Source organism: Cibotium barometz, chromosome 8 (assembly GCF_041138505.1).
Source record: "Cibotium barometz isolate CiBa-2024 chromosome 8, ASM4113850v1, whole genome shotgun sequence".
Taxonomy (NCBI): Eukaryota; Viridiplantae; Streptophyta; class Polypodiopsida; order Cyatheales; family Cibotiaceae; genus Cibotium; species Cibotium barometz.
The window spans coordinates 29,496,852-29,568,940 of record NC_141053.1 but is presented as its reverse complement, the minus strand read 5'-3'; the positions used below and the strand labels follow the sequence as shown (position 1 = coordinate 29,568,940).

The 72,089-nt window shown below is 41.9% G+C and overlaps 1 protein-coding gene and 1 pseudogene across 2 annotated transcripts; both read right to left on the bottom strand.

Moving 5' to 3' along the window:
* Window positions 1-10,867: 10,867 nt before the first annotated feature.
* LOC147636130 (caffeoylshikimate esterase pseudogene) lies at window positions 10,868-12,413 on the bottom strand (annotated as a pseudogene). Its single transcript, XR_015266493.1, has one exon. The product of XR_015266493.1 is annotated as a caffeoylshikimate esterase pseudogene (transcript).
* A 33,930-nt stretch (window positions 12,414-46,343) lies between these two features.
* Window positions 46,344-60,019, bottom strand: LOC147636129 (uncharacterized). Its single transcript, XM_086801571.1, has 7 exons — window positions 58,980-60,019; window positions 48,019-48,094; window positions 47,663-47,879; window positions 47,489-47,564; window positions 47,209-47,334; window positions 47,020-47,065; window positions 46,344-46,921 (listed from the first exon to the last, which is right to left on the bottom strand). Exons 1-7 carry the CDS (start codon window positions 59,832-59,834, stop codon window positions 46,677-46,679), a joined length of 1,641 nt encoding a protein of 546 aa, XP_086657697.1. The 5' UTR covers window positions 59,835-60,019; the 3' UTR covers window positions 46,344-46,676.
* Window positions 60,020-72,089: the final 12,070 nt, after the last annotated feature.

The following is a 72,089-nucleotide window of genomic DNA, read 5'->3' as shown; positions in this document are numbered from 1 at the left end:
TAGACTCAGTCCTAGCTGCTCATGTGTGTGCAAGAATTTGGCACCGAATTCGCTGAAAGAATACCCATCAATGTAGTACCAGAGCCCCGGATCCATTCGCTCTGCAAGCGAAACACACACAAAAGAGGCCGAATCAGTTTGCTTGCCAGCGAAACACACACACACACACACATAAAACTACCCTAAAGGAGACCACGCCGACGCGGCCTCCTTTAGGGTAGTTTTTTTTTAATGTAATGATTATGCGTACACGATGAGGTAGGTGGGGCACTTTTTTTAAAAAAGTACCTTTAGTTTTGCATGTTGGCCTTTAGATTTTTTTAAAAAGCCCTAGGGAGGCCGTGTGGCATGGCCTCCCTAGGGCATGTTTTTTTCCTGTGAGGCTTCTCTCTCTCTCTCTCTCTCTCTCTCTCTCCACTCCCTCTTCAGCCTCCGTCGTCCGACACATAGCAAGCAAGCTTGATGGCGATTAACGGTGGCTCTTTCAGCGAGTCTGATGTGGTCACAAACACGTCCACTGGCGTTAGCAATTCAGGGTGCGATTCGCGCTCAACAAAACCAAAAAAGGGCCCTATGGTGTTGATGGCGATTATAATGGTGGCTCTTTCAGCAGGTCAACCGTGGTCACAAACACGTCCATCGACATCAGTCGGTCAGGTTCAATTCGCTCACAACAACAAGAAAAAGGTACTATGGGAAACCTGGGCCTTTTTTTCGTTTACTATAGCTGATGGCATTGGAAGGTATTGCAAGAGGACGAGAAGACGGCCACGATGGCGGTGACTCCTGCTATGCCTTCACAGCCATGCTAGTGTTCAAGGTGAAAGGGGAGAGGGAGAGAGGGATTGAGATAGCCAGGGCAAACAACGATTCAAAGTGGCTCTCTGTCTCTCATTTTTACGAATGCATGGGCATGATTGGGTCAACGGCTCAGTGCCTCAAGAGATGGTGCAACCTCTCTGTAGACTACAAGAGAATACGAGACTGGCAAACCCTGCGCGAGAGGCAAACAGTCCTTCTGGATGATGAGCAATGATGTGAGAAAGGAGAATAGGCTTCCCAGCTGCTTTGACCATGAGGTTTTCAACTCCCTCGATAAATCTCTTGGCATCAAATCTTGCTCTGCTCTTGACATGATCATTTATTATCTCGGACTCTCTACATTATTATTTAATTCAGATATTATTGAGCTCCTCGTTTTTTGGAGCCCATTGAGAGTGGGTCATGTTCTGTGCAGTGTGAATTTTTTGAGGTTTGTTGCCAAGTTTCGCTCTAATTTTCACCTCGCTCGGAAAAGGTTGCTTGGTGTTTGGTAAGAGTCTTCTGGCACTGCTCCCCCAGCCACTCAGGATCAATTCTGATGCAATGAAGTTGAGCACATTGATTGTGAGAAATAGCAGTTTATAAGATAAAAACACCTTAAATCATGTGTAAAAATATAGTGTTTATCATCTAATGCATCAGAATTGCTCCTGGAGGACTGGGGAAGCTATGCCAGAACAGAGCGAATTCAGGCTCTACAACAGCGGTGCAGGCTGAAAATTCACACTATTCTGGCACTGCTCTCCCAGCCACTCAGGATCATTTCTGATGCATTTATAATAAAGTTGAGCACACTAATTGTGAGAAATAGCAGTTTATAAGATAAAAACATCTTAAATCATGTGTAAAAATATAGTATTTATCATCTAATGCATCAGAATTGCTCCTGGAGGACTAGGGAAGCTATACCAGAACAGTGCGAATTTAGGCTCTGCAGCGGCGGTGCAAGTTGAAAATTTGCACTGTTCTGGCACTGTTCCCCCAGTCACTCAGGATCATTTCTGATGCATTTATAATGAAGTTGAGTACACTAATTGTGAGAAATATTAGTTTATAACATAAAAATACCTTTAATCAGGTGTAAAAATATAGTGTTTATCATCCAATGCATCAGAATTGCTCTTGGAGGACTGAGGAAGCTGTGCCAGAAACAATGCGAATTTAGACTCTGTATCGGCAGTGCAGGCTCAAAATTCGCACTGTTCTGGCACTGCTCCCCCAGCCACTCAAGATCATTTCTGATGCATTTATTATGAAGTTTACATTAATTGTGAAAAACAATAGAGAGAGAGAGAGAGAGGGAGATTGAGAGGGAGGGAGCTTGAGAAGGAGGGAGAGCTTGAGAGGGATGGAGTTTCTGCACAGCAATGGAGAGCTTAGAAAAGGAAGAAAGAGGGAGAGGGAGCTTGAGACTGAGGGAGCTTGACAAGGAGGGAGAGCTTGAGAGGTATGGAGTTTCTGCAGCAATGGAGAGCTTAGAAGAGGAAGAAAGAGGTTCAAAATGAGCTTTCCAAACCTAGAGTATGTTGGGGGGAAGTTTGAGAGGGAAAACACACTTTTGGGAAAAAATTAAAAATTTTCAATTTTTAGGGTTTTTCATATGTGCGATTCTAGGTGGGGGGACCTCTAAGTTTGGGCCCAAGAGGGAGGGGGACAAGAGTAGTAATTAGGCAAACCAAAGCCTAGCCCCCCTAGGGTCAAAGAAGTCAAAAATGTGCACCCAGTCCTCTTCCTATTGGTCCATTCCTAATCAAAAGTTAATCCAAGAGGCCCTCTTTGGGTCCAAAAAATTCTTAATGATGCTGGTCCTGCATCAAGGTGCAATTCTTAGCCATTCAATCAGCAAGCATTATTTTGAAAGAATAATGTCATGATTCAAAATGATTATGACACATCAGCACTAGGAATATTACAAAACATAACTACTAAGAAAATAATGCCAAGTCAGCACTTAGAATATTAAAAATAAAAAAAACTAAAATCATGACACATCAACTACTAGAACTTTAAAACTACAGAATACCAACATTTTGACACATCAACCATCATAATGTTAAAACATTGAATAGGCATAAAGCTATCCAAACATTGTTTTATTAGTATAAAAAATTCTATAGCAGTTCTCACTTTTGTCACATGACATTAGAGTAGAAAATCTCAATATATAGCTTGAACATAGAAAACATCTTCAACTTGGGATCCATAGGCATAAAGCTATCCAAACATTGTTTTATTAGTATAAAAAATTCTATAGCAGTTCTCACTTTTGTCACATGATATTAGAGTAGAAAATCTCAATATATAGCTTGAACATAGAAAACATCTTCAACTTGGGATCCTATCCTTCCCACATTACACATTAATTACACGGTTTTTAAATTCCACCCTCCTACAATGCTGCCATAACTACCACGAATAGCCCAACCCCAAGCCCTAGCGGGTGGAAGCAAGTGGAAGATGATCTAGTAGTCCATCAAAAGGAAGGTCATCACCAATAGTATAAGGAATAGAACCTTGTTTACAATCACTTTCCACATCATCAAAACCACCAGCACCAATTGTTCTAATGGCAGAAGCACCACATGACATAGTAGCTGCTGTAAAGCCACCAACATCAACCATAGAAAAGTGTGCATATTCTTGACCACCAATAGTAGAAGCTCCACTTGCACAACCAACAAAAGTTGCTATTGCACCAATAGCACTAGAGCCAACACCTGTGCTCACGTAAGCACCAGAATTTTCCTTCAAACCAACACCATTACTGCTCCTCCTACTTCCCACAGACAAAACACTAACACATGATGTAGATTGGCTTGCTACAACTGAATTGCCACCAACAGATACAAAAGGTGAAGACCTGCTCGCTAAGATTGGCCATAGAACGAACATCATTGCCTGCACAAAAATATATAGGAAAATTCTTTAACCACCATGAATCGATAGGATTCTTTGTTATTGAAAATAAAAAAGATTGATGGGGAAAATCCCTCATTGTTATAGTCATTTGGGAGCTCTAAATTTTTATAGCTAGTAGAGCCACTAGCATTAGGAATATACTCTAGGCATTTTCAAAATTAATCTTAATTGACTCATTAAAGGTTTGGTTTAATAATAGTTTCTATGGGCTCTTGACTTTCTATGAATCATATTCTAGGTAAATTTCTCTCTTAGAGTATTTAATTATTCATTTACCAAATACTCATAGAATTTAAACATGGAATTTAAGTGAATTTTAATTTTGATATAAAAATTCTTTATGCATCTATTTATGCATAAAAAACAATTTCAATGGGAATAACACTTTTATTAAAAATTCCTTTTATGCATAAAATCAAATTTAATAGAAATAACTCTTTTAAAATAAAATAATTCCTTTATGCATCTTTCTATACATAAAAATCAAATTTAATGAGAATAACACTTTTAAAATAAAAATAATTCCTTTATGCATCTTTCTATGCATAAGAATCAAATTTAATTTTGCTTATTAAAGAGAAGAAGGTGCACCGGCATTTGGTAGTGTATCTCTATCATACAATCTAAGATATTCTCTAAGTGGCATTTGGTCATATACCTGTATCATACCATCTTATATGTACCTTGGATAAGACAGCAAGGGCATCCTCATGTGTCATTTTTGTGATTGCAGTTGTTCTTGTAAGACCAAGTGCTTATTATGGGAACATGGTTTATAACCTATAGTTGGTCCTGATGGTGGCATGTAATGGGTTGCATTAGACCACTAGGGTCACCAATGCATGCAATGCATCCAAGCAAGCAAACCCCCCATATTTTAGACCACTTAGGTCACACATGCACACAAGCACATGTACATGCACATGTAGCATGCATACTCCCCCCCACTACCACCACAATAAACCACCCAAATATGTGTGTGTGTGTGTGTGAGAGAGAGAGAGAGAGAGACCCAAACACCGTGTTATCCCCATTCTCGACCTTGTAATGAGGATCACATATGGTAGATATACACACCCATTCGAAGTGTGAGAACCATAATGCTTGTAAATGGAGGTATGGAACTCACCTCATTGACAAAAAAAGCCATGGAATCCATAGGGTGCTTTGCATGGGAGCTTAACAACACCAAAAGGTTCAGATGCCATAGCCTTTGCATCATAAATAAGGACCTCATAATTCTTGTGTATTACCAACACACAAGCCAGTATATGAAATTCACTGTTAGTTATTCCAAAACCATAATTTAGAATTCAAGATGGAAGCTATACACAGAGGGCTAGTAAACTAGCACCTACTTTGCAACCACCCTCTATACATAATAGCCATGTATGCATAAATATGTAAAAAAACAGACAAAGCAACCATCTCATACCCAGTGCCCTCAGCATGTACAAAACCGATAAGGTAACCATCATCTTTAGCCTCATCTTCAGAAAAGGATCGGGCTACAAATATAGCTTCGGAGCCATACCGTCCGGGGTCAAACACAATCACACCTTCGACATTGCATCCGGTTTCAATTTTCTCTTTCCTCTGGAGCTCAGGCTCAGCCCAAAGGCTGAATGTGACAAGGCCCTTTATCTTTGTTGTATCCTCAAGCATGGTGCAGTATGCAAACTGCTGCTTCCTGAGTTCAATACAAGGGCCAACTTTGGTCTTTTCATTCTTAGCTCTTAGCAAAGATGCAAAGTAGGAAGGGCCAAAACATTATGCCGCAATCAATTAAGCCCTCACCTGTCGGATGTATTTCTCATTCACACGTGGGAAGTCGACAACAGACGAAGATAGTTGCTTTTGTGATGCCTTGCATGACTTCATATTAAACCGCATCTCATACACTTTACACAAAGTGTAGAGACACCCTCGACCATGATGGCTAGGAAATCAATGCGTCTCACAAATGGTGTAGGGATAAAAGAGTGTTAGGAGTACCTTCAACAAGAATTGATTGTTGTTGGGTTTGAGGGTTGTGCGGTGCAGAGAGACCTTCTAGGGGGAGACATCAACATCCTCCTCACAATAGAGGAACACCACTTGACCATAGGGAGGGCCAAATGATGCGATGAATACAGTCACCCCTTTTTCTTCCCAGCCTTCCCCTGGTGGTAGCCTCAGCTTTTCTAGGTGTGATTATCACTTGAATCAAGCAACAAACTTGGCCCACCTGGGTTGCTTCTATTTGGACAACAAGTGGGCATGGTAAGCATTATTACATACACCACTCATCTCCTCCACCTTGGTGATGGTAGCAACACTAGCCAAATGAGCAACTACACTGTTTGTAAGGGGCCAGCTATGCACTTGATTTGTGCATTCCTCCCTCTTGTATGTATCACTTAGAAGAGTTAGAATTGGGCTTACAAGGGGCCATAACAACATCACAATTCTACCCACACAGCTAATTCATCTACTCAAATTTTCATTACCCTTGGGTGAATCTTCAATTAAACTCCGTAAACTTTACTTGATCCTTGCTTGGTAACTTTGATGAAGTGGCAATGTGACAAGGTGGTAAGTGGCCCTGAAGTGGTTCTAAAGTGGGATGTGAAGTGGGGCATGAAGTGGTCTCGTGAAGTGGATGTGCAGTGAGATGTGAATTGGTCATGAAGTGTATGTAAAGTGGGATGTGAAGTGATCATGAAATAGGACTAGACCAAAGCAATTGACAAAATATTCTTTGAGAGCTTGGGATGAGAGAGAGAGAGAGAGAGAGAGAGAGAGAGAGAGAGAGAGAGAGAGAGAGAGAGAGAGAGAGAGAGAGAGAGAGAGAGAAATGGGGCATAAGTGGTTGTTGGGAAGTGGTCGGGGAGTGGATGTGAATTGGTCATGAAGTGTATGTAAAGTGGAATGTGAAGTGATCACGAAATAGGAATAGACAAAGCAATTGAGAAAATATTCTTTGAGAGCTTGGGATGTAAGAGAGAGAGAGAGAGAGAGAGAGAGAGAGAGAGAGAGAGAGAGAGAGAGAGAGAGAGAGAGAGAGAGAGAGAGAGAGAGAGAGAGAGAGAGAGAGAGAATTGGTCATGAAGTGCATGTAAAGTGGGATGAAAAATGGTCGTGAAGTGATCATTTAATAGGACTAGACCAAAGCAAATGTTTAAGGTTTCGTAGGAAAATATCATTTAAGAGCTTGGGTTTAGCATTAGAGAGAGAGAGAGAGAGAGAGAGAGAGAGAGAGAGAGAGAGAGAGAGAGAGAGAGAGAGAGAGAGAAAGAATATGTTCTTTGTGTGAGTTCATTCTTAAGGAGAGAGAGAATTATTTTGAAAGGGCTTCTATGGTTTCAAAAAAATAGGGAAAGAGAACATTGTTTGTAACTTCACTTAGAGAAGCTACAACCTCTATTTTGCATTTATTGGTCTAATTCAAGACATGAAAGCCAAGACTTTTGAAACCTATGTATCCCATGCAAATTCAAGCTCTTGAGAAAGCCTTAGGAGGTATCTATGGAGTGCTAAACTGAAGAAGAAACCTTAAGTATGACAAGCTCAATGAACAATTATGGTGGGGCAAGGTCGAAAGCTAGACAAGGTTATGTTCATGTAACACCTTCCAAGAAGCATTATTGTGCTCCTAATACCCATGAGCACACAATCATCCACCTCTCCCACTTAAGTAATCCCCTAATACCTATGAGCACACAATCATCCATCTCTTAGCTCAGCAACACGGCTCCATCCATAGCAAAGCACAAGGTTTTGCACCCTCTATATAGCTACATAGTAGCTCTTGTTCTCAGCTCAGCAACACGGCTCCAACAACTAGCAACCTTCTTTAGTAGTGTGGCACTTGAGTGTGAAATTGATATAAATATATGTTAACACATTTTGGAGCCCAATTTTGTAATTCTAGTCCGAAGTAATTATAGATTAAGTTAAAGGCTTGTACTAAGAGTCTGTAATGACAATTTATGGAGTTCATTTATAAAGGCTGTGATTATAAAGCCTTATTCTTTAAGGTCTTTTTAATGGGCATCCGACCAAGTGTGAACATGTGGCCAAGTGTATAAGTGAACTTTCACGTACGTACTTATTGTGTGTCTATGAACATGATGAGTGCATGAATGGCATAAATGAATTACGATGCTAAAACTCTATGTCAATTCTTCTTACAATGAATCATCCAATTCATCGTCAAGTAGTTCGACAAAATTCAAGCGGAAGCATAATCGCAATCGAGTTAAAAGAAACAATCTATTGAGAAGCACAATGACAAATACGCTAGTGGTTACAATCTGTTGAAGCATCTCAGATACACGATGAATTCACTAAAAGGACTGGGGTGATAAACTACAAACGTTCATGCACTCATCAACACCTCCCAATGATTAAAGTTCCTTATCTCGAAGAGAAACCTAAGGAAGTAGAGTGTTCAAGTCTAAGCAAAGATGATGTAATAGAGTGTTGGTTTATGAAGAAGGAAGCGAAAAAGATCTTGAGTGAAAAAGAGGACAAATAAGAGCCTGAGCTTAGACAAGTTCCTAACAGTTTCAAGTCATACACCATTGATGAGAGAATTGTCATTTAACTTAGAGCTCAATGTTTTAAGAGGGAGTATCATATGATGGACTAGTCAAGGAAGTCGATATTGGGCAACCTAGTGAGTATCCCAATTGGTTTTTACCTCACTGTAAACAATCATTCCTACTCTAGAACCAACTTCTTCAATTTACAAAAGTACAATCATTAACCTCACCTTCAACAACCAATCATACTCTAGAACCAAGTTCTTCAATTCACAAAATTAAGATCAAACCCAACCAAGTTCTTCAACTAAATCCTCATCATCACCATAAAACACAAAATCCTATCATAAGAAAACTTTGGCAAGATCAAAGCCTCTACCAATAAGTCCCCTTCACAAAACAATCATGTAGATTCTTAACTAAGCCTCACCAATGATGAGCCCCAAGTCACCAACCAAGTATAAATCCACAAGGTTTATGAACCACACCAGATTACTATGAGGGTAACGTAACTCTCTCAATTTCAAAGAAGTCATTAGCTCAATCTCAAAGGAGTTCCATAAGAACATCAACCAAGCCATCCATGAAGCCACAACCTTAAAGATGCCTTAAAGATGGATGGTGTCTAAGGATCTATTGGAAGCACAATGTTATCATGATGAAGGTAACAAGTTAATCTTGTTACAAAAAGATGTGACCGAAAAGGTGATGCCACACGTTCAGAGTAATGTTAACCAATGTGGTTAACACAAGTTTTAAACTCGCAAATGACCCAAAAACCATTATTGATGCAACTTGTAGGTATCAAGGCACTTGTGGATGAGAAGGAGACAATAGCGGTCTTAATCAAAAGCATGCCTCAAGAGTTTTCTTCGGTGGTAACAACTCTTACTAATCTTCCAAATCTTACTCTTGAAGGTGTTGAATCCTCCTTGTTTGAAGAGGATAAGAAACTAAAAGGTACACAACAAAGCTTAACAAACAGTAGGGAGACTGCTTTCTTTAATAAAACCAATGTTAAATGTAATCATTGTGGTAGAATGGGGCATGTAATGGCCCAATGTCATCATAAAAACAAGCCCAAGCTTGTATGTGATGCATGTGGCAAGGTAGTTCACTTGGAAAAGAATTATTGGTCCAAGGAGAAGCAGCAAAGCAACATGATGATAGAGACAACATGCGATGATGCTCCACAGGACCGTCTTTTTTAGATGCAATGTTGATGTAGATGTATATGTCAATCTTGTGATTGGGCAAGCCTTGGTCGAGATGTGTCCATATATAAATGGATGTGATAATGTCTATGTTCATGATGATGTAATCACCGCTAGCTATCGATGATGTAGTCTCAGTGATGTATGTGCGTGTGTGTCCATTAAAGGGGGAGGGGAGGGGAGACAAATGAGATGTCAAAAGTTATGTAGTCACTCTACCTTCTTGGAATGAGACCTGGTGTTGAAATGTGGCATCTTATTAAGGTGCAAATGATCAAAGGTTAATGGAGCTAGTGAATGTAATTGATATAGTGAAAAGGGTGAAAGGATAGATACCCAAATTATGTATGCAATGATGTAAAGCATATAGCACATGGGATGATTAAAAGAATCAAGGGTAGTGGAGATATTCCAAGAAAAGGATGAGAGATTCATGGTAAACTGATGAAGAGAATCAAGGAGAGATTTGTGGATCTGGATGCTCTAGATGAGCTATAAAATCAATGTAACAATCTCATTTTCTCTAATGAAATTCATGGGTTTATGATTAACACGAATTAACATAATTAATATTTTATTAGTATTCACTATATGCTCTAATTATGTGCGTTTCCATTTTTTAATCCACCATAGCTTTTCTTTTTTGCTCATTTTAATTGCATAATGTCCATATTTTAACAAATCGAGGATTAGATTGACATACTTTTGAGTAGAATAATAATTCATACATTTACAAGTGGTAATCATGGTGAATGAATTTGAAAGTGACATGCTTGCTTTTGTTTAGAATACACATGCAATTTTGGCTTGGCAATATTTATAGTGATATGAATTTCGATATTTTGAATATGAAAACTATGGCTTAAACCATAAATAGATTTTAAGTGGAATACCCCTCTCCATACACTTCCAATGTTTAGTCACCATCAAACATCGTTTCAATGAGATCACACCAATAATAAGCACCTATGAAGCCTTAGGAATAAGAATGTTTGTTCATAGCTTCTGGGTTGACAATGGGATCCCGTGTCCATGTGAGAGGACAAGACAAGACAACATAACATTCAATATAGCCTCACCTCAAGAGGATACAAGAGTTTAAGCAAAAAAAATAAGTACAAATTTCATCCCAACTTCAATAGATGTTCTAAATAGGGATTATAGACAACAAAACAATTAAAAGGGCATGTAGCGACTCAATGATTGTAATCTAGCAAAGATATTGAAACAAGGTTTTGATTAAGTGATGAGAGACAACACCACTATTAAAAAGTGTCGAATCTAATCAACATCTTGCAATCGACAAGATAGTAGAATAATAAACGATGGGAGCCATGAATAACAAGAATAACACAACAAATATCGGATCTATACCTCAGCCCCATCATAATAACAAGCAATTGTCTTATTGAGACAACCTTGTGGCATTGATTACATCCAATGTATGTGAACAGTAAGATTGATTCATTTGAAGTACGGGTTTACAGGCTACTCAATATGCATAGACTCAATCCTTGCTTTGTGATCATATATGCAAGCAAAGGGTCCCATCCTCCCCTCTTCTTCTTGGATCAGGTGAGGTTGACCCTGCATGAACATTGTTTGTAAAAGCCCCCCATAAACCCTCTGGAAGAAACCCTAGGCCTTCAATCTTTGTAAGGGTAATGAAAAAGCAATCAATGAGCCTGGTCTCCATCTAACACGACCCATTCCCATTGATATCTCCATAGCTTTCGCCTTCTTTCTCATGCAGCTTCCTCGCTACACGTTCTCTTAGCCAGTTTCGAATGTCAGCGAAAATGGTATCTACATCAGCATCATATTCTCCGGCCAATAAGGCATGCCACATGTTATCATAGAGCTTTAGGGTTTTGTCAGTACTTTTGGCAGTCTCAAATAGGGCTTTACTGACTGCAGGATCTGTAACAACATCACCCCCACCGTGCAGAACAATGAAAGGAAGGCTAACATCCTGAAGCCGCTGGCTAAGGTAAGCAGTAACCCTCATCATCTCACGGGCAGTACCAAGCCGAGGCTTGCCAGCATACCGATTTGGGTTCTTCATTGAGAGCTCGAGTTTGGCAGGGTCTTTAAAAGAAAGCTTCCGTAGGTCCTTTGTTGGGACAACAGCCCAGGTGGGGGCAATCATACTGAGAAATATGAGAAACTGGCGGAGGTACCATGGGGGTTTCATGGTATCTGAGATCTTACACATGGGGGAGAGCAGTACCGCACCGTCGAAAGACTGTGGTGATGCGAGGTGGATGAGGAGGGAGATGCCGCCACCAAAGGATTCTCCAAACAGGAAGAAAGGAAGGCCCTTGAACCTATCATCCATTTTCTGCATGTTGAAGAAAGCAGCGAAATCTTCTGTGACGAGATCAAGGTCCGGGACAAAGCCCTTAAGGCCCTCGGAGCGGCCATGGCCTTCGATGTCCATGAGAAAAGCTGCGAAACCCATCGCGGCGATGCGGATGGCAGTGTTCTGGAAGGTCCAGCTGATGTCCCCGGCGTAGCCATGGATCATACAGATGCAAGCGGATGCGTCTGCGGAGTCGGGTAGGAAGGTGCGCGTGAAGAGACGCATGCCCCTCGGAGAGATGAAGGTGGAAGAGAAACCGCAGACTCCATGGCGCTTGTAATGCTCTATCTCGTCACAGGACCAAGGGTTAGGTTGGGGGTTAGGGTTTACATCCCTTTCTGCTGCATTGGAGTCCATATGCATAGCTGCTTTTTTAGCATAATACATACATACTTGCAAATTTTTAAAATACCCGTCAAAAATTACACTAAAATACCCCCAAAAAAAAAACTTGCTATAACCCGCCAATTTTGAAGGGTCCAACTATGCAGGTAGTGTGTACACCTGAAGGAAGTGGAGGTTGTAGGTCGAATGATGAGTGTATGTTAGCACCAACTCTCCCATCCAAAAAAAAAACTCATGAAATGACAGTACCAACTCTCACCATCCAAAAAAAAAAAGCATCTACTGTGCTTGGATAGGAGTGCTTTGTAAGTCAACAGAGTAACCTCTCGCCCCCCCGCCCCCCCCTCATGTACAAGAAAATGTTTCTTATATTACACAACTAGATCTAGCACATGGGCTCTCCCATAGAAGAAGGATCCATTTGACACAACTAGAAAAAGAAACCTAGAAGAACAATCTGAAGGCTAACTTAAATGATCAAGCCGAAATTTCATATAGAGAGTGTTTGATCTCTTTCAGCTTCTATACTACTATAGGGTCATTGCCCTTCACTCGTTGAAACCACATAGCATACAACTTTCATCGATAATGTACACCTTCACACTCCTTGCATCACAAAAACCAATCTCAAATATAACCCAAACAACAACATGGAATCAACATACAAACTTTAACGACATGATGCATTTGAATAGTAGTATAGGAAGATGCATCAAAGTCGTGTAAAGATCGCTATAGGAGAAGAAAAAAATGAATCTATAAAAGCTAATCAAATCATTAATTAACATTAATGAAGTAAGCTTGGAGAAGTGCATTAAGTAAAGATCGCCTATAAGAGAAGAAAAAAATGAATCTATGAAAGTTAACTAAATCATTAATTAATGTTAATGAAGCAAGCTTGGAGAAGCACATGGAAATTAATAATTGTAATACTGAGTAAATAAATATAATTTTAAAAAGTATGGATCTCTTAATTCATGAATGTTACATGGAGAAGAAAAAATGAACTAATACAAGAAAATTAAGCAACCTGAATGTAGCATAAGAAATGTTTATTAATTAACCTTAAGTTTTGTTAGGAGTGGAAGTTCACTAAAAGAAACATCACTAATAATTGATGCCAAGGGATCCTCCACAAGATTGAAAGTGCCCGCAACATTGATGATACGAAGCAGAGGTGACAGTTGTTATTATTTCATTCTTTTGATCCGTATAAGGTTTAAAACCTTATTAGTTCAAGGTTTCTCTCATCGATCCCTCACCCTCATTAATTAATAAATTTCTAATTTCCCATCAATATTTGTCCCATTAGAGCACATTAGATTAAAATGACAAAAGAAGGATCCTAATTGCATTCCAATTTTTAATTGGAGAGGGTCCTAAAATTAAAATTTTATTAAATTATTGATAAATGGAAACTAACGTAGAAAGGTGCATAATGGGCATATTCAAAAGAATTTTTAAATAACCATGTCTTCATAGAAGAAATGAAATTTGCTTCTAATGTTGAGTGTACATAACAATGACATATAAATATATTTTTTTAAGATCCTGCCTAGGTGTAGCTGGTCAGTTACTTTAGACGTCAAAATCACGGCTAGGTACTTTAAACGTCTCGAGGAAAGCCTTGTCCAGTTTTGGATTTATAACAAGTAGCTCAATGAGGAAGCATAATATCTCTCCCTCTAAGCACGCATCTGGGATTGCTAAATTGTGTGGTAGTCTATCCACCTATGGGCCGATTCTTCTAGCCAGGCCCTCACATAGGGAGCACAATTTACCCAAAGCCCACTTTGATGCTCCTCACCTAGTCATATGGAGAGCATGCCCTTAAATGCCCTTCCCAAAGAGGGTCACTACCGCGGAAGATCTCCCCATGTGGGCACCACTTGGTGGATGACACCACATGGTGGTTGCACAATGGCATCGCTACATCAATGCACTTAATCTCATGGCACAAATGCTTAATCTCATCTTTTAATCTGCAAGGGCTCCACTATGCATCATACAAGCTTTTGGCCCATGGCATGAACGCTTCCTAGGCAATTGTACCAAATTAATCTTTTATCAGCCAAAGCAATCATTTGTAAGTAAATTTAATATCATCCATTTTCTTTTTCCAGACATGCGTCTTATTTAAGATTTCTAGTTGTACACATCATTCTATATTCACACTAACTTCTAATTCCTATAAGGATTTTCTTGACTCATAAACTCATATCACGTTTCTTAAGGGCTACTCAACAATATAGTTGCATACATTTCCTTGGAATACTCCTAAACCAAGTTCCCTATGTATGGGTTTGGTCAAGGGGGAGGATGTGTGTGGATTTTTTGTGCAATAGGAAAGAGTCTTCTTAAGACGAGATCCTTTGGTTATTGAAATAAAAATAGAAAATGATTAAAGCAAGGAATTTCCTTAAAAGCCAACTTAGTTATTTGAGATGATTAATATCGTGGATGCATTTGGATGAGTCTAGACTTTCCTCACTCAAGAGTTGTCTTCTAGGTGGAAATCCACAGCTCCCGCTTCAGCTCCATTTAGGTAGCCTTGCTTGTAACTTGATTAGAAAAACATGCACGAGAGTTCTAATATTCTTTTGCTTACCCAAAAGGAAGAGTATCACAATCTTTTGAATTCCATACTTCGTTTTCTCGTTCACTAGCTAAGGCGAAGGCCTTGCAATTCCTTAAAGTAACTTGAATTGCCTAATGTCATGCAAGTGTTGCACTATTTGCTTGCCCACTAGGGTATAGATACAAAACTTTATTTTTTCCATTAACAAGAGGAGAGATAATCCCTTCAACTTATATAATCAAGCATCCAATCTATTTATTATAGCGTTCCAGGCATCTTGACTCATTCATCTTTGACTCTTTGACACACTAGGCAGCACTGGCATACATGGCATAATACATCCTTCTTGAGTCTAGGCCAAAAGAAGCTCTTTTTCTCATTGACATGTAGGTCTTTATGTAAGTAAGATGTCTAGCAGTTGGGCTATCATGGGCTTCAAAGAAAGTCCTTTTCTTTATCCCCTCCACATTGGGGATACATAGCCAATTATTAAAATATAATTTCCTTCATCCAACTGGTACCCTTGTACATTCTTTAACTCATGGGGAGTTTTAATTTCCTATATGACTAAGGTAGTGATGGGTGCAAAGAAGCTATCTTGGTTAATCTTTTCTTTGACTCCTCCCAACAAGGGAGGAGAAGCTATCTTGGTTAATCTTTTCTTTGATCTCTCCCAAAAAGGGAGAGATCAGAGAAAAGAAGCTATCTTGGTTTATCTTTTCCTAATAAGGGATTTGAGAGATATTGCAAGTAAAGAGACTTTTCTACTTAGAGCATCTGCAACCACATTCTCTTTTTGCTAAGAGCATCTGCAACCATGTTGAAGGCAATGGCGTTGCCCTCAATAGAGCATTAGAGAGAGAGAGAGAGAGAGAGAGAGAGAGAGAGAGAGAGAGAGAGAGAGAGAGAGAGAGAGAGAGAGAGATACAAAAACACGATGAGAGAGAAGGATAGAATTCAAACATTGCTCTTACTATTGCATTCAAGATACAATTTATTACATGAGGATATGTTCATTTTATAAGGTGGTTCACACCCTTTGGAATCACCACACGACCATACTCTTGCAACCCTTGGTATCCCCTCAGGAAATAACCCTTAAGAAATAAACTCCTAACACCTTAGCACGCTTGAGGGATTTGAAAAAACGTGTTCAAACGAACCCACAATGCCCTGGTTAATAGCTTAAGTGCATCCCAAGTGTGTGATACAGTGCAACCATTTCAGCACATGCCTGGGCAGGGAACCCAAAATTACAATCATAAAAAACATATATCAGGCTAGCTCTAGCATAAAAACATATATCAGGCTAGCTCTAGCATCTATGACATGCTTCATGGGGATCTTGTGAGAGTGAATTCCGAAACCAATTTGATGCGAGGTTAGGGTCATCCGAGGACTCTCCGGCTCTCCCGGTTTCTTTTCTCCTCTCGTGCACCCTCAACTTCCATCATCTCTCTCCCAAATCTATGGCAAGTTTGGCCCCTTGCCACCAAATAGCTTCAGCGTGTAGCAACTCGCTCATCCCGGATCAAAGACAATGAACACCATCTACACAGGGCATCTACACAGGGCTTCTTCCTTTGAGGAGGCTAAACCTAGTAGGATTGCCAAGTGTTGAAGGCAATGGTGCTGCCCTCAACAGAGCATTAGAGAGAGAGAGAGAGAAGAAGAAGAAGAAGAAGCTCTTTTAACGTCGTAGGAACAATCCCAAGAGACCAAATATGATCTATCCGACGGAAGTGAGATTCGAACACAAGACGTGTTGAATAACAAAAGACACAATGAGAGAGAAGGAGATAATTCAAACGTTGGTCTTACTATTGCATTCAAGATACGATTTATTACATGAGGATATGTTCATTTTATAAGGTGTTCACACCCTTTGGAATCACCACACGACCATACTCTTGCAACCCTTAGTATCCCCTACATCCTTATGTACCCTTAGGAAATAACTCTTCATAAATAAAATCCTAACAAACCACGTTCTCTTTCTACTGAGAGCATTTGAGACCAAAGATATTGCAAGTAAAGAGACTTTTCTGCTAAGAGCATCTTCAAACACATTCTCTTTCCTTAGCATGTACTTGATCTCAAAATCAAATTCTTGAGGACTCTACATCCATCATAACTCTAGTGCTCATTGAGACCATCCTAGGTAAAGGTCCACTAAGGCGAATCTCGATTCTCTACCCTAAGAGATAATGTCGTCCATAATTTCAAGGCATAGAAGTAACTCCAAATCATTGACAACATAGTTCCTCTCATGACGTCTGAGCTTTTTGGATTCATATGCCATGTCATGTCTTTCTTGCATAAGAACTCCACCTATTGCAAATCCACTGGCATGTCCTTCTTACATAAGAACACCTATTGCAAATTCACTAGCATGTCCTTCTCACATAAGAACACCTATTGCGAATCCACTAGCATTAGTATTCAAAAGTTTTACTAAAATCTCGTAACTTAAGAACAAGTTTAGTTATCAAGGTAATTTGTAATTTGTCAAAGACACCTTAACACATAGGAGTCCATTAAAGTATTCTTTAGAAAATATGTTAATAAAGAGGTTATCCTTATGTATCGAGATATGAAAATTCGGTACCATCCGATTAAACCTAAGAATCCTCTAACCTTTTTCATTGTCTTGGGCTCTTATTAATCTATCACTACTTGAATCTTTATGGTCTATAGATACTCCATCTCTGGATACCACGAATCCCAAGTACTCAACACGATCTGTGGAGAGATCTGTGGAGAAGGTACACTTATTCTTTTTTAGCAAAGAGATTATGCTTCCTTAAAATCTCCATGACTTTTTGTACATGCATTTATGATTAGAAGAATTCTTGGAATACACTAGAATTTCATCAAAGAAGACAAGAATAAATGCATCTAAGTGTTCTCTAAAAATCTATTGCATGAGGTGGTTGAATGTAGCAAGAGCATTTATCAACCTGAATGGCGTAACTATGAACTCATAGGGCACATATCGAGTATCGAAAGCTATTTTTAAACATCCTACTTCTTGATTCTGATTTGGTAATATCCTGACTTTAGATGACCTAGGCAGCAGCACCATGAAATTCATCCAAGAGCTTATCAATTTTAGGGATAGGGTACTTGTGCTTTATAGTCAATTGATTTAGCCCTCTGTAGTAGTCAATATATAGTAGTCTAAGTGTTTCGTCTTTCTTTCTTTGGAAGAGTATAGGGGTTACACTAGGTCCTGTAAACCTTGAGCATCGTGTAATCTATCCAAGAGCTCATCAATTCTAGGGATAGGGTACTTATTCTTGATAGTTAATTGATTTAACCCTCTATAGTCAATGCATAGTAGTCTAAGTGTCCTATCTTTCTTTATTTGGAAGAGTATAGGTGCACCCTTGGGGGATATACTAGGCCATATGAACCACAAGCTGCCTTAATTGCTCCTTGAGTTCAATAATGGCTTTCAAGAATGGCCATTTTGTAGGATCGCTTGCCTGAAGGCTGAGCTCGAGGACTCAATTCTATTTCATGGTCCACTTCTCGAGAAGGTGGCAATATCCTCTAGAAATACATCAACATATTCACTTAATCACTATAGCTCTCCCCAAAATTTGACTCCTTATTTACTAGGTTTAGTTTGATGACATAGATGGCCTACTTGTTCCTTATCCCCTTTAGTAGCTTAGAGGCTTTCACCAACTGCAATGATGGAGACCTTGAGGTTTCAAGCCCTTGAACCTTATTTCCATGAAGATCAAGAAAAGAGATGGTTCCCTTGTGACAATGGATATTAATATGATTTTTTAGTGAGCCAATCCATTCCAAGAATACCATCATAGATTTCTAAGTTAAATTTTCATTCAACAAAATTTCTATCAAAGATGAACTAAATAGGGTTAGTATCATGGCAGATTAAAAGAATATTTTCATTGGCCAACTTTACTTTCGTTAGTTTCCATTATTTTTTATTTGAAAGAATGATGAGTATTGCCAAAATCAATCAAAAGCCTATTCCAAGGAATCGTTCTCTAAAGTTTTCTTGGTTCTACACGGGGATAACCTTGGTTACTCTTCTGGACTAAGGCAACTGGCCTTTGATATCGAGAACCCTGATAGCTGACCTGATATAGAGGTCCTCAGTGGGCTTGGGCAATCTTTGATTTGAACATCGAAAACCCTTATTCTCCTTACGGAGCTTATCATACTAACCAACTGTTTGAGAGGGAAACTTTGAAATTGGTGGTTGGGAGTAGAATCCTCTTTCTAGCCTAGTCCTCCCTTCCATTGGGGTTTAGTTGACACTCTACCCTATTACGCTTTGGTGGAAATGGCTTGGAAACATTTCTTGGAACAAAGTATCTCTTGGCAGAAGATGGTAGGGGTTTCTATGCAGTCTTGAACATAAAGACTTTTGCATGTCCTATCCTCGGCCATTGCTACTGCCCTTCAATAATTGTAGGTGTTGCATTCTTGACCAAACTATCAACAACAAGTGGATTCATCCTTCGCTGGGGCAAAATGAAGAAGATTGGCAAAGGCCTCGTGCTCCAATGGTTTTGCCATCTTGGGCTAATTCCAAGAACTCATTCATCCAGTCCTATGGAACCTTGGGGGACAAAACCTTTGGCAGAGATACCATTTTATATCCCTCTATCTCAATGGTTTCTCTATCTATTTTGACGATCTTTAGTCTGGTGAGAGCCATTTTTCTCCTTTCATTGTACCCAGTTATGTCAAAATACTCATCCATGGAATGAAGCCAAGTTTCTATCATCTCTCACGAATTCTTTCCCCACCCTTGAATGCATCAAATTGGGCTCTACTGAGAGTAGTTATGTCAAAATACTCATCCATGGAATCAAGCCAAGTTTCTGTCATCTCTCACTCACAGATTCTTTCCCCCACCCTTGAATGCATAAAATTGGGCTCTATTGAGTGCTTCCTTGACATCACTATCAAGGGGTCCCTTTGAAATTCCAAGTTTTCCTAGGAAGAGATTATCACATAACACTTCTTCTCTTACTTTGGATAAATAATATGACAATAAAGACAAGGAAAATATTTTCTCAATCCCAAAAAATTGCTACATAAATCAAAGCTTTTTTCTTGGGAACCAAACCATCTAAAGCAATAATGAGGGTTCTGATATACTAAGAATCTTTTCCATAAGCATAGCTAACTTTAGGTTGGTGGCATAGTACAGCGGATAACCCAAATCAACCTCTAAGATAAATTTATCGATGTCTAAATCCCATCTATGGATCTGTGGACGGGACGCCAGTTCCTCCACACTCCATCGACCGCTCCGATCGCCGTTGTCACTGCCGGTGCCCTCTGATGACTCCAATCGTCGTCACACCGCCGGTGCCCTCCGACCGCCAGTGCTCTTCGACCCCTTTGACCACTGGTCCCCTTCGACATCTCATACGTCATGGCCAACTCCGATGGCACTCATGGATGCAACACCCCTCTCCCTTTCCCAAGGCAGGGAGAGATCCTCTTGAGCACCACCCGAGGAGGAGGACACCGAAGGAGGAGTTAAGGGGAGCACTCTCTCAGCAGCATGGAGACAGTCGGGGACATACTCTCACAGAAGAGGACACTCTCTGGTGTATCACCGGGAGTTCTAGCACAGTCCTTCTATCGGAGCGGAGTCTCCCTTGTATCACTCCTTTTTGGTATTGTGATGGTAGTGTTGTGCTCTGTTTGGTGTTTTATCTATCTCTTTGTGTGAGAGCGAGGTGAGCGAGGTGTGAGTGGTGTGTGTGGTGTGAGTGAGAGTCCTGTAGGGGTACTGTGGTGCTAGGTCGTGGTCGGAGAGCATGGTAGATAGTGTAGAGCCTAGGTCTTGCATGTCTAGCCAGTGAGGTCGACTCATCCTTAGCGGGTATACTTCCCTGAGAGGATCCACGCTCCCTTCTTTCCCAACCATAGTGTTTGTGGCGGTTGTCTTCGAGTTCCCTAGCAAGGACTGGCGGAGTCATCCACAGCTTAGAAAAAATTTGGCGATCACGGTGGGACACTCCTAGAGGTCAAGGATAGTCTTAAGAAAAAGTTATTTTTTTCTTTTTGGTGATTTTTGATCATGGTGAGAGGAGTGTTGTGCATGCCCCCTAAGACTAGAGCTTCTGGAGGTGATTCACCCCTTCATTCTCCTCTTCGAAATAGTCGTAGGGTTCTTCCTCGTTCCCTTACTCTTCCCTCAGCATCTTCCTCTTCTAACCCTATGGCAGCTCCAGGGCTAGAGCTATTGGCTACTGTCCTTAACCACGTGCAAGTTAACCTACCAACCTTCAAAGGTACCATCACTGAAGATGCGGAAGACCATGTGCGACGATTCCTCACTATGTGTGACTCAAGAGGTCTCAACCGAGATGATGCACGCTTGGTCTTGTTCCCGACCACGCTGGAAGAAAGTGCCGCCTGGTGGTACAGTCAATTTCCCATCAATCACTTCCCGGATTGGGCCACCCTCAGGAGGCTACGGTTCTTGGCTACGTTTCGGCCAGGGAACTACTTCGACCTTATCACTCAAGAGCTCAACCAACTCTCCATGAAGGCGAGGGAGTCAGTGGCCCAACTTGTCATCACACAAGAGCTAAAGTTTTGGTCGCTTGGCTACCCCAAGATCCTGGAAACTACATGCTACAATAGTGGGTGCTTCGAGCACTCCTGACTCAAATGGCGATGAAGATGAGAGAGACGTTTCCACCCCAAGGCACCTTGTAAGACTTCCAAGATAGAGCTACACAACTGGAGAATGCTCGCCTCATGGTGGCGAAGCGTAGTACCTCTTGGCCCCCAACTATCCCTGGCATGTCTTCGGCTCCTCCAATCGTTCCTCTAGCCCCAACGGTAGCTTCTACATCCGCTTCCATGGACGAACTAGCCAAGCTCAAGAAGGAGCTTGAAGATTTCAAAAGGTCACAACAAGAGGACGTGGCTGTGGTAGCGCTCCGGAGTAGCTCAAGGTCAAAGATCCCAAGATGAGTCCATGGTGCCCGTTATGTAGCTCGTAAGGCCATCTTCCAAATGATTGTCCCTCCAAGAAATATTGCTGATTTTGCTCAAAGGCGGCGGGCCGTGAGGACAAGGAGTGTTACTACCTGACTTTGCCTTATGCAACAACAACTTAAGCAAGGTGCCTCCCCGCTTAATCCCTTTGCCGAAGACTACATGGGGACCCCCACCAGTAGCGCTTCAACTTCTTCCCAGGCTCCTAACCACCAACCAAACCCAACACCCCTCTTGAACCCTCAATCAGCCCCCCAATCTTACGCTTATATTAACCCTACCCCCGCTGGTCCCTCCTACTTAGCTACCCCACATACCCTTTCCCCCTCCAAGGAGCTCAAGTAGCCACGATAGTATACACCAATACCCCTCATCTCGGAGCAACCCTAACATACAACCCCCTGCCTATGCAAATTCCATATCAAGCAAGCACTCTCCCAACCTATTAGTAGCAATACCTCCCACCAGTGCCTGTCCCACAAACACCTCAAGTCTATCAGAACCCACCTCCGGTTGTCTATGCGCGACAGCCCCTCCAGTACCTCCGGCCGTTAACAACACGTATGGGGCTCGGCCTAACCAAAGGTACCCCAGTTGCCGTCCTCCCAACAACCCCACCTGACCTCTTATATGCTACCGTTGTGGGGGAGCGGCCACATGCAAGCTCAATGCACTGTACCAGAGGGCTCGCCCCCATGCCTCCATTGCTCGGAGAGCCGAGACCACTACACCCAGGATTGTCCTAGAACCCCATTGGTTAACATCGTGGAAGTTGTGGGGCCATCTCCCAAGGTTGACACTCCAATAGTGGCAGTGGTGCCACCTCCCAATGCTGGCACTCCAATAGTGGCGGTCGTCACCCGGTCCCAAGGATCCCCAAAAACACCAACTCCTCTCCCTGATGGTGCAATCTAACCATCCATTGTGGACCAATCTTTGTTAACCCATGGCGGACATGGCGACGTACTATATTACCAAACTATATTTTCTAATTTTATTTTTAAAGAAAGAACCAAACGTGTGGAGAGGAAAGATTTTCTAATTGGAGAAATTTTTTTTGAAAAGAAAGAACCCCAATTGACCCGCGACCCCGGCCCCGGCCCCGGCCTCGGTCTTTTGATATATACATATAGGAGAGTGAGCCTCCATAGCTTTCTTTCAAGTGAGAGCTTATGGGAAGTTGTGCCCTATATGTAGCCCACTCCCCAAGGAGTAAAGTGAGTATGTGGGATAAAGCCCTCACCCTTTCCTCCACAAGCAAATAGGCTTTTTCCCCTTCCCCCCAAGGGAAACGGACTGTTTTGAGGACTACAGGAGCTCTAGATAGGCAAACACGGTGCTGTAAAGCACACTAGGATCCTTTGAACGATACGCTCGTTTCGAGCTATCATACCCCCTAGTCCAAGTTCGACCGTAAGTAAGGGGGTCAAAAACGGGTTAAAAACAACACAAAAACAAGTAAAAACGGGGTGCGAAACACCTAAGAAACCACTTGCGTGAGTTTCAAGGGTAGTTACCAACGCACGTAGGGTATCCACGTCACATGCATCTACGCTCTGGTCGGGTGCTGGAGTCTGAGCCACTAGAAAGCGTTTCAGTCTACGCAGGCTCACACCATCCCTCCACGTTAGCATCTTGGCCTTCGGCTGGAACCCAAGGGAGTGCGACCCAAGATCCACGAATAGTGGATAGTGACTCATCTTCTGACTCAGAAGCCATGGAAGGATACCCTACCAAGAACCCTGAGGAGACAAGCCAAAACATGCCAGTGTGGGCCCCACAACCTGGATCTAGCATGTTTAGTCGTCTAATAGAGACTTTTAGTAGAGCTACACGCTCTGAACATGCGACAAGCGAAGTAAATGAAGAAGGAGGGGTAGTGGATTCGCCATTCACATCTTATGTAGACCCTACCCTCCAAAAGAGTGTCCATGTGGATATTCTACCCACTTCGTTTAATGAGGGCCCTACTGAGCTACCACCTTCCGATACTCTTCCTAAAGTAGAGGTCCCTAGAAGCCAATCCATAAGAAGTGACATTGCGTCCACTTCAAGAGAACCGTTTGGCACACCAAGTCTAGATGGGATATTTCTCAATGAAAATTGGGAATATGATCTACACACAGAGACTCTAACGGACCTATACACGGGTTACACATACCATGTAGGTTGGTTAGAAGTCCTACGATCTACATCTAGCGCCACTAATCTAGAGGAGCAACAACACATGATATGTGATATTATTCATAGAATTATCCAAATTGAGAGGCAAAATAGGGGAGTGGACCTAGTTTCCACTGGCCCTATGAGGTTTTTGGATACGGGCAAGGCCAAACAACCAACCCTATCACAATTGGAGATTCCCTCGGTGAGTCCCATAGACCCTTCATATGTTGTTTCGCCCGGAGTCTCAATGCAGGTTGAGCCCACGAGTAGTAACTTTAGCTTTCCAACCTTGGCTCAACTTTCCATTAGGGAATCCGCAATGCCTACCCCAATGATGAGCATAGCTGAAAGTGCACCTGTTACCGCTGTAGTTAGTACGACACCACTACCTAGTGGAACAGTACCTACAACAGTGCGTGCCAGTGCCTATCGACCCTATGTACCTATCGCTACTCATGCTCAGGTAGCTCCTACGCCTCTTAGTATGCCAATGGCGTATGCTCCACGACCGCCTTATCACCACCCTTATCCAAGAGGAGCTAGGCCTAGCCACATATCATATCCTACGTCATTTGCCAACCTACTCAGACCAACGCCAACTCCTATCAGCCAGGCCATCCCAGAAGTGCCTCCACCAACTATGCCTGCTCACTTAGGTGATCTTGCAGCGTTTGCTCAGACGATCGGACGATCCATTGCAGAAAACATGCGGGGTATGCCTGAGAGAGAACCTAGAAGCAAGGCAGTACAAGTGGCTAAGCTCACTCAAAACTTCAGTGGTAACGAGGATGTTAGGAAGCACATTGAAGTCTTTGAACACGTGTGTGATTCCTTGGAAGAGCACAATGAGCTGCATAAGTGTAAAGCTTTAGGCTTAACCTTGAGTGGGAAGGCCGGAGATTGGTATCGAACCTTAAGGGTTGAAGAGCGCACTCACTACCCCACTCTCAAGAGATTGTTCTTGAAGGAATACATACGTGAGGGTGTGCTTTGGGGAGTAGCATCTCAACTCCAAAAAGCTGAACGCGAGGAAGGGGAGTCAGTGAGAGACTTTATAAGTCGATTGAAGCATCTAAATTCTCGCTGCACTCCCGATGAACGCTTCAATAACAACCAACTCCTCGATAGATTCATCCGAGGATTGCGCCACGAGGACATTTACAATGGCCTAGTCATTAGAGGTCTTACAACGTGGGAAGCAGTCACTGCCAATGCAATCCAGTTAGAAGACAACTTGATGGTTGCAGGTAAAAAGGTGTCTTCAGAAACAAAATCCGTTAGTTCGCAAGTATCTGGGCACGAGCCAATGATGGTAAAACCTATTGCCAAGGAGCCCAAGATATCTGAAATGTCTATGATGACCGACCTTACTAAGGCTCTCCAAGAATACTTTAGGGGTAATCGAGCTCCTCAGAATAGCCATATGTACCCAAGGAGAGAGCAACAATGGTGTTCGGTGTGCTTAGGACCACATAGCACGAGTGAATGTCCCACATTTAGAGTCAAATTCAATGGGAATTGCAATGCATGTGGTAAGTATGGCCATCAATCTAAAGATTGCCTAACACTTAAGCGAATGTTGGCAAACCAGGCACCACTAGCTTGGTCAAACACACCTCAAGTACCCGCGCTAATGCCTGCACAACCTATCGAGCAACCGTCACAGCACATAGTTCCAAGGAATCCGAATGTAGTCCAGTCTGTGCCGTTACCACCGCTAGTGCTAGGACCACAACCTCCACATCCAAGGATTACCCCTATAAACCAGATGGGTTGTGAGTCACATAGTGCATGTGGGGATTATGAAGAGGAGATAGACCCCACTGTTCCATACGGGATTGATACGTTTGAAATGATTCCCCAGTACTACATGGAGGATCATTTCGGGCAAGTCAAGCCTGTATATCAAGCGGCTGCTCTTGCCACAAGGGGGCAAAACCTTAATACCTTGGCGAGGAGACCACCTCTTCAATGCTACGAGTGTGGTGGACCACATCGTGTAGCAGAGTGCCCTAATAGGCTACAGAAGATCTCTACTCAGATGCAACCAATCAAGCGAGCACATCGGGAATGCCGGTACTTACATGTAATCGTTGTGGCATAGATCATTTGATCGCTCAATGTCCACATAATCCTAATGCACCCAAGATTACGCCATTGAATTTGGTTGAGGTCACCAACCAAGCACGAAGAACCACACCCGTTGTACCCGCAAATGTAGTTACACGGTCAATGCTTCAAAATCAAAACTACATTCTTGAAGAGAGGGATACTGCATCAATCGCTCAAGCAAAGAAAAATAAAACACGACGAAAGAGATCGCTTAATGCCACGAGCTCCAAGCCCAGTTCAAAGACTAACATAGGGACAGGAGACGACCCCGTGTATATGAATGATCCTGAAGATGATTCTGATTCAGTAGAAACCATGGGGACCAAAGCCACTACCTTAAGGGAGGAACCCACTCGGGAGCTCAATGAAGGAGAATCAAGCGAGTACAAAAATAAGGGGAAACAGAAGGAAACTTCCTCGGCCCCACAACCAAGTCAGTTAATGCCCTCTCGACCACCCAAACTGACTGAGACTCCCCAAGACAAGCCACGTGGGCCAAAAACCCTCAAGAAAAAGATTGGAACTTACCCAAACCCAGTTGAGGAGATTGAACAAGTACAACACTTAAGGGGTTTGGTGGAAGAAACACAAAGAGAACTAGAGCCAAACCCGAGAAAAGTCAAAATTTCAGACACAGTGTTTCCTACGCAAGTTCAGCCTCACCGGAACCATAAACCGTTAGCTATACCGAGTATCATTCGGGAAGAAAGTGAGGATAGAACATCAGGAAGTGGGCAAACACCCTTTTTGCTTGAAAGAATGTTTAGTGAGGGAATGCCTGACCCCATCGAAGAGGAAGTGATTCCATCTTCACCAGTCCCTAGTCAAGGGGCGATGTCTCGAAAAGTACCGTTGAATGTGTCTAAGCTAATGGATTTCATGTCCTCTGAGATCAGAACCACGATCATATCCAAATTATACGGAGATCCTGAGCTATTCTTAGCTCTTCGGGCATTTCTCAATGGAGAACTAAAGGCGGGGCTACCACAATTTGCAAATATGGATAGACCCGACACGCTTCAAGATGAAGGGGAGCATTGGGATCTACAACCCAACTTTGATGAAGATTCGGTCGTGGAAATACCTGTGAACAAGTTGGGACAGTACGTTGAAGGTGACGAATCTAATGCCACCCTCCCCATTACTACCAAGGGATTAACTCTAAAGGGAATCCTTGATGGTGGTGCTGGAGTGAGCATTGTGACAAAAAACTGTTGGGAATCTATGGGAAGGCCTCACCTCAAAGTCACAAACATAGTGGTTAAGATGGCAAACGGAACCATAGCTAAACCTATTGGAATGTTAAGGGACCTTAAGATCAAGGTCCTGGGATACAAGGTAAAACATACCTTCATTGTAATGGATTTCTCCAAGCATCCTATGTCATATCAAATGATCTTAGGACGTCCTTTCATGAGGGAAGCACAAATGGTGCATGACTGGTCGAAAAACCATGTCTATCTACAATTCCAGGACTCTGTCATTCGAGTTGATCTTGAGAATGGTCGTGCACATCCTTTAGGAAGCAAGGTTATCATTGATAATCGATCGGATACCACTATTCACTCCGCCCCATTAAGGTATTGCTATACATGCAAAAAAGAGACTGATGATGGGAAAGATTCTCCTTACATGGATGTCCTACCGGGTATGACTGAGTCGGATAACGTGGATTGGGTACACCTAGCAGCAACCATAGACACATGGGGAAATAGAGGCACAAGTTGGGTAACACCTGAGGGGCAAGATATGCCACCGTTAGTGCCAATAAACATGATAGGTGTTATGCACTTGACCCCTGATGGCGAGAAAGTGGCAAACTCCACCGACACTGAAAGTAGCGAAGACTCTGACCAATGCAACTCTGAGTATGAATCTCAAGAAGAAACTGACCCTGAGCCTGATGGGGAAAATGAATCAAATATTCACCCAAATGTGGAAGCAAGGTGCTCAAGGCCTAGGACAGTGGCCTCCTGCAGTTCATCCGAAAGTGAAGATCGACCAAGTGAGTCCGAATCGGATAGAAACAAAAATCAAAAACTTGGTAAGAAGAAAATGAGACATAAGCGCCAACGCTATCGAGCTAATGTACGAACTGCAATAAATAAGGAGAGATCCACTGCAGAATGGCTTAGTTATGTAGGAGCCATTGACGCTCATCGGAAGATAGCGGATAATTGGGGACAATACCTCCAAAGTGTCATGTGGTGTATTCCGCAACCTCATGACGTCGCCCAATTAGAAATCAAAGAGAAGCCGAAACTAAGTCGTACTGCAAGAAGGCGGCAAAACCAAGAGTTGGCTCAACAACAAAAGGAGGCGGAATTAAAAGAAAAAAACCGGGCACAACAAGAACCAGTAGACTTACACCCCGCACCCGAGTATTTCAAATCATTCACCACAGGGGAACGTAAAGTAGTCTACACAAAAGCCCAACGAACGCCTACCAATGGGAGTAGCGGTGTCTACGATGGCCCTGCGGTAGTTAAGGAGATAGACTTAGCAAATCCGGGTGAGGAGTCTAAACCAGTTTTTATTGCTCAAGACCTCACCAAGGCGGAAGAAGCTGCACTTACGAAGCTTCTTAAAGAATTCAAGGACATATTTGCTTGGACATATCATGATATGAAGGGTGTTCCACCCTCGGTGGTGCAACACACGATTCCAATGATTAGCACTGCTAAACCAGTCCAGCAACGTCCCTACCCAATGAATCCTAAGTACGCAAAGATTGTACAAGAGGAAATTGAAAAGCTGGTAAAATGTGGATTCATATACCCAATTGAGCACTCAGAATGGGTTTCTCCGATAGTCATCGTACCAAAAAAGAATGGGAAACTCAGAGTGTGTGTTGATCTCAAAAAGGTTAATGCAGCCACCAGAAGGGATCATTACCCCTTGCCATATTCTGAACATGTGCTTGAAAGAGTGGCAGGCAAGGAGGCATATAGCTTTTTAGATGGGTACTCGGGTTACAATCAGATCACAATTGCAGTCGAGGACCAAGCTAAAACAGCATTTATCACGGAGTTTGGAGTGTTTGCCTTTCGCGTCATGGCTTTTGGCTTGACCAATGCACCTGCAACATTCCAACGATTGATAAACACGGCCTTTAAGGAATATCTAAGGGACTTCTGTGAAGCTTTCTTAGATGATCTTTGTGTTCATTCCTCTTGGGACGAGCACTTGATGTGTTTACGAAAAATATTTGAAAGGTGTAGATTATATCGCATCTCATTGAATCCTTTCAAATGCCAATTCTGGGTTAAACACGGAGTTATCTTAGGGCATATAGTGTCCAAAAATGGGATCTCCACCGACGAGAGTAAAATCAAGGTCATTCTGGAATTGCCTCCACCCACCAACTATAAGGGAGTCCAACGCTTTATGGGCCACGTTGGTTATTATCGAAGATTTATTCTATTCTTCGCCGAGATAGCTCGACCATTGTATAAGCTTCTCATCGAGTTTATTTGGACCGAAGAATGTGACCGTGCCTATGAGCTATTAAAGAAGGTCTTGGCGAGTGCTCCAATCTTGAGAATGCCTAACTGGGATTTACTCTTCCATGTGCATATTGATGCATCAAACTTTGCTATTGGGTGTGTGTTAACAAGCTAGACTACCCCATTAGCTTTGCCAGTCGCCAGTTGAACGATGCTGAGATGAACTACACCACTACGGAGCGAGAAGGGTTGGCAATGATATATGCAGTAAGGAAATTTCGTTATTACCTCCTTGCCACCAAGTTTGTTTTCTATGTGGATCATCAAGCATTGTTGTATCTGGTAAACAAACCATGCTCCACAGGAAGAATCACACGATGGCTATTGATTCTTCTTGAGTTTGATTTCACTGTTGTTGTGAGACCTAGCAAAAAACATGTTATGGCTGATCATTTGTCTCGCATACCTAATGGTGAGGCTCCTACGGGGGTTGATGATGACTTACCTGACACTTCCTTGTTCATGGTGGAGACAATGCCTGAATGGAGTGAGAAGATTGTTAACTTTTTGGTTAATGGCTTTCCACCCAAGGAGCTTCGTAAAGATCTAGCTCGAAAGCTAATCAAAGAATGCGAACCTTATTACCTGATAGCCGGGACTCTTTATAAAAGAGGTTAGGATGACGTTCTTAGGCGTTGTGCCCGAGAGGATGAGTATCTATACATCTTGCAAGAGGCACATATGGGCGTAGCCGGTGGTCACTTCTCAGGAGACTTAACTGCGCGAAAGATCTTACAATCGGGGTATTGGTGGCCCACTATGTTCCAAGATGCATCACTCTTTGTGAAGGGTTGCGATGAATGCCAGCGATACAAGAAACCCCAACGGAAAGATCAGATGCCCCTACATCCAATCAAAGTAAACCAACCATTTGAAAAGTGGGGTTTAGACTTTGTAGGTCCGATTAGCCCAGCGGCCCGAAACACACAATCTCGCTATATTATTATGGCCACTGACTATATGACCAAATGGGCTGAAGCGAAAGCGACATGTAAGGCAGATGCGAGGACAACAGCCAAGTTCCTCTTTGAAAATATAATCACACGCTTCGGTTGTCCTTTTGAACTTGTGAGCGATAATGGTACGCATTTTATAAATGAAGTGATTAAGGAGCTCACAACAAATTTCATGATATCCCATCATAAATCTACTCCTTATTATCCGCAAGCGAATGGCCAAGCTGAGAGTACAAACAAGACATTAATCTCTATTTTGACAAAGACAGTGGAAGCTCATCGCACGGATTGGGATCTAAAGCTTACGACAGCTTTATGGGCCTATCGTACTGCGTACAAAGTGGCTATTAATTGCACACCATTCAAAATGGTATATGGCCAAGAAGCAGTCATGCCGTGGGAATTTGTCATTCCTAGTCTTCGTGTTGCTACTCAAGAGGGTTGGGATGGTAATCCCTTAGCAGAGCGTCTGTATATCCTTGAGCGACTAAACGAAGAAAGACAATTGGCTGTATACAATGCCCTTGTGGAGAAGGATAGAAGGAAAAAATGGTTTGATCGCCATTTAAAGGACAAGGACATCAAGGTTGGGGATAAAGTCCTGATGTATGGAGTGCAAAACGAAAAGAAAAAGCTCAAATATGCTGGTAAGGGACCGTATAGAGTATGTGAAATTACCCCGCAAGGTACCATTAGAGTGGAGACTCTCGACGGAGTTGAAACCATTGGATTCCTTAATGGGAGTAAATTCAAAAGGTACTATGACCCCCTGAGCCAAGAGGAGTTACATGCAATCCATCAAAAGAAGGCAGCTAAAGAACAGGCTGAGCTTAAAAAGATACAAGCGAGAGTCGAAGCCAAGGAACGTCAACAGCGTGCTAGGAGACAACGAGAAGCCAACTTGGGAATTACGCAAGTATTTTTCGAGGAAGCAGAAGAGGATACACTGGAATCTGACCCACCTCTAAGATACCCAATTGAGTTACAGAGTCCTTACGGGGAGGTGCTGTATAATGCATTATTGGATACAGGAGCTCAACACAATTTGCTATCATATGGTGTGTGGTGTCAACTGGGAAAACCACCTTTATCCAAGAGTTCTATCCACGTTCAAGGAATCAACAAGAAGAAAACCCCTGTCTCAGGAATTCTGCACACTCCGGTTGCTTATGACAAGGGAACCATAATTCAAAGCTTTTTGGTTATGCCTGCTGGTACCATGGAAGGGACTGTAATCTTAGGGCGCAAATGGATGATGGCCACCAAGTGCAATATCGATTGGGCAACAAGACAAGTCACAACGCAAGAACCAACACCAGGTCTGACCGCTCAAAATCCCGCACCTAAGTCATCCACTCAAATATTAGATAATGAAAAATCACAAAGTCCAGTGGCAAAACCATCTTCGATTGTAGGCCACCCCTCTAACGCTTCAACACCAAGAGTGGAAACAGGCACGGTGGTCCCTAAAGCTTCGCTTACTATGCCAAAGAGTACATACAAATGGGTCCCCAAAGCTTCGTTAACAGCTACTTCCCCTGCTCAATCTCGTTCAGCCACCAAGAAGCCTCGTAAAAGGAAAGCAGCTACCCACCCGAGAAAGGGCAATGTAACATCGCGATGGATCCCTAAAAAATTATTAGTAGCCCAAGGGTACTACGAGGGAAATGACCAGATTTGGGTCCCTAAACATAAATTGAATCCCTCTACATCACCTGTAAAACCTTGCAAACCAATTATTGCCACCCCAATGACAATTCAAGACCGTGGTAAGGGAAAGGTAATAGAGTGCTCCGCACCACTTCTTCCAGAGTTAGTTTGGATTCCCAAACGATATCGATCATCATTACCACTTAGCTCAGGAAGGGGGGAGCCACATCAAGCTTCTAGCTCCTCATGCCAGGCACACACTCATATAGAAGTTTCTACATGCTCTACACCTACTCTTGTCAACACCCAACAAAAAACCGATGAGTCTACGTCTCCCCTTGTAATAGTATCATCGGAAACCATTTCCTCCATTCGTCAATGGGAGCGTACATTACCATCTCTGCAATTGGATGTGGCCACAAGGGTCATAAAAAGCTATCTGCCCACATCACAACCTATGACCCGCTGGACAAATTGGTTCCAAGAGGCTGCAACATCATTGCAAATAATATGATCTGCCCAAGGAAAGGGGGAGCATGTACTCACGCTTGACATTCTAATGCTTCCTCCTTAACCTTCTCCCCTGACCATGTAATTGCCAAATTCAAGGGGATGTATATATATAGCTTTATACATTTTTTTTAAAAAAAAAACAAAGAAAAGAAAAACAAAAAATAGTAAAAAGAGCAAGAGCACAAAAACAAGAGAAATATCCGTATACAATCAAGAACTAGATTGTCCTGTCATAAACCTACTGATGCTATATCTGTGTTTGCAGATATGGCAGATGCCCGATCATCATACACTTCATCCACTCCTACCTTTGGTGAGAGGTATCATCTGTACCTTTCTCAGATATTCCACATGTGCTATCCTGTAATTGAAACTGAATGGGATCATATAGATGTACTAGCCAGAGAGGAAAATATTGAGGAATTAGAATGGCTAATTCGCCTATTGACCATGACTGACCCCTACTCCGTAGAGGACATATCCCTGATAGCCCAATACTTTCCTTTTCCACAAGATGACTATCCTCGCATGGTTACATTTTTGATGAGTTTATGTGGATGGAAAAATGAAAAGGAAATATCTGACAATGATGAATGGACGGATGAAACTCATGGCACTACTGAGGTTGACTTTATTTGTTTGGATGATGCGGATAGAGGCTTAGCCTTAGGGCTAGAGCCAGGACTCTACAACATCCTCTTACCATATCCTCAGTAGTAGTGTGGTGACTGGTAGGTAGGTTAGCATTTTCAAGTTTTTTCTAGTTTAGATTCCTTAAACAAGTCTTGAAATTTTCACACTGATGTGCCTCTCGAGGTATAGTGCTTGTTAGTTGATTGTACAGGTTGAAAAGTTTGAGGTGGGTTCGCTTTCAAGTCCTGAGACTGCCACAACATTCATCAAAATATATCTCATTAAATTGCAAGCTGTCTCGTCAAATCAAGGAGATCTCCAATTACAGGTGTAATTCTTCCATACCCACTCTCTTTCGTTTTTACTGTTCAATCAATTGCATAAACTATAATGCATGACCACATGGAAATTGTCAATGTACTACTTAGTTTTTGAAGTTGCTTGCATGCTAGTGTAAAACATTAATGAGCTTAACTTTATTGGAAATATTCCTAGGCAGCATGATGTCTTTAGTTAACCTTGGAATACGATTGTCTTAGGTCTAGGGTCAAACCATCTTAATGTTTGACACCTGGCCATGTGTGTGTTGACCTCTAGGACATAGCTATTACCCCTTTGTCGAAAGGATGCAAGACAAATAATAGTTCAGGAGCAAAGATCAAAAGAAATAGATTTAAAAAAAAAAGCCTACAATAAATGGCAATACAAGTCTTAATGTGCTTTAATGTTGGCCTATCACCTTATTGATACTTGGTAGGCGAGGAGTATTCTACTCCAGACCGATGCCTTGGTTGGTAGGGGGTAGCCTTGCCTAAAGTGAGCTAATAGATTCCTGGATAATGCCTTGTGTTAAACATGGTACCAGGATCGATGTTAGTTTTGCCTTAGGAAGGTCGCCATTGTGTGTAAAAATTGTCATGTGCATTAAAAAAAAAGAGAGGCAAAAGGCTCCTGTAACTCTGATGTTTCTTGTGTCCCTAGATGCGTGGTATTAACTTGTTCTTAGAGTAGACACAGTGTGGTCATCTGTTTATTTATTAAGCTTGGTTATTTTCCTTGACTTAGGCCAGTTATAAACCTTGATTAACCTTTAACACCTTGCTAACTCTTGAATTCCTTTCAATAATTTTAAACTCCTATTAATTTGCTACACTAGCTCACTCATGTGACCCTTAAACTAAGTTCTCCTAGCAACATCCATTGTGGTCTAACATGCTTGAATTTATACACTTTATATCTTTTGAATTCCAGCATACCTTCACTCTACTTCCCTGTTTTGCAGACGGTCTACCACAACACCCTCTCGAGCTTACCATACCATAGCTTCCGAGGACGGAATCTACATCAGGAAGGGGGGCATGTTAACCCATGGCGGACATGGCGACGTACTATATTTTACGTCATTAATTTAAATATTCTGAGTCATGGGCCGGGCTTGTCGGCACCATATGTTAAGGATGAAGGGATTGGGTGATCGCCGATGAGAGGCGCACCTTGGATATCAGTAGGATAAGGGTTAGGGTCGGCCGGCCATGTATGGGCACCCAAGTGTGAACGGCCAAGTCACCTATATGAGTCAAATGTAACCCTAAAATCCTCATTCTCATGTGTTGTGAATACAAGAGTGCTCTTGCCTTATCTCTTTGGTTTCCTTCTCCTGCGTGTGTGAGAGAGAGAGAGAGAGAGAGTGAGTGAGAGAGCGATCGAGCGCACTGTGTAGCGGCACGGCGACGGCGGCGAGGCTGTAGAGCGGCGACGGCGGCTCCTCCTTCACAGCTGCGACACGGGAATCCTTCAAGGCGGCAGTTAAGCGGTGAGTGACACACCTTTTGCATTCTGTTATGAGCTTGCCTTCCTGGTTGTATGCTTGCAGCCATTCGTGGCTCGCATACGGTGTCCGGCAAGTCCCCAGCTACGACCTATGCGGCAAAAGCGCACAATCTTATAAGGAGGCCGTGGAGGAATTTATTCAAACACCACCCATGGAGAAGGAAGTGGCGCCTACCTTGGTCATTCCCCGCCCAACCACCACACCTTCAAAGGCCGGATGAGGAGTCTACCCAACCCAAGGTTAGTAATTTAAGTTGGGAGGAAAAGTTGGCAGGAGTAAAGGTGGAAATTACCCTTCCTCAGTTATGTGGTTTTAGCCAGGAAATAGGAGAGCAACTGCTAGGCTTAGTCCATCCGAGCACTGGATGGATCCGAAGGTAACTAGGGGTGAAGCCACATCTAGTAGTAGTGGGCGATAGCCCAGGAGGCAGCAAGCAAGGGTATGCCTCACTGTCCTAGGAGTGGCCGATCACCGAAGCCCAAGGGTAACAGTCTCCGTGGGAGGAACTCAAATTACAAGAGCCATTGTGGATGGTGGTTCTGGTGTTAACATCATGCCCGAAGCTACTAGGAAAGTCTTGGGTCTCCGAATTACTGAGCCAGCTCCCTTCGCCATCCGAGTTGCAGACCACAGAGAAGTGATGCTCGTGCAACTAGTCAGGCAAGTTCCGATCATTTTTGAAGGATTAGTATGTGAAATGATTTTTGTGGTGTTAGACCTCCCACCAGCTCAAGGGGCCTACAGCTCAGTCATTGTGGAAGGCCTTGGTTGAGGGGGCAGCTCAAGTGATCCATGATTCGGGTCGGGACAACTTGCATATCCCTAACCCAGAGGGGACAGTGACCTTGCCCTTGGAAAAAGGCCCTGATGAGAGTGCTCGGGGTACTACCCTACATGACATGATTCCCATTCGGGAGGAAGGACCCAATGACGAGGAAGAACAGGAGGAATGGCAAGGCTTACCAGTGGATGAGGCATGGGATCCATTCAGTTTAGAGGGAGAGGTGGTAGAACCTCTATGGAATTGGTTAAATTCCTATGAGGGGTTCCAATGCAACATGGTGGACATAGTTGAGTTGTGGACCCCGACCCTATTTAAGAGCTGTCCCAAGAAGAAGAGCTCTCAAAAGAAGTAGTACAGGATTGGACATAATCTTTGCTCACTCTGGCCTCCTCCTCTGCAGCAACAATGTCTCAACAAGTGTCTCAATAGGAAGAGATAGAGGTCATAGGTCTAGGGGAATGTGAGTTTTCTCGACAACCTCGCAAGGTCTCTCAAGAGGAGTCATCAGAGGCACCCATAACCCCTCCTAGACGCACCCGCAAGGAGAGGTGGGCAGAGCACCTCAAGGCTCGGGAAGAAGCCTTGCCAATAGAAGAGATACCCGCTGGTTGGACGGAGGAACGCATTGGTGATTTCCCTCTAGACAACACCCCAGCCTATGACCCCGTAGCTCTCCATCAAGCAGCTCTCAGCACTGCTCCTCTTCCACCAACCACTTACCACCACAAGGAGGTGAGAGAGCTGAACCTGGGCACAACAGAGGAGCCACGCTCCATCTTGGTGGCAGCTTGGGTCTAGGAGGACCCAAGCTGCCACTTACCACTTACCACCACAAGGAGGTCTAGGAGGACCCTTCCACTCTGTAGAGAATCACCAAATTTTTTAAAGAGCACCAAGATGTGTTTGCATGGACTTACAAGGATCTCCCAGGGATAGACCCAACCATTTGCACTCACAGAATTCCACTCAAAAAAGGCAGTCGGCTAGTCTCAAGAAGGGCATTTACCGCATGAACCCAAAATATTCTGAGGTAGTGAAGAAAGAGCTAGACAAGATGGAAGAGGCAGGTATCATTGTTCCCATTGAGCACTCTGAGTGGTTGTCACCTATAGTGGTGATTCCAAAAAAGAAGACCAACAAGATCAGAATATGTGTCGACTTCAGACCCCTCAATCAGTGCACAATCAAAGATGGGTTTCCTTTGCCTTTCATAGAGTGGGTTCTAGAAGATGTGGCGGGCCATGTGCTTTATTCTTTCATGGATGGGTTCAGCGGCTACAACCAGGTAGTAATTGACGAGAGAAAGATCAGCTCGAGACAGCATTTGTCACACAGGGGGAACATATTCCTACAAGATGATGCCCTTTGGTCTTTGCAATGCCCTAGCCTCATTCCAGAGGACCGCCACACAAAGATTTTCCAGGATTATTTGAATGATTTTTAACGCATCTTTTTGGATGACTTCTCTAACTTCAGTGGGAAAAAAGGCATGCCTAGGGTAGTGGTTCTAGAGGAACACCTACCTCAACTCACTTTGGTGTTCTTGAAGTGCAAGGTATTCGGTCTCCGCCTTCACCCCTTCAAGTGCCACTTCCTTGTGGGTCATGGTGCCCTTCTGGATCGCATCATCTCGACCGATGGTCTTTCCCTTGATCCAGACAAGATCATCGTTATTCTCAGGTTAGGCCCCTCGTCCAATCCTAAAGGTGTGCAGGATTGCTCGGGCATACAGGCTACCGGCGTCGGTTACTACTACACCACAGAGCGGGAGGGTTTGGCCATACTCATTGCAGAAATTCAGGCATTACTTATTAGGGCATCACTTTGTGGTGATCATCACTGACCATCAAGCACTCAAGTATTTGTTGAATAAAGCCCAGGTCGCCCGGCGGGATCTAGGGATGGCTCCTTCTCTTTCAAGAATTTGACTTTGAGATTATGGTCCGAGGGAAGGACCATGTCATGGTGGCTGATCATCTGTCCAGAATCCCGAGTGGGGAGCTAGCCTCGGATGAGGGGATTTGTGATGATCTCCTGGACAACATGTTGTTTGCTGCTGCTGCTGTGGATGCCACCCCTACTTGGTATGAGGACATAGTGATGCTACTGGAGCACAGCGAGGTTTCCCCAGAATGCTGATGCCAAGGCAAAAAGGAGGCTTTTACTTAAGAGTAGGCCTTATCTGCTCATTGCCGGACAGTTGTACAAGAGGGGCAAGGATGAAGTGTTGAGGAGATGTGTCAATCCTCATGAGGTTCCCCTCATCATGGAAGATGCGCATTCCGAACCAGGTGGTGGTCACTCGTCTGGCCTTGCCACCGCTAGAAAGATCATGCAGTTTGGTCTATGGTGGCCCTCCCTGTCCTCTGACTGCAGAAAGCGGGTGCAACAATGCGACATATGTCAAAGGTCTGGACCCAAACCAGATAGTAGGCACTACTTGCCTCTCAAGCCTTTCGAGAAGTGGGGCATTGATTTTGTGGGCCCCATCACGCCAAAGTCTCACCCCACGTGCTATGAGTACATTTTGGTGGCCACCACTGACTATGCGACCAAATGGGGGCCAAGGCCAGAGCCACTCGAGACAACACCGCTCTTACAGTGGGTGGCCAAGTTCCTGTATGAGAGCATCTTCACCAAGTTTGGGTGTCCCATAGAAATTATCAGTTGATAGGGGGAAACATTTTGTGAATGAAGTCATAGATACCCTCTTGGCACATTACCAAATCTTCCATCGGAGGTCCTGTGCATACTACCCCAGAGCTAACAGGCAAGTAGAGAGCACCAAGAGGGAAACCTACCATAACACATATTTAAACAAGCATCCATCATGTAAAGTAAGAATATAATAGCATGCAAGCAAGCAAGAAGAGGGAAGAAAGAAAGCTCACAAGAAAACTATTGCAACGGAATGATTGTGTACAATGCTTATTGTAAAAAATGAGATATATACATAGCACTAGTTTTCACACTAGGTTAGTCAATCTTAAAAATGCTCCAACCTCTAGTATTACTAGGTCTTAAGCAACTATGCATACTAAGTCCGTAGACTTTTCCTATTTGACAAGGTAAGGTTATTTTATATGTTTTAGTGTTATCTTACAAAGATTAAGTCCTCGTTTGAGCGGGTAAGATGGCAAAGCGCCTTATGGTAGGTCAAGCTGGCAAAACCATGTTAACCAATAGAGTGGTCAACATATCTCCTTCCTAATGGTGACCACTTCCTCTCATCATATCCAAGTGGTGAAGCTATTGTTGGGAAGTAGATGGTACATGATACACCATGGAGTTACCAAGGTTAAGTGATATAGTTCAGGCAGCCAGATGCAACGAAAAGTGATGGGAAGCTTTGGGTAGCCCTAATGATAGGTAGCTTGTCAAGGCGGCATGAAATTTGATAGGTGACATGTAGAGGTTCTTCATGCTAGGTCTTTGTTTGTTATGGAAGTGGTGTGGATCCTTCAACATGAGGTGGCTGGTAGAAGCAATCCATACCCTGTAATGGACGGAATAAGCACGAGGACCACCATGGAATGATTTGCATGGGTAAATGGCAATCCAGATCTTTGCAACATGAGAATGTGATGTTGAGAGATGAGGCTTCTTCGTGGGGAAAATACATAGCTTGACAATCCGTTTGGTGGGAAGTCAAGATCATTAGATTGTGAGGCATGGCAACATACTTACGCATGGCTTTGCCCACAATTGCAATGGGGATGGGCGGCCTCAGTGACTCAAGGGATTTGGTGTTGTTGAGCACTTGGGCTACTCGGAGGCACTGTGGATTACTAGGTGGAGTGGTCAAAGATGAGGTGCCTGAAGATGCCCGTCAATTGTAAGAAGGTGTAGGTGATGGGTCATACCATGGACCAGGCTTGCGCCTTACCATGGTCCCCCCTCCAAAGATGTACCTAGATGGCTGTCATTAGTGATGAGGCTCAACGCAAGGTTGTGAAAAAATATTCATTATGTGTCTATTACATGTAGAGCGTGTAGATAAATTACAGGTGCTATGCAAGGGCATTGGAAAAAAGGTGGGCCTGTATAGAAGCTTATTCCAACACTTTGCTTTCAATATAGACATTGGGTAAAAGGTGGGTCCATATAGAAGCTTATTCCAGTGAAAACTCCAACACTTTGCTTTCTTCACATGGTTTGAGATAGAAAATTTATGGTTGATGTGTAACGGGGCGAACCAATAAGATGGGTGTGAATGAGGTTTGGTCACCTATACGACATGGATGTAGGCAAGTTGGGTGCCTTGGAGGAAACAACCTCCTTACACATCACAATATCAGCCAGCACAGGCAATGCAGAACAAAACTACCCATATTTTGCCATAGATGGAACAACTGTAGTGTAGGATCGGTTCGATTCTAGAATAGTTTGCATAAACGGATCATAAGGCCAAGTCAAATTAGTCGATAAAGTGGAATCAACCAAGTCAGATGATCAGCTAAGTGGGGATTAATGAGCTGAGTATAATCATCACGATCCGAGTTTACAAGAATCATTTATGATGAAAATCACACTTTTAATATAAAAATATATCTTCTATGCATATGTTTATGCATAAGAATCATTTATGATGAGAATCGCACTTTTAATATTAAAAAAATATCTTCTATGCATATGTTTATGCATAAAAATCTTTTATGATGAAAATCATACTTTTAATATAAAAAAATATCTTCTATGCATATGTTTATGCATAAAAATCTTTTATGAATCTTTAATGATGAAAATCATACTTTTAAAAAATATCTTCTATGCATATGTTTATGCATAAAAATCTTTTATGATGAAAATCATACTTTTAATATAAAAAAATATCTTCTATGCATATGTTTATGCATAAAAATCTTTTATGATGAAAATCATACTTTTAATATAAAAAAATATCTTCTATGATCCTAGAAAATAGAATCTCTTTGGAGCTTGAATTTGCAATCATTTCACAATTGTACATGCACAGTGAGATTAGATGTGTCGATGCCTTCATTACATGCCTTGTAAATAAGAAAAAAAACATAAAGCTTGAAGAATATATGTATGCTTATAAGCCTAATATCTGAAATTTATTGTTGGACTTTGACAGGTGTTCGTCTAGTAAGGCTATCTTTTGCGTGAGCTTGGACACTTTGGAAGACACTTTCTCCTTTATCTCTACCTCTACCCTTAGCTATTTTGCATAAATGAGCTCTCTTATAGTGCATAAGCAGTCCTACATCCACCTAAGCAGCCCTACACGCCTTGAACACATGCAAAAGACCAGAGTACATGCAAAGAGTTGTTGATGCCTTCCAGTAACTTGTGAATGCAAGTTGTGTATGCCCAACACAAGAAATTGACAAGTCAAAGAAGCTTAGGAGAGCTAAGTGCAATATCACTTTGCAGCATTGAAAGGCATTAAGCACAACGATAGCCCGTTGGTACCCCTAATAAAGGGAAAGGCAAGAAATTGGCGGAAGGGAGCCAAGGGACCTCGCTAGAGCTGTACGTACTCCTAGAACTCTTTGAAGCCAAGGAGAGTTACTTAGAGGTATCAAGACTTAAAGTCATGGGTGGTGCGATCCTCAAATTCCAATTTTCAGATCCGCTAACCTTGATGCGATAGTCCCCACCCTGGAATGTCGAAAGTTTGCATTGGAGGATGAGTTGACAAGATAGTTATTGTAGAAAATTGGGCTGCTCACCTTATTTGAATTGCCTCCAATGGGGAATAGACCTAGCCCACGTGTTTCTAGGCCATACACTCATTTGACAACCAAACAGGGTCGTTTATCAATTGGGACTACCAAGAAATGAAAGGAGGATTGCCAAACTCACTCAAGGATTGGTTCGACATACCTTCAACTTACCCATTGCCAAGGAATGGGATTTCAAGAGAACTAATAAACTTACAGAAAAGGCAACGTGCTTCAAGATGGACAAGCACAAACCCCATTGGGAAGTCATGAAATTGTCACACCTCATCATGCCTTGTAGGGTATACTACACTTACCTCTCTTTTTACAAGCCACATCACACAACTTAGGTGGATGTAGGGCTGCTTATGCACTTTAACAGAGCTCATTTATGCAAAATAGCTAAGGGTAGAGGTAGAGATAAAGGAGAAAGTGTCTTCCAAGCTCACGCAAAAGATAGCCTTACTGGGACGAACACCTGTCAAAGTCCAACAAAATTTTATATCAAAAAATTCAAATCATCACAAATACAGCACATATTTGGTAGAAGAACACTCTAAGGCTAGCAAAATATAGGTTAAAACAAATAAGATGCAAAGTTCCCTAGAGTAGAATACAAAAGATATGCTGCCTGAAGGTTACAGATGACCGAGTAAATGCTTTGGAGGAGGAGTTGCAATCTCTAAAAGATGCATAGAAGTAGGCCAAAGAGCTTCGAGCACCATGCACTCCTACTGATAGTAGTCATAAGGAGAGGGATGCAACCTAAAAAAATGTAGCTTTGATGCTCCCTAACGAGCCCACACAATCATATGGAGCTGATTAGATACAGTCATGAGGTGAGGGATGCAGCCTCAAAAGATGTAGTTTTGATGCTCCTCAACCTCCTATGCGATAGTGAGAGCCCGTGCAATCACATGAAGCCGCTTAGATACAAATTGGGCCTCACATTTATTTGCTAAGGGATGTTGCATGATAGGCCCCTCTCCCATTTGCATTTTTCCAAGCTATGTAGGCAGGTACCCTAGGCACTAGAAGCCCATGTAACCATGATGTTCTTTCAAGCGACCTTGGCCTTGTAAAACTTTGTCCAAGCTGAAATCCACCCTATGATAACAAATTTCATTGCATGGGTATTTCTATTTGAAAAGGCACCAATGGATTTAGACAAAGATTGCATTGAGCTTATGAGACTAAGGAATAGACAGCTAGAGTACCAATGGATATGGCCATATGCTAGGCGAATTTGAAATGGCTTGAGGGCACAAGGAAGTGGTTGAACACCAAGGCCTATTGAAAGTTAACAAAAATGGCATGCTCGGCCTATGAGCTTACAAATTTTATACTACTCTATCTTAGAGTCCACATTGCATACCCAAAAACCATCCTTCAAGAAGAACTTGGAGAGCTAGAATACTTCCTTGAGGAGTTGGAGCATTCAGCGAAGCACAAAGGCAACCGGAAGATTTAGACAACTCCGAGGAAGGGGAAGAAGAAGAGGACAAGGACAAAAAGGGGCATGATGAGGATAAGAAAGATGACAAAGAGCCCAAAAAGGAAAAAGACATTAGGAAGTGAATGGGGTCTTCTTGGGCCCTTTAATTTACCCAAGCCTAATCAAGGTGATTAAGGAATAGCCAAATGGGGGGTTGCCATGTGGACTGAAATGTTGGGTTTGTAAGAGAGGTGTAAGAGTGGTCAAAGGGTGCACTTTTTCCCCCAAAAAGGGGGGGAGGCAATTTTACATTTTTTCGACCTCCATAACTTCTACATACAAGCTCCAATTTGAGCGGAGATTATAGATCCGTGATCTACGCATCAAGAGCTTTCCATAGATATGTTACATGATATGGTTTTGTCTGCTAGATTTTAAATTCCATTTTTCTCCCAAAATTTAAATTCGAATAAAGTAGCCGTTTTGAAGCTTCTAATTAGAAAACGTTTCTTCTTAAGAGAAAAGGTTTGACTCCTTAAACTGCCAAATAAAAGGACCCAAGAAGCCTTCCATTGAGGTCCTAATGACAACGATGACTAACAAGCGTCAGGGGACCACAAGCCCGATGACAAAGACCCCAAGCAGGACTAAGAGAAAGAGAAAGAGTCCTAGGGCCAACAAGATAAGGAATGATAGCCAAAAACAGGCCACGGCCAACAACAATCACATATGTCTACACACGAAGTGCAAAAGCTTGAAGAACATACAGAGGAAGGGGAATAACCAATGCAACCACAATGGTTTGATTTCCCAAATCTACCCTCTTCCACAAGCCTGCAAGACAAGCATCATAAGCCTTGCCCCACCATTACCCAGATCAAAGAAAATTTAGGATACCCAAAGCATTTCCATAATGGCTATTCCTGAAGAAGACCCATGGCCAGAGCCCTCAATTGCATAGCACACTCTATTATTAGAACATAAGGAAAGAACATGAGAAGAAATTTTAGACGAGGAGTGGGAATAAGTTAGAAACTCAAATGTTAGCCTTCTCCAAAAAAGGAGATCCTCAGGTACAACAACTTCATTTATGTTGTAGCCCGCCCACAGACTACAGTCTCCTACAACTCTAGACATCTACAAAATGGAGCTACCTCAGCTTGCCCACAGAGTGGAGTCTCTTGTGACTCCTGATATTTATAAAATGGAGTCACCTTTACTGAAGGCATACCTAGAGTCAAGATGGTGGTGGCAATGGAACATGGACCACTTACAGCATGAGAGGGCTAGCTAAGACCCATCAAAGAAAACTTCTTCGCCTTTCCCCGCCTTTTGTCAGAAGGGCTATCTCTTCTTGCCTCCATCTAGGCATTGAGAGCTCTCCCTTCACCCCTTAGTAAGGAGCATTCCAATGTGAATGGAGTGAGGACATGCAATAGACAAGCTAGTACACTCATATTGGGAAGTTGTGTTTGCAGCTCGAAGGCAAGACCCAACGACAATATGCTTTGGCAAGGCTAAGGTAAGCTCTTCACTTGAACACTATTGAACAACTCACCATGTCACTGCTTATGGAGGGACGTACTTCTGTCATTAAGAATCTACCTAATCTTAAGTTTTTGCATGAGGGTTTGTCACAAATTACGGACCCGTGGATGTCAAGTATGCTATAGCTAGTGGACTCTCGAGGGTAACTCCAAGGAGTGTGATGGACCGTGTATCAACTCAATAATATGGCATCTAGTCCTCCAAAGGGGGTCCTCAAGCTCGAATTCCTAGAGGTCTGGCATGGTATGTGAAAAAGAATCATTATGGACAACTGGGAGGTATTCTCTCTAAGAAGAGAATCTTTGTGTTTGTGAGGCTCTAGCAGGTGAAGTCCCAAACATTATTGATCAGGGAAATCAATAATCTTGTATAGTGAATTTTGAATAGGAAATGAAATCTCCCCCAAGTCTCATAATACATTAGTAGGCATTTGTAGATGTACCCTCCATCTCAACCTTCGTAGAGGAAAGTCTATTGTTCTTCTCCTCCTTGTCAATACCCTTTGTTGACTCTAAGGCCATGAGAAGAGACCCCCATATGCCCAATTATCATCTGCATGGAATGTGACATATACTTGTGTAGATATCCCGACCTTTGGCACATGGATAAATCCATGTGTTATGGTTGGCAAGAAGTAATCTCAATAGAACTCCATCTTTCAATAGAGTTGTAAAGATGCTAACCATGCAGTGTAAGCATGTAGGCTAAGGGGGTGAAAGTGGATAATATGCTTAAGACCCTAGTGAGTGAGGCAAAGGGAGGGTGCATCTAGATTGTCCTACAAGGGTTGTAGGTCATCCATATGAAGGCCCTGTGAGAAACCACCGAGTGTCCCTACAATACCATACCCTATCATGTCCCAACTCTACTAACTATTGTGATGACTCCAAAGCACGTTTCAACAATCTATGTCCAAAGTGTGGAGGCGATGTATGTATGTCACCATCTACAAAAGTCCATCTACCATCAGTGTGGTGCTACTCCAAACTCTGAAAGAATCACGGAGTGCTATGATGCCTTAAATCATCTTCAAAAGTATACCTACATCTTGTAAGCATCTAAGAGGACACACCCAAGGTAGTGTCAAAAGCTTTTGACACACCCAAGGTAGTGTCAAAAGCTTTATTGTAAGTCTACAATTTTGCAATAAAGTCGACATGTCTATGTTCTAGCCTCCCCAATGTAAATGTGTGACCCAACCAAGAGTGTGTCTTCGATTTTCGTAGCCCAATGGCTCTATATCAAGGAAGCTAAGTTCTACCTCCAATACATATCCATAAGGTTTGGCCAATGTATGACCAATCATGTTACTTTTATAGTTGTTGGGATCCATAAGGTTTGGCCAATGTATGTCCAATCACATTAGCTTTATAGTTGTTGGGATCCACTGGATCATTGACCTTGTGGATGGGAGAAATGGTGTCACTAAAACATGAGGTGAAGAGCCATCGCATGAAGCTCTATCGAACATATGGGCTAGCGAAGGGACAAGAGTATTGCATTTGCATGCTTGGGCAATGGGCAATGTGCTCCGCGAGTAATGCATCATGGCGAGGAAGTGAATCAGGGTCATGTGGTGAGGCAAGTATATCCTCTGGTGATGAGCGTGTGCAGCTAGTCCTGGAACAATGGCTGGGAACGGACATTCAGTTTTGGAGCCACTTCAGAAATCCATACCATCTCTAGAGATTACAGAACCCTCCTGGAAAAATCAATTACATGTACCTCTCACTTTACAGGAAAAGATATCCAAGACCTGCAATATAGGACTCCATTCCTTTTTCACAAATTCCCAGCAGGCAATCACTGACAATGGTCAGCAGCTTGCGCAGTCATTAGAGCAACAGGTTTCAAGTACCCTTCCTAAAACCTTGATTCCCTAGAAGCCAGACAAAATCTACAAATTAGCCTCTATAATTGTGGCTATGGACAGTTTTGTTATCAAGGGAGCAATCCAATTTTACTTTACAGGCTTATAGCAGCAGCCCCAAAATGATCTTTACACAGTAAGTCAGTGCGCATGGGACACAGACTCTTGCACCATGTGAGTGGATATAATTAAGTTCATGGCATCTATTTGCTCAGTGGTCACTAACTGGTCCTTGCTCAACCATAGAAGGACCCTCCACATCCCAACCACCCCAAGACAAAGAGCCACAAAAAACCCCACCCCTTATTTTTTTCTGCAGATGTTCCAAGCTTGCAACACGCTGCATGGAAGGTGTTCGCCCCATTTTGCTGCCCACTTGCTGCTGCTGCTGCGTATCAGACCCAAATTGTGCACCAGTTGTTGCTACAGAAGCTTCACTTGTTGGAGTCATCCTCACTACAAGCAGGAAGGGGAATTAGACATATTTGTTAGATAGATCAAAGAGGAATGTATTCTGCAAGTTCCATGAGCCCAAGAGCGAAAAGCTTATATACCTGGAGAAACCCCTGACCGTGTTACCATGTCCTCTGCCATTTCGACCTGCAAAAGGCAAACCACAGTGGCCCTTAAAAAGGTATTTAGATCGGTATTCTCCCATTTCCCAATTAATTTCAAGCAAACAACAATCATCCTATGAGACCCATCTTTGAGCAGGTGAAGATGTGCGCTAATAATGGTCTTACCTTGGCTCTAAGCGCCTCCACATCTGATTTAAGAACACGATTGTTCACCACTGCATTGTTGAACTTCTGAGTGATGTCAGTTAGCTGTTTGAACAAAGAAGAATTTTCTACTCTCAGCTGTGCAACCTGTAAACACCAGATACCAAACCCATTGAAAAACATTTCCGGAGACTTCTCAAAGTAAGAGGTTGTGCAAAGAGTTAAGAGGCGTGAATTGCAGCTAACTCGCAAGCAAAAAAACCCAAAAAAGAGAGAGAAAAGGGGGCCATTTTAACTAGACCTGCATCTCTAGATCACTTAGATGTGCCTGCTTTCTCCTCCTTGACCGCCTTGCTGACTCTCGGTTGGACAACATTCTGGAAACACTTCCATCAAACTTAGAAATTTGATGACAAAAAAAGGCCTGTTTATCTAGGGTACCAAAAGTTCCCTCCCAAGACATGTACAAGAATACCTTCGCATTCGCTTGATATCACCAGGAACCGTGGTCTGGTCACCTGGGCCTGATTCCACTTCTGCATCATCATCATCGGACTGCTCTTGAGAAGACCCGCTAGTGTTCATCCTGGCTGAGCCTGAAAACACAACTCCACTTTTTGGCTTTGGAGGCAATGCTGGAATCCCTATTGGCCCAGCTGCGGTTCTTTCTGCATGCCATGAACAACTGGTCTCTGCACCTCACGCCCATTCTCCATTATATGAGGAAGATAATTAAATTCAGAACCAAAAATCATACCTTGCAAACCTTCAACAAAAGGATCATGCAGCATCTATGCGAATGAAAGACCATTATGAACTTGAAACTTATACCATTAAATCCAAGTTCGGCTTTGGGAACTGCTGTCACACGACCATGTGAACCAATTGGGGCATTTCTCCCTTGAGACTGTTGCACACCTACAGCAAAGCAGGCAGGTGTTTCAGCACTAACCGCATATTTTAATGGGGCAGAAGGGGTTTCATAAAACACTTGACCATTAATGCAATTAAACACTTAAATTGGCCACAGCCTTAAACGTATGCCACTTAATTGTAGCGTATAGGCTTGCTGTACTGATCCACAATCCTAAACCTGATTAAGAACAAGATTAAACATGATTAAGACAGAGGAGAGAGGAGAGAGAGAGAGATTGGTCAGGGTTTTTCTTTGTATTATATGGTACAAAAAGGTTGCTTAATGAATGTACATGGCTTAGGCCTTGGTGTCACGTGCATCCCGCACTTGGATACCACGTGGACATATCTGAACAAGAAGGTGCAGGACTTGGAGTGGAAACTGGTCCTATGTGAGCCCAGTCCGAGACAAGTCAGCCAGGGTTCCACTCTATGCATCCGAGGTCAGGTGTGCATTGTCCTGCACATGAGGCAGCGCCAGTCCGTACTGCAAGTCTCCCTCTAGAATGATGTTAGGTGATCTGTGTATCTGGTCTATGACCGGGTGCCGTACATTTGTAGGTGCGTTTAGGTTTCATATAGAAGAGGGGGCAGCCTTTTTGGCTCCCCCAGAAAAGGAGCTAAAACTCCTTGCATATCTCATGGAAGGGCTTGGAGGCCACCCTAGAGAGGGCCTGAACTTTGAAGGCCCAAGGAACAGCCCATGTGCTGTCAACCAACCCTAAGGAGGCCTGAACAGCAAGGCAGCCAGGCCAAGCGGGCCCCGGCTGCCTGGCGGCCAGCCAGTCGGCCAGGCCAAGGTGGCTGCCTGCAATAGACAGGGCAGTCCACAAGGCAGCCAGGGCTTAGCAAAACAGCCAAAGCAAAGCGGCCACCTTCCACATTGTGAAACGACTATTAAAAGGAGCATTAAATGCTAATTAAACAAGTCGTGAGGATTTATTTTGATGGCCGACTAGAAGGCTGAGGGAGTATAAATACTCCAGCCAAGAAAACGATTCAATGATCTCATTGTTCACAAAGTGCTGAAGCTACTCAAGAGGCCCGGACAACCAAGGAGAAGCTAACGCAACGGTGAAAACTGAAGGTCAAGGGCAGAGATTTATCTCAGCCAAGAAGGTCAAGATTTGCATCATTCTAATAAAGCAAATACACCATTCGTGGTGGGGGCCCTACAAAGGGTATTTGGGACCCAATACTGTGTCCTCTTCTCCCTCTCTCTCTCTCTCTCTCTCTATTTTCTGCACATCTACTTCAGTTTTGTGCGTTATATTCGTCGTGAAAGATTGCTGAATTCTGAGCATTGAAGTTACCGATTTCGACCACAAAGCTTCCGCATGTTACATTGGTATCAGAGCCTTCTTCAAGTGTGAAGATTTAGCCAAAAAAACCAGAAAAAAAGAAAGAATTTTTTTTTCTTGCTTGTGTGATTGGTTTCTAGACTTCGGTGGACCACCCCCTGTCGGTGTGACTCCTATCCGTCAAAGGACGGTTGGTTTTCAGCCTCCGGAAGTCTCCCACACACACAGTGGATGGTCACATTGCGCTCCAGAAAGGAAGTGCATTTTCCTACTATGGCGAACTACGACGAAGAGAGAGAGCGACAACCTTGGGACCAAAGTGCCATCAAGGACATCAGGCATGAGTGTACCGGAGATGTTCCAACAGATGATGCCAGCAATCGCAGAACAGGGTCCCAAATTGGAAGAGTAGTAGAAGGGCAGATCTTGGCCCTGGAAGAGCGCACCCGTTCTCCAGCTCCTCTTTTTCCGTCTCCTCCTCCCTCTCCTTCTGTTTCCCAGATTCCATATCCTCTACAAAATGACCCTTTTAAAGGGTCAGGACCGCAGCCCAGTTCTAAGCTCGAGTTGCAGGTGTGTGCATTGGAGATTCGACAGATAGAAGACCGTGCGGCAGTAGCTCGTACTGCTACACAAGATGATGCCACGCGACGCATGAAACACGAAAGATACCTTGCAGCTTTGGACGCAAGAATGACACCAGCGGCTTCCTCAAGTCATTTTCTCGAGAAAATGAACTTCAGTAAGTATAATGGTAAACTCGACCCCATAACTTTGTATTCCTAGTTGCATCAATTTGAAGCTTACTTTGCCGCTATTACACATGGTGATTTTGGCTTGTTGGTACTTGGAAGGTGAGGACATTCCTTGGTGGACCCAGTGGACTCATGCCCACACCAGATTAGGTACGGTGGCTTATGTTTGGGACGAGTAAGCGGCGGTTTTGTATCGCCCCATTTCCTTGAGCGACTCGAAGACGAGTTTAGGGGAGTGCGTCAAAACGCGCAACTAGTCCTTCAGTTTAGGAGAGTGCGTCAAAACGCGCAACTAGTCCTTCAGTTTGCCAATAAGATTTCAAACTTATGTTTGCAGTTGGGCTTATCTGACAAGGACAAGAAAGGGTAATTCCTTTATGGCCTTGACACGCAAATCCAGTGGGAGGTGCGTATGTTTAGGCCAGCCACCTTCGTAGACGCACTCTCACTTGCGCAAAGTGCTGAAATGAAGCACAATGGTGGAAAGCCCAAGACTTCCCAGCCCAAGGCAAACGCCTTGGGGGGAAAAGGCCAGAGAACCAGACGCGGTCTTCCTAAGGACACAGCACCGGGGCCTTTGGCTCCAAGAACTCGACCAATGCGCCCAAGCTTACTCCAGACCAGAAAGCTCCAACAGGTAATACCAGTGGTAAATTGAGTGCGAAGGAGATAACTCAATACAAGGAGGAGGGTAGGTGTTTCTTTTGTCATACAAAAGGACACACTTCTAGGGAGTGCCCTAAGAAGACTACCACTCCACAGACAACCACCCCAACCTTCATGGCTTTAGTGGTGAGCCCAACTCCCACACAAACCCCAGCGGTAGTCCCTAGTTCTTGGGATCCCAGTGCTCCGGTTGGTGCAATCATTAGCCGGGAGCTCGAAGATAGGCAGAAGGGCGCCCATGACCAGGAGTATGAGCCCAACAAATTGCTCAAGACCTTTGGCTTAATGAATGTACATGGCTTAGGCCCTTGGGAGTTGACATCTAGCCCTACATAACTTCTACTAACTTTGATGAATGATGGAATGATGAATGATTGACTTGGTATGCTAATTAATGAATGATGCTTATATATATGTTGAGAGGAGCTGATCGGCCAGCTCTAACAGCTATCGGCCAGTTTGCTAGGATAATATTTGCATAAATGCCTTCATTCAATGCTGTGCTTTATTGATGCCACACTATGCTGGCCACTGCTAGGGACTCAGCTGCCTACTGCCTAGGTATCTATTGGTTGTCGCATGAGGCCAAAGGGCTACCGACAGGACACCAAAGCCCTCTGTGTTGCTGATGTTAATGTTGTTTATGCTGACGTTGATGATGATGATGATGATGATGCCACACTATGCTGGCCACTGCTAGGGACTCAGCTGCCTACTGCCTAGGTATCTATTGGTTGTCGCATGAGGCCAAAGGGCTACCGACAAGACACCAAAGCCCTCTGTGTTGCTGATGTTAATGTTGTTTATGCTGACGTTGATGATGATGATGATGACGATGATGACGATGATGTGATGCTATGGCTGATGCTGATGTTATTGCTCATACTAATGGTGATTCTTATGAAGATGATGTTAATGATGACACTAGTGATGTACTACATGTCCTAGCTGGTGGATTAATCAAGGATTAGATTGTTCACGCTGGAGATTAGCCATGGCACGGGTGTGCACGTGACATCCCCTCCTACTAAACTTGATGATGGGGTGGACACTCTGTCATCCTTCCTCCCTAGAGTACTGACCTTAAACTACTACTTCTAACTTTGACTTCTTTGACTAATATTTTTCTCTAAACACCTTCCACTTGTGATCTCCACTTCCAAGTCTTGCTAAAGAATTGAGCATTTGTTCCATAGTTGCCCCCATGCCTACTTTTCCCTTGGGCCTTACCCTTAACACAACGGTGGGTCACCTGCCGGAACTCATCATGCCTGTTGCTAAGCCTTTGGAACTGATCTGAGAGCTTAATGATGTATTGGTTTTGCGTACATACCCTCAGGGAGGAATGCTTTCTCTAGCTTCGCCTGTTGCAAACCACCCCATTTGCTACCCTGCTACATTCTTTTGCTGGAATTGTGCACCTTCCTTATGACTATGCTTAGTGGGCTGAGCCTGAATTCTCTGATACCAATGTTGTATGCGCGGAAGCCTTGCTGTATTGATCCATAGCCCTAAGCCTGATTAAGAACAAGATGCTGATTTAAACATGATTAAGACAGAGGAGAGAGAGACATTGGTGTCACGGTTTTTCTTTGTATTATATGGTACAAAAAGGTTGCTTAATGAATGTACATGGCTTAGGCCCTTGGAGGTTGACATCTAGCCCTACGTAACTTCTACTGACTTTGATGAATGATCGACTTGGTATGCTGATTAATGAATGATGCTTATGTTGAGAGGGGCTGGTCGGCCAGCTCTAACAGCTGTCGACCAATTTGTTAGGACAATATTTGCATAAATGCCTTCATTCAATGCTGTGCTTTCCTGATGTGATGCCACACTATGCTGGCCACTGCTAGGGACTCAGCCGCCTGGTGCCTAGGTGGTGGCATCATATTTGGCATATGTAATGGCATCATACTTAGCATATGTGGTGGAATCATATTTAGCATATGTGGTGACATCACATCTAGTATATGCTTTAGAATATGTAATGAGGTCTCTTCTATAAAAAGGACCTACTTCTATGATGAATTTATGCTTTCCACTACATCTTGTACTTCCTCGATCCCTTTAAGATTGTGCCGATTATCTTGTTAATTACAATCTCTCTCTTCTTCCCACTAGTGTGTTGTTGTACTCTAGGTATTAACCAACATTTCAATGTTGCTGCTGCCCGTGGAGCTTCATGCTTCAGAGCCCATCGCCACCAATCAAAGCTCGTCGCCGTTGTCTTGGAGTCATCCGCCGCCCATCGTCGCCGTCCAATGCCCGCCCGCCGCCATGAGCCGCCGCCTCAAAGACCACCGCCGCCAGGTGCTAGTGCCCAACGATCCACCACCGCCAGTCCGCCCACACTGCCCCACCGTCGTGCACCACCTCAACCAACTCTGAGACCAGCTCAGCCAACTGTCTGAGATAAGTGCCTCGCCCATGGCTTCTCCTCCAACTCGGCTTCGTTGTCCCTTGGGTGTTTTGAGGGAAAGAGGGAAGCAAAGGATCAACTCACTTCAGTATTATGTTCACAAAGGTACACGCAATTTCTTTGGGACTTTTTCTCATACACTATTTGTCAAATTCAAACACTATGCTGCATATTTCGAGATTCTTGTTCATTAGTGGAGGTCTTGTAAAGTGGAAGCATCGATAGGCACTCATGTTCCTGTGCAATACTCCCAGAGTCTTGTGTTAACTCATTCAAGTATACACCCTGTTTTCGGTATACTTCGGCGTTCACATTGAAACTCGCGGTAGGTGCGCGGGGGACTAGGGCCTTTGACACACTTGTTGATACATCAATGCATATTAAAACATGTAAACATGGCCACAGCCTTAACACATATCCATCATCACTTTGCATAAAACATAAAAGCTGGACAAAACATCCACAAATGCTGAAAATGGAGCTTGCACATGTGACACCGCATAGAGGCCGGAATGGGCCGACCCCCCCCTTGGAGTATTTTATTACCCAAGGAGAATAATATCATGTACAAGCTTTGAGGGCCTTACTCTCCCCATGGGAGATACCGGATTATCCATATACAAATGCCATAACACAGCCCAACACGAGGCTACCAAGCCGGAACACAGGCTGTAGGAATGCAGAACCAACAATATAATCCATATACCTCCGTGTGGGTTCTGATTCTTCCCCAAAAACCACGGGTCTTCATGCAATAGAGTTGGTACAACAAGTACAACTCTCCATTCAGCCGGTACAAGTACAATGGCTGGTACAACAGGTACAATGGTTGGTACAACAAGCACAAGTATAAATGCTGGTACAACAAGTACAATGGCTGGTACAATTGGTATAGTGGCTGGTACTAGCAAGTACAAGTACAAGGACTGGTACAACCAGTATAGTGGCTGGTACAACAAGTACAATGACTAGAAATCATAATAAATGATTAAATACCCTTGCCTTCAGTATTTCTTCGTGATGGAAGCCTCCAAAACAGTCCCCAACAGCCGGTATTCTTCATGGGCAGCCTTCAAGAGAGAGAGAAAGAGAGTAGCCATCATTAGGGCAGCTTGTAACGGTGGTAGAGGCTAGTGTGCAGCAAGAGAGCCTCCCTTAATGAAGAGAGAGGGCTCCAATTTATAGATTTGGGCCTCCCATGAGCTAAAATGGCAAGAGAAGGCTACAACGACAAGTGGAGAGCCACACAATAGCTGGAGTGACAAGTGTGAGGCCACTTGTCTCACTTTGATCCACTTTCTTGCCACATGTCCCAATCTAAGAGATGGGTTCTCCCATAATCTTTACCTCTAAAAATATCCCAACTAGTAGACATTCTATCATAGACACTTTGCTAACTCTTGGTATCTGCTCAATTCCAGATGTAATGACGCGAACAGAATTTCCATCGGAGTCGGGGGCCAAAAATAGCAACTCATCTAAATTTTAGGAGTGTGGTCCTTTGTATTCTAAGATAATCCCCCATTCCCAAAGCTTGTACTTTCCAAATATTTAGACATCCTGAAGTCCACCAGACCCCTTTCATACTAGAAAATGTCCATGCTGGTGACATCCTAAAAAGCTTCTTAAAAGTTGTCTGCAACTTTAAGCTTCAAGCCATATATTCAAGATATAATCATGTCCCACCGAGTGAGCGAGACGAGATAGTCTCAAAAATCTAATATAACTCAAGAATCCATGTCCCAAAGACATGGGTAAGACTAAATAAATCTCCATAATAGCAATATTAAAATCATGTCCCAAAATAAATGGGCGAGAATTCCGTGGAAGATATGCTAGACACAGGCACAAGAGCCAATTGTGTCTCAATCACCAATATCAATGAGATAATCATATGGCAATGAAAATCACCAACCAGGTGCTAAGACACTTAAATAAGTGCCATGCACAAGAAACTAGTGCCTCGCACAAAAACATGCGCTATGCACACAAATTGGTGCCATTCAAGAGCACAAACCATGGTGACAGAAAAGTTGGTTCTCCATAGTTCTGGCAATCCTTTCTCCCAATCCCAACAGTTCCCATGTTCTCCCATATAATCCCAACTCTGATCAACAAGCATGGTGTGGAAACAATGAAACACTCACTCCACAATCGCAACACGAATCCACGTGTATGGTGAAGTGTTCATTGAATTGCCCTCTCACAATCCCAACATGAATCCACATGCATGGTGAGATGAACAATGAACCTCTTGGCCTCTTTATGGAGACATAGTGATTCTAATATGGCTTTAAAATAAATAAATCCATGTCCCAAATAAATGGGCGAGACAAAACATTCCCATAAGTCCAGATATCATAATCATGTCCCAAGTAAATGGGCGAGACAAATCAGTCCCATAAGTCCAGATATCATAATCCATAAACCTGAGGATGGATCCAAATCCCTAGAAAAGAAGTCCAAGAATCCATAGACCTATATACCATAATCCTTGCATACCATAACTATTACCACATACTCCGTGCTAACCACACACCTTGGAGTAGAGGTGGACTTTTATCCATAAAAGCTTCATATCCATGAGATATCCAAATATTTCTTCTCTATAAACTGGGACAGATTCGTCCATAGAAATTGCTTGTAAAGTCCAATATCTATATAAATCTCGTCCAAGAAAGAAATCTCCATAGATATAATCCATCCCAATAAAGGGAGTCATAAACAATGTTTCCCTGAAACCATCTCAAGGCAAACAACACCACCTTTCTCCTCGCATGGCTATACAAGGGTTAGTGAACATCAAAAACACTTCATAGTAAATAGCAAAAGCACCAACTTTGCAAACTCAAAGTATACTTAGCTTTTCTTTGCTAGGTTGGTCATGAAGCCAAAAGAAATATCTCTTCACCATATCCTAAAGATATCCCGAGATATATCTCCATATAGCTTGCCTGTAAGCTTGATAATATAATCCACAATATCAATATGGAAAGAGTGCTAAACGTGTGCACATAAAGCCAACTCCACACTTCCAAGATAAAATTTTGTGAATTCATAAATCCTTAGATCAACAAGCTGTCTATTGCTCATGCTCTTGCTTCATAAGCTATGAAGCGACTGGCCATGCTTTACAGCAATGATGGTAAGTGTGGTCCCCACTTGCGATCTTTTCTCTTCCTTATTGATAGAAGGAAGCCTCCGCTTCCAAGAAAGCCTATGCTCTGATACCAATGAAACTCGCGACAGGTGCCCGGGGTACTAGGGCCTTTGACACACTTGTTGATACCATCAACAATAGAGTTAGTGTAGCAAGTACAACTCTCCATTCAGCCGGTACAAGTACAGTGGCTGGTACAGCTGGCACAGTGGCTGGTACAGCAAGTACGATGGTTGGTACAATAGGTATAGTAAGTACAAATGCTGGTACAACAGGTACAATGGCTAGTACAACTAGTATAGTGGCTGATACTAGCAAGTCCAGCAAGTACAATGGTTGGTACAACAAGTACAATGGCTAGAAATCATAATAAATGATTAGATACCCTTGCCTTCTGTATTTCTTCGCGATGGAACCCTCCAAAACAGTCCCCAACAGCCAGTATTCTTCATGGGCAGCCTTCAAGAGAGAGAGAAAGAGAGAGCCATCATTAGGGCAGCCTGTAACGGTGGTAGAGGCTAGTGTGCAGCAAGAGAGCCTCCCTTAATGAAAAGAGAGAGGGCTCCAATTTATAGATTTGGGCCTCCCATGAGCTAAAATGGCAAGAGAAGGCTACAATGACAAGTGGAGTGACAAGCACGGGCATGCACGTGACAAGATGTGTCACAATCTTAATCACCTTTCTTGATTCATTCTTGCCCGATTGTGCCAAGTAGCTTATGCATAGTACTAGCACATCACATCTCCTTGCTTTAAGCCCAGAGAGATTTTGTGGTCTCTCAACACTACTCAGCTAAAGAAGCAATCCAAAGACACAAGCAGCAAAGAAACCATCAGCGAACTCCTCCGAGGCTACACCCAGCCGATGTTTTTTTGGAGCATCACAAGAAGCGTCGACCTCACATCAACCATCGTGGACCTAGGAAATGTGCGATCTGCGTAAGGGCTCAATCAGCAACAGCATAGACAGACATATCGGGCTAGACATTCTTTTCTTATTAGGCTTTGAAACTTTAACTTATTAAGGTACAAAGCTATTATTATTAAGGCTAATATATGTTAGCCTTATTAAGGAGCAGCCCGTCTCCCTTACAATCTTCACAAATCAGCGTAATCTGCAGCACCTCCCAGTGATCTTCGCAATCTACCCATCAGCAATAGCAAAATCTGTGAAAGCTTGCTAGCCCTCTTGTTGTGACTGGCATCAAGAGTTTGAAAATTATTCTGCAAAGGGGTTCTCAAGCTTTGCTTTGAAGGTTTTGAGTTAAAGCCTTAGTTATAAGGTTTCCCAAATTCTCTGTACACATAACCATGTGCAACAGGCCGGTCACATGGAGGATCATGGCGGGGCCTTTTCATACTACTTTGGAGCCTATACAAGAGAAGCTGTGTCACACTGATGTTTTTGGGCTGTTTGCCTATCATTCATTGTAACATGCCTTCATGCTACAGAAGGCAGCCTTTGGTCACCATCCTCACCACTTGCACTTGTGAAGCCTTTATAACATGCCTTCATACCATAAAAGGCAGCCTTTGGTCACCAGCCTCACCACTTGTCCTTGTGCAAGCCTTTGGTCACCATCCTCACCACTTGTCCTTGTGCAGGATCATTTTTCAACCTCCTGTCTTTCATTGATTGTTGACATTGGAGGTATTACCATGATCACCACCCTATTCACGTATCTTGGGATCCTAATCTTACTCTCATCTTTCGATGACAACATCGACAACTTCATATGAGCCTTGAAAGACTTTCTTAGTAGTATTTTGTTTTATGCCAAGGGAAATTGGATAGTGATAGGTCAAGTCATTTTGTAAGCCCCAAAGGCGGTGCAACAAGTAATTTCTTGAAGCTCCACATCAGTGATTAGGCAGAACCTTGTGTGCCATGTCTCCTGAGAGACACTCACATGAGCTGAGTTCCAATGAAAGAGAGGTAAGGGATACACTGTTTTTTTACAAAGACCAACCCAAAATTGGCTCAGACTTGCACGACTTTCCTAGCTCTATTTTTGCCTTCCTTGAGTGTCAAGTTACACTATATATGCCAAAGCTATTTTTAATTCTAGCCTATCCTTACACCTTAAGCTTTGCACTTAACCTTAGTAATATCCAATAAACCCCTTCGCTTACCCTTACACCGTAAGCTTTGCACTTAACCTTAGTAATATCCGACAAACCCCCTGCCATGTACTCTTGTCTAAGAAAGTGAGTCGTCGCTTTCAGGTAGAGTATGACAGAGTACATGAAATCTATTGCTCTTTTGCAACCTCCAAGGCTGATGTAATGTTTCCTTCTTAGAAAAAGCAAACGTGTTTCAGTAACACTCTTGTTGGACTTGAGCCAACACTGACACCAAGAGCATAGCAACCCGGTAATGTTACAGATTTGCAAAAAATGTATACAGTTCTTCTGCAAACAACTAAACAGAACAACTTGCAGTGGCCATGTCACGCTTAAACATTTAGAGCAAAGCAAGTATTGAAAAAAACAGCAAGGAATTCGATGAGAGAGAGGGAGAGAGAGAGAGAGAGAGAGAGAGAGAGAGAGAGAACAATAGAGAAAGAGACCCGTGTTAGAGCAACCGCTGCACAGGCCATGTCCAGTTGTCGCTTCAGAAAATGCTCGTATTCCTGCAGGTTCCTGTGACCGAAATTGGGCACCTCATTCTGCAGCCCAGTGAATAAGGGGTTTAAAGCACCGGAAACTTGTTGTTCAGGGAGCTCGTTGATTTCAATTATGGAAGGGCCATCCTTGGTCTGTACTTTTGGGGGGGCAGAGCCATGATGATCATTCTCACTCTGTCCCTCCGAAATTGAAGAATCCTCTCTTGCAGGAGTTGCATTAGGGTTGGGGTTAGAGTTAAGGTTAGGGGGAATAGGGCTAGGGTTAGAGTTGGGGGTATGGGGGTTAGAGCTATGGCGATGACTAACACCATGACCATGACCATGACCATGATTATGGGTGTGGCTAGGGTTGGGATCAGGGTGATTGGTATGACTATGGCTATGGTTAGGGTTAGGATCAGGTTGCCTGTTTTGATCTGCATCTTCCGCTCTCTCAGTGGAGGTTTTACTAACAGTTGTTCCAGAATCGTTCATACCATGGTTCTTGAGAAACTCCTGAAAAGCCCACACAGAATCAATCCGACTCATTGATTTGGCGATCTCCTGTTTGTTGGTGTTCTCGGGCTTCGCAGGGTCGACTGTAGAGTGATTCTTCAAAAATTCTTGGAAAGCCCACACTGAGTCGATACGGGACATTTTCCCACCGATTTCTTCAGCGGGGCCGCCGGACTCTTGGGCCAAGAAGCTCTCCATTCCGAAGCTCAGGCCATGGTTGTGGTCGCTATTGATGTTGCTGCTGCTACTGTGGTTGGTACAAAGAGTGCCAACAATGTCGTCCACTGAGAAGTTGCGCTCCATGCCCTACCTAGGCTTTCTGCACACCTCTATCAGATCAACACTGTGTTTTTCTCTGATGTAACCCTAGCACACTCTGCCCTAGACTGTGCTGCTCTCTGTTGAAATTCAAGCTCGCTCTTGGCAAAATTTAGCTTGCAGAATCTCTCTGTCCAAGAAGTAAGGCAACACCTTAGCAACATTAAGCAAGGAAACGTAAAATAGCAGATCTCCTAATAAGCAAAGGGTAGACAGATAGTTGGTTGCATTGATGACGTGGAAAACATAATCGCATGAATTTCCATAATTTACATTTTTAACCCTGTGGTAATTTGCCGGTTTTTAAACTAAAATTATGTAAAAACTTTATTGGTTATTTTCTAGGATAAGGTCAAATTTCAACCGTCTTTTTTTTTCAGTCGGTGCAAAATACAGCTTTTTTTCAAGCATCTTTTTATTGAAGAACGTCTCTTTTTTAAAAAATTGAGAGAAGGCTCATCAACTTCTACTTCTATATACTCTTTATTAAACACGACTTACTCCCTCTCTCCACGTGGCCAAAGAAAATGGGCTAAGGAGAGGAGGATTTTTTGATTTTTGAAATTTGAAATCAAGGTATAATTTTTCAAGTATTTTTTGTTGTATGGCCTGGCCAAAGGATGAACTTGTCACCTAGTTGTTTCTTTTATCCATCTTATGGTGTGGGACAATATGGGTGTGCGGGGGTTTGTGTGTGTGTGTGTGGAAGGGGGAGGGGGATGGGGATGGGGGCGGGTTAGTCTCAACGTAGAGCTATGGCTTGTGATGCTAGGCACGCTTGTCAACCTTACTCTTGAATGTGAGGTTTTAACTCTTTACTAGGGATTAAAAAAGTATTCATTGGGTGGGTTAAGAACTAAGTCTATGTAAAAGTGTGAATTAGTTATCTTCGTTGGTACAACATTGCAAACAATCTCCAGTCTATTCTACAATCTCTAGCGAGCTGCAACATTGACTTACTTATGCACCACTAGTAACACCATGGAAAGCTTGTAATCTTTCAACATTCATAAGGTATTCAACCAAATAAAAAAGTCCTAGACACAAATATTTGTTCCGCCTTGGACAGCTAATCATGGTTCGCCTTCATTTTCCCCTCTTTTTCCCTTTAGCAATAGCTACTCAAGACAGCTAAAGTGGTAAAAGTCTAATTATTTTCGTTCACATGAATGCTAAGAAATCTACCAAGTGGGTTGCATGTGACATGCAATCTCTCTCTATTATGCATTGGGGATGCCTAGTGTGTCATTATATTTAGCTCAGTATCATGGGTGATTCTATTTATGTTGAATATATGCTTGCATGGATTTAGGTGGTTGTGTTTGTGCTTATACCAAACATGTGAGAGTTAATTTGTTGAGTGAGTCCAAATAATTCCGTATTCACATGATAACATATGAGAGTTGATTTGTTGAGCGAGTCCAAACGACTCCATATTCACATGACAGTAATTAGTCCAATTAATTGCTACCACATCTTAGTATTATTTTGTATAAATTGTCACCTAACATTGTGGATTGCATGAGTATAGGCTATGAGTATGAGGATGATACAAACAATATTCGTGCAACGATTTTTGCTTATCTCCATTGCTTAGAAGATTAAAATGTCAAGGCTTAAAGCCTTAAGATTAAAAGGCTTCTGAAAATTCCTTAACCATGAGGTTTTTAAAGCCTTAAAAAAAAGGCTTTAAAAATCCTTAACCATGAGGCTTTTAAAGCCTTAAAAGAGGCTTTTAAATCCTTAACCATGAGGTTTTTAAGGATTGAAGCCTTAAGATTAAAAGGCTTAATAAAAATCCTTAACCATGAGGTTTTTAAAGCCTTAAAAAAAGGCTTACAAAACCCTCTTCAAAGGGCCAAAACGCATCATCCAAGCCTCTATTAAAAACTTTGATTTTTCTTGAAAATTAGCACCAAAGAAGGGCTTCAAAATTTCAGAAAACCAGTAACTTTGAAAATTTCAGAAAAGAGGCGGCCTCAACAAAATGAATCCTTGCAAAATAAATTGAGCAGAAGGAGATGAGGGAAGAAAGATCTAACCAAGCAATTTATTTATTTATTTATTTATTTAAATTTTAAAAAAATTCCCGATGGCTTGAACAAATCCACAACAATTTACTCCAACCATGGAGCTTCTACAAGTTATGGCGGAGCGTACATGCTTGGCAATTATCTCCGAACGAAATGCTTTTCTCTACCAAGTGTTACTCTAGATTTTCAATGGCAATTTTCTCGACGAATAAGGTATGGTTGAGAGAACAAGAAGTATATTTCACCACGGTTCTTATTGGGTATTTAGACCAAACATTCGATTCTATAGTTTATGAAACGAGATGAAATTTTCCAAGGTTATAGTATTGAAAATGAAACTATATCTAGCGGGGAATTTCCACATGTGTTTGGAATACCTAAAATCCATATTACCCTTGAAAAAGATAATAGTTCCTTTGTATATTTTAGCTACTAGAATCTCTTGAAATCAGTCAAATTAATATTGTAAAAATTTTATTTTTTATGTAATTACTTCGTTAATATCTTTTCAATTGCGTTGTTGTCAAATTTGCCGAGCTAGTCAAGCAATTCGTTAATATCTTTTCAATTGAGTTGTTATGTCAAATTTGCCGAGCTAGTCAAGCAACTCAAGTAAGCAATTTGAATAGACACACTCATGCATTACAAATATTTTAAAATTTTTAATGTAATTACTCTCTTAATGAACTTTAACAAAACGATGCCAAGAGCATGGTATCAAACACAAGTCAACCAAATTTCACAATCACTAGACAAATTTGAGAGCTACATAAGAGTTTTCTTTTCCCTTTTCCTTTATTTTCATACATTGATTACATTATAGAGAAAATCTACGATCACACAAAATGACCATTAACTTTGTATTATAATTGGTTAACTTTGATAATTAATGTATTATTGTATATATGATTAGTAAACTAGATAGTCAGATTCACAAACCTACAATCAAGACCATTCTTAAGATAGTAGGATAAGCTAACCTTATGTTCTATCATTGTTAACCAAGAAGTTTTTTTTAATACTATTACTATAAACTGAGTTTTAACACACTTGCTAGAGATTTGTCATAGTTTAGCAACTTTAGCAAAAGACTTTAGTATTCCTAATAATCTCCCTGGAATAAAGTTTAAAGTATAATCGAGATGTTTGGATCTTTGACATTTCCATGAAACATTAGTAAACATAGGTAAGATAAGAAACAAGATTCTTTAGTAGTTCTTCTTTAGATAATACTTCTTAATTTAGGTATGACTCTAGAGACATTAAAACATAACAAATCAGACTGACACTCTTGCCAAAGCAAGAGGGGAAACTATCAATCATACATGAGGCCTAGGAGGAAAATCCTCAGTGAGCCCTTAGTGACATGGGTGCCACTTTTACTAAGTAAGAGGAATCCATCACACTAATGTGAAAGAGAAAATTCCATACTGTTGACCTAAGCTACATAATTAAACCTTATCAAGTAGGAAAAAGAGACCAGAGAAACCATAAACGATATCTAGAAAATGCTTTACACCTGAATATCCTTGTGAAGTATAAACTTTTGCTAAGCAAGAGGGAATTCATCACACTAATGTGAATGAGAAAAGTCTATATAGTTGACCTAAGCTACATGATTAAACCTATCAGGCATGAAGAAGAGACCATAGAGACCATAAACAATATCTGGAAAAGTCTATATTGTTGATCTAAGCTACATGAGTAAACCTTATCAAGCAAGAAGAAGAGACAATAGAGACCATAAACAATATCTAGAAAACACTTTACACCTGAATATCCTTATCAAGTATAAACTTAGAAATGACTATAGACTTTTAGCCTAGTAATGACTATAGACTTTTAACTTAGAAATGACTATAGACTTTTAGCTTAGTAATGACTATAGACTTTTAACGTAGAAATAACTATAGACTTTTAGCCTAGATAAAAAAATATGTTCGAATATCATTATTTCCCAAGTGTTGAAAAGCCTAACCTAGAGAGTTGAGGAAAACAAAAACTTAAATAGTCATGGTAGTTTGATGTTTGGTGTGTATCTCCTAGATGTAGAATAAGATACATGCTGGAGTATTATTTGCTATCAAAACCCAAGACACCTGAATTTTGAGGTGTGATTAGAAAATGATGCACATGTCTCACCGATGTTACTTATTTTCCCTTCACATTGAAAGAAACTTTTAGAATATTGAACTTCATTGTTGTCTTCTTTTTCCTTGATATCATACTGGTATGGGATGATAGATACGTTAAAGAGTTTGACAGTAACAATCATGATATTCATATGGACCTTGACCATAGTTATTATCACTTCATTTCACCAAGAGCATTTAGATACTCACCAAAACCATTTACATAACCACCATTTGGAGTTCGTACAAGTATCTTATGACCTTCAAGAATGATCTAATTGAAGGTGCCAAGTGGATGCCCATTTCTCATCAACATCCAACTTTTATCCACTCATATTAGCAGCAGCCAGGTAGACACGCGAGACTGAGGTTAGTTGCAATCCAAGCAACTAACAAGAGTGAATGTTACATGTGGCATGTAATCTCTCTCTATGATGCGCATTGGGGATGCCTAAAGTGTCAATATATTTAACTCAGTATCATGGGTGATTCTATTTAATACTTGATGCCAAAGATATGCTTGCGTGGATTTAGGTCGTTGTGTTTGTTCTTGTACCATACATGTGAGAGTTGATTTGTTGAGTGATTCTAAACAATTCCATATTCACATGATAACGTGTGAGAGTTACTTTGTTGAGCGAGTCCAAACGACTCATATTATGATAATAATTGGTTGTGAATGAGTCCAGTTAATTGCTACCACATGTTAGTATCATTTTGTTGAGAGATTCCAAATTATTTGTCACCTAACATTGTGGATTGTATGAGTGTAGGCTATGAATACAAGGATGATCATGATGGTGGTCCCTTGACGTGAACTCCTACCTAGGTGCTGGCATTATTTTGGCGTGTGTGCACCGTTACGATTAGGCCCATTGCACATAGTTACGATTAGGCCCATTGCACATAGTTGTTGGGCAAAGGGTTTATTATTATTTATACCTTTGACTTTGGACAAAGGTTATTTTTGTAAAAAGAAAATCCCAATCTTGGAAAGCACTCTATTAATGGCTCCAAGGGCTATTTTGATTAATATGATTTAAATACCATGTGTGGGAGAAGGAGCCACACAGATCAGGGGGGGAGATTGCACCCAATGTTGTGTCTCTTGATTATTAACTTATATTTTGTCTATACTTGGTGCAAGGGTTTAATTTTCTATTCATAGTATTTGGATTATACTATTTGATTGGTTTTTTCATTTTAATGTGATGAAAAAAATGATGCAAAAGTTCTCTACTTTTCAAATGTGAGAGAAAATTCTTTATTGATAAAAACATGTTCTATCTATTACAAAACCAAACCTAGTCCTTTGTCATCAAGGTGTAGTTCACGCAACAACATCATATGAGTTTTAAGGCCTTCATATAAGGTGCAATAAACCTTTGGGTTTACTTGTAATTAAAAAGTAAAACATGCTACATGACTTGTACATATAATTCCAGATGTGCACAAGTTTATAGAAAGCATACCATGTCAAGTGGATACGCAAATTTTGAAAACATGTTACATGAGACCACATGTATATATAATTCTAGACATGCACATGATTCGTACACACATGATAAGTTTATAGAAAGCATACCATGTCAAGCATACAATGTCAAGTGGGGGTGAAAATTTTGAAAACTTAATATCCATGTGTTTACAAACACATGGATCCATATATAATAGAAAATGGAGATAGTTTAAAGTATGGCATGAATGCATGATGCTTGTACAAAAAAGGTGTTCACAAAATCAACTATAAATCAAAGGGCTTTCCAAGGTGGAAGATGCTAGAATGTCAACTTATTTTGCATTATAAAAATTAACAGGAAATTCTTTAGCTATGCATCTCATGACTTGGAGTCCTAAGATAGGGGGTGAACTTTGATGATAAATAACTATTGAAAGAGAAAGCACTTATAACTTTGACTTGGAGTTCTAAGATAGGGGGTGAACTTTGATGATAAATAACTATTGAAAGAGAAAGCACTTATAAATAATTATTGAAAGAGAAAGCACTTATAATTTATGTTGTAGGCAAGAAAATAAGTGATTTGCTTGAGATGAATCCAAGGATTCCTACTTAATTGAGTTCAAGAAGTCCTTGGGTTTATATGATCACTCATGCATGCGAAGTCATAAACTATACATTTTTCTAGTAATAAAACTGTCACATTGGAACTTTATGCACAAGCCTAGAGTTTTAAAAAATATAAACACGCATGGGCAGTTCCAAATTTTAAGCCCAATTATAGATGGTTTGTTATCCTTGCATATAAACTTTACTTTAAACATCCTTTTTCTTCATAATGAGAATTTAAACATTTTTGTGGCAACATCAAATCAGTTGAAGATATGATTACACTTTTTTCCAACTCTAATAGATATTCCTCTATAATAATTTTGAGTATGTTTGCTTAAATAGTAGATTAATACATATTGAAGCATAGTCAATCCATGAAAATAAGAGTGGTGTTTAAATAAAAGTCTAGATTCTACTTAGTTCTTTTAGACATGAAGGATGGACTATATAAAATCATAAGACAGTCCCTTGAAAATTAAAGCTTTGCACCAAACTTTTACCATTTTTTCATATTATAAGTCTCCCTATTGGAAAAGAGAATAGTGGCTTGTTTTTATATAAAAAAAGGACTTTATCTAAAGTGGATAATGTAGAGGACAATCCACTTATTACAATGTTATAATATATATATTATGCACCTTTTTCTAATGTCCATCCTTATCATAACTTGTAGATATCTTCATTGTCTTTGTCTTGAAATGCAATTAATGCCTTTCTCTTGTTTTAGGGAAAACACATATGCATGCGTTTCTTAGTTAAAAGTGCATGCTTTTCACTACTTAATTTTTAAGTAACTGTATCATATATCTTTGTGTAGTCCATTCATAAAGTAGTTGTGAGCATAGCACTTAAGTGTTCTTGCTCAATTATTTGAGTTCATTAAGTTACTTATTTAACCACCACTTGATACAAAACGATGGTATTATTCGCTATGAAGAGGGAGAAACTTCTCACTTCAATCATTCTAGACAAATGATATGGGATGGGAAACAAAAATTCTTGGCCATATTCTTCTAGCTAGCAATCATGGCTAACACAATAGAGTGTACACATAGTTTCACTTCCTTCATCTATTATTGCTTATTCTTCATCCATTTGAAAATGTGTAAAAAGTATAACAATGATTAAAATATCAAACAACCTGTTTTCCCAAAACATCACCCTTCATCTCCCCTTTCTAAAACCAGATTTCGACTATAGGTCTAGTCCCCACAGGGTTCTTAGCTTTGTTGGAGGCTTGCATTTTACTTGGGTACCAGTTGTCCTGGGATGAATCTTCTTTTGTATCTGAGGATGATAGATGGGATTTAGTGTGTGGCCTGCTTAATGGTGGTTAACTTTTCTAGTGGTGATGGTTGACTGTAGGGTTGAGAAGTCTGTTATGTAATGCTTCTCTTTTCTTTTTCAAATATATATATTATTGGTCCAAAAAAAATTTCAAATAGCACACACATAATTTTTACTTCAAATAACCCAATAGAGTGTACACACAGTTTCACTTCCTTCATCTACTCTTGCTTATTCTTCATCCATTTGAAAATGTGTAAAAAGTATAACAAAACTTATAATGATTAAAATATCAAATAATATGCACATAATCTTTTTTTAAAGATGAGTCATGATATATGGGACCTATAATATAGCTTTACCTCAATATTTGAACTTTTTGATTTGAGCACTCTTTTCACATTGCATAGCAATATAATCCTTGATGGCATTCAAAGTGCATGTCCTATGCAATGCATGTAAAAAAATAAAAAGTGTCCTCACATGGTACGTTCACAAATTCACATACACATTTACTTATCTTAGATCCTACACTAAAAAAGAAAAAGTTGACTCACGTGGTACGTTCACAAATTTGCACACATTTTCTTATCTTAGATCCTACACTAAAAAAGAAAAAGTTGACTCACGTGGTACGTTCACAAATTTGCACACATTTTCTTATCTTAGATCCTACACAAAAAGAAAAGAAAAAGTTGACTCACATGGTACGTTCACAAATTCACACGTATTTTCTTATCTTACATCCTGCATGAAAATATTGGGATTTATATGCATTAAAGTTTATGGTGGTTTTTAGAAGCTTTGCTCACAAAATCTTCATAATATAAGGTAAGAAACATCATTATTTCCAAGTAAAATTACAAGTTGGTTAATTATTGTTAAAGCTTTGCATCAAAAGCATTACATCAATAGCCTACATGCCATATTGTTGAAGTCTCTCACTCTTGTTGCACCATGGATTTGAACAAGGAGGCATAACCTAGAGTTGGAGCCTATAGGCTTTGGATGATGCCTCTGCTATCTCTTTATTTGGATGGATGATTTCTACATATCCATGTCTTGTTGATTGTTCACAAGATCTATTACCCTGTGACAACACTCATCAAAGATGTAGCGTCTAGAAGCCTCTTTCTCTTGAGACGAGTCATAAGTCAAGCATCAATGAGCGATTCCAAAAGAAAAAGCAACTAACGTGTGATGCATCCTATTGTGCAAGGATTACTCATGAGGTATAATAAAGCCTAATGGTCCACAAAGAAAATGAATTTATTGGCTAAAAGTTAATGAATTTAATGGTCTTTTCGTGGTAGTGTAATTTATCATAGCATCATTTGGAGTTGTCTGCTCATCTCACAAAACAAATAAGGTAATAATTAGGTCCCAATTAAGATTGGTGCACTAGCTACGTGTTCTTAAGTTCATCACATATGCCTTTTGACATTCTTTCATCCAATCAAAGCCTTCGATAATACCCAACATGGCCCATCAATGTTTGTACACCCTTGTAATTTGTTGGGGCTAGTAATTCTAAAATAAGTTTGACTTTGCTATCATCAGTGAAAATTTAGACACGATGTGTCTCAAGATTCCCCCATGATTTACCTAGAATTAGCATTTTAAAGGGGATTTAAGGATTTTTGATATAGAAACACTTTTATTAAGCAAGCTAGATCGTCTTTCCATCTTGAGTGAGCATACGAGTCGTATATGAAGACTTTTAACCACTTTTGTGAGTAGTCCAATGTACATCAACTGTTGAAATGTGGCAGGTGTATTTGTTAACCCAAAGGACGCAACCCTATAGATAAATGTTACACCCATTGTTATAAATGTGGTCTTGTGATGTCCTTGGGAGTGTTATAAGACATATAACCGAGTAAGCCCCAAACTGGAGCGACTGTAAAAACCATATAGTGCTCTAGGTGATGGATCCATCCGTACATCCAAACCACTAGGTCTTGTAATAGATTCTGAATATATTAACACCTATTGTCGTTTAAGAGTTCTCAATCCAACATGTAATCATAAAAGGTGAATCACGCAACATACTCAGAGCACTGAAAAGGGCGACAAAAATAGATGAAATAGCCAACGCTTCCTCACCCTACAACCATGTGGTTTTCAAGCATTGATTCATCTTGACAGTCTATCAATACATACAAGTGCCATGAACCCAATAAAAATCAAATGGAATTCAAAGTGTGCATGCCATGACATCGAGGAAACATATGACTCGACAATTAAAGAGAGCAAGAGTATTCATTTGAGAGGATGGTTGTTAGCACACTATCTAACCATCCTCACACTCATCATCTACATAAAAGCACGATGCTTGATGACATGCTCATGACATCCTTTTGTACTTCTTGTCAGCCAGCCATTCTTTGAGCTGTAGCCTCCGCATAAGGGGGCAATACACTACAATGACGACAAAAGCACACATGTGTCAACAATACAAAGCCTGCATTGAATCCCAAAGGGTTAAGGGTATATTTGTTAATTCCAACTTAACCGAACAACCAAAAAGAGAGCCACAGAAAGGGCGTCACTAATTTCGATAATTAAGTGTCGGTGTCCAATCTACTAGTTTCAAGAAAATATAGCACAAAAATAGTCATCCATTGTCACATATTGTGAACTAGAAACACTCCACATGACAAAGACAAAGACATAGACAAAGACAAAGACATAGAAAACAAACAATGGGAATGTTAATGTAGTAGAAAAGCTCCACCCCAAATCTAGCAAAAAAGGACCAAAAGAACTCGAAGAGGGACTGTCTCAAAGCTCACTAGTCATCATATGGGTTCACCCCCCACATGAGCATCGATCTCATCCTCCAAGTGGCTCATCCACTCTCATCCTCATAGATGATCCTGCACTCGTGTAGTTGTGCAAGTACGCATCTACATAGCGAGAAATGATGCCATCATCTATGTCCAATGAAACACATGATCTCCCTGAACGGAGCCATGACTTCAGAGCGGGCACCATGCCACACCCCAACCCTAAGACAATACCTCGTGGACAACAAAAAAGAAGCTCCAAGAAACAAGATAGAAATGTATGGCTCACCACCTCAAAGCTCCAATCCTCCACTACTGATAGTGCACTCACTCACCAGTAGAGGTAATGCAAAACACATGAGTCCATGGCTCCCATTCGTAATGCCTCAAACAATGGTTTGCTTGTAGGAGTGAAAGTGGGCGCAAATATCCCTCTTTTGTGAACCAAGTACATCATAGAAGTCCGACCCTGTGTTTTCATAAGAGGCACACATATAAACACAACCACACAACAAAATCCAGTTACATAACACCATAGAAACAATAACGCAACTACCATAAGACATTAAAAGAGCAAGTCACATTGCCTCTACCATGCTGCCCTCTTATTCAATGTAACCGTATGCCGAGTGATGAAAGGTAATAATCTGTCAGCAAAACTCCATGTCATATACTCTAGAGTAGCGCTCAATCCACCCCATAGAATCACCTGCACAAACCTCATGACCAATTTGGAACCTATGACAAAGAGTTGGTGAACAAGAAATTGAGTTCAAGGGAAGCTCTAACCTGCCATGTAGGACACCACCATCAACCAACCACCACTATCGAAAAGAGAAGAAGCCGCCAAGGACAGACCATAAATGGATATATCCCATGGAGGCCTCTATGCACTCCCATGGAGACTCCCTCCAAATGGGAGGTCCAACATAACAAAGTATACCGCCACCCATGGGACATGCTTTCCTTTCCTATTGTGCACACCACTCATGGGGTTGTTCTTTGTGAAGAACTCATGCATGCATGTGAACATTGGGTCTCTTTGACCACTAGAAAAAGCCTTGCCGAAGATCACAATGTAGCCCCCACGTCATGCATGGAGAGATACCATTAAAGCGTATAGTGTGCTCTCTCAAAAAAATGGAGGTTTGCCGAAGCTTCAAAGTAGATGTAGACGAAGAAAGAGACTCTGCACAAGAGCACAAAACAACGAAAAACCATCACACAAACACCACAATGCAATGTTCATAACAATTAAGAGCGCAGGAAGCCACCCACTCACCACCAGTACGAGCCAGATCATTCTCATTGGGGCAAACAAGTCATCATCAATGTGGTCCAGATGGCTCAACAACACTGGCTGCCCGCTTTCTTTTAGATTCACCTGCAAGCCCCCAAACAAACTTAGGAAGAACAAATAACATACTTCACATTACGTTTTCACAAATTGCTCAATCAATGGGGGATCATCCACCAATGCATCCTTTTCATCATAGAATGAGTCTTGAATGCCTCTCTCTCTCTTGTTTCAGGATGTGGCTTTTCTCCATGTCCAACCAACATGGACAATTATCCAACTCCCAATGGTGAGCTGAGCGAAAGGAAGTTTTGGGGGTACATGGTGGTTTCCACATTAGCATAGAGATCCGTTGCCTTTCCTAGACAGGAAAACCACCCAAAAGTTGGCTCTCCTTCAAATATCTTTTGAAAAAAATGCAAAGTCAAGTTGCATGCAAAACTTGACCAAAACACAACTAATATTCAAAGACATGCAAAGCGGGCTCCAAAGGGAGAGGCTAGGTTGTATGTACCTGAATACTACAATGTGCAACCATCTACACTATATCCACTTTCTTCAGGTTGTATGTACCTGAATACTACACAATGTGCAACCATCTACACCATATCCACTTTCTTCAGAGCTTGCA

What these genes read in the sequence shown, in the direction of transcription:
- LOC147636129 (XM_086801571.1), bottom strand. Translation starts at nt 59,834, where the DNA reads ATGGAGCGCAACTTCTCAGTGGACGACATTGTTGGCACTCTTTGTACC. An exon ending in CAGCGGTTGCTCTAACACGG is followed by an intron (nt 48,095 to 58,979) that starts GTCTCTTTCTCT and finishes GGTGTGCAACAG; the next exon opens with TCTCAAGGGAGAAATGCCCC. An exon ending in TAAGTGATCTAGAGATGCAG is followed by an intron (nt 47,335 to 47,488) that starts GTCTAGTTAAAA and finishes TGGTGTTTACAG; the next exon opens with GTTGCACAGCTGAGAGTAGA.